Raw genomic sequence first — 72089 nt, 5'->3', positions numbered from 1 at the left:
TTTGTGATAGCTCTTAAACCTCTTGTAAATCAACCCTCTGATTGTGCACTATTGATTGCTTTTACCCGGCCAAAAACCATAGATTAAACTGCAAACCGTGACCCAGAACCCAGAGAGAATTCTTGTTTCTGCTTCAGCGCAGGCTCTGTGAAGAGACTCTGCATTTCAGCGTAGTTCCCGAGAGGGCTACCTACGTTGCAATTCAGTTTCTCTGTGTAGCAAGTGCGTTGATCAGCCTAGCCTTGCCTAGCTGAGGTTCTTTGCTCACTTTTTCCAGTTTTTCCTCTGATTTTTGCAGCCTGTGATCAGTGTGTTTGTCTGTTTAAAAGCCCCTTTTCTTTGCCTTAATTTTGCCTCAGTTGTATAAAATAAACTATATTTGTTTTTGTGTGTTTGTTACGTCATTTACAGTTTCCCATTGCCAAAGTAAACTAGTCATACTGTCGCCGTTAGATCTAGATATGTCGTAAGTGTCGATTTTGATCTTAGGAGAGAGTTTATTTGCTATTGACAGTTGATTACGCTTTTACTTTTTGCCTTTGGCTTGAATTTGTGAATTTCTAGTGTCGAAACAAGTGTTTACTTCAAAATCATAAAGTGTCGTAATCGTCTCTACCTTTTGATTTCGAAAAGAAGCTTGTTTGTGTTTTTCACTTGAAATTGAATTCAAATTTGTACAACAACTTTCTTTTTAGGCATCAATATTAAGAAAGTGAAAAACAAATACATGCACAAGTGCATTTGCATATTGACAGTTTGTATGGCTTGATTTAGGAAAAGTGCATTTACAGTGTGCTCTTTGCTCTTTGAGAAAAGATTGTGTCTTTCTTTTCCCCTTGTAGCTAGGATTTTCATTGCTGAAAAAAGATAAAAGCTTGCTTATCATCTTTAGATTTCATTTTAGGAATTACATCTACATCTCGTGGTGAACCAAAAAGGCAAACTTCATAAGAAAGATCAACCTAAAATAAATTCAATTAACTTAACAACGCTTTGTAACTTAACGCACAACATCTAGAGGTGTAGGCTAGAGACGTATTTCGGCGTCGTAAAGCCTGGTAATGTTGTTCTCATTGATGGTTGGGTGATTCCTCCACTTTGAGATGATAAGTGCCAGTACGGACTTGTGCTCCCATGTACCGTCGAGTATATATTGGGAGACCCCTATAGGCATAAAACCTTTATCCATAGGAAGCCGTTTCGGTCGCCCTACTGATCGCAATGCACTGAACACAGCATTCGGGAAGATTGACCGCCGTACCCTAAAAAGTATTCTGCGGTTTTGCGATTGGTTTGGCACTCCCTCTACCTAGAGCTCCAGAGCAGTCCCTTTCATTCCTTTTCAGACTCCTTAACGGAAAAGGTCCATCTGAGCACTTGTCACTTCAGGCTCATTAAATATCGAAGGAGACTAGAGTCATCTTTTGTTTTTTCTCAACTCTTTAAAACTGAAAAAACAAAGTTGTGTCAAAGCGTGTTAAAATTTATTTTAAACGGAATATTCATACCCTTTTCCTGCGTTGATCTTTAGGTTGAGAAAATGGAGCCTACCAACCAATGAGTTCCCCTTGGTGGAAATCCTAGTCCTTTCTCCTCTTGGGGAGATGTTGGTGCGCCCCATATGGCCACATTGTCGCTTCCAGGACTGACGATTGGCTTGCTAGTATGGCTCTTCTCAACCAATGTCGTTCAGAACACCACTATTCCTGAACAGTCGAATCAGCAATTAGACGAGTCCAGAGTTACCCACCAGCCTTCTACTTCCTCTAATTCTTCCTCTCCTCCTTCCTCTTCGCTTGACGGGACTGGTAAAGCTAAAAGCCAAGTTCAAAAGAAGAAGAAAGAGAAAAAGAAGAAGGAGCCAAAGGCGAATAAGGGAAAACGAGTGTCGTCTAATGAAAATCCACACACAGCACCGACCAGGCCTAAATCGCCATGTGTCATTTGTAGAGGAGACCACTTTCACAGAGATTGTCCTTGCATCCCCCGGATACTAAGGGACTGGTCTCCTCGTTTGCACAATCTGGTGTCATCAACCTCTGGAGATCATGTTGAAAGCACACCGTCAACTAGTGAAAGTGAAGCCCCAGGACAAAAAGGGAAAGCTAGATTTCCCTGTAGACTGTGCGAAGGCGGCCATGCCCTCCACCGTTGTCCCTTCTTAGACGAGGCTAAAAGAGTTTTGGATGATCGTCCGGTTTCACCGTTACGACTTCCTCCTGGATATAAAAAGCTCTTGTCGAGTCCGTCATTAGTTGAGAACCCAGCTGGCCCACTCAAGTGGTTGGCTGAAGCGTCTATCATTGAGGATAAACCAACTGAATCCATACTAGACGAAAGTCAAAAGGTCGAGGCGGCAGTTGACCCAGTATTGCCTTCAGAGGTTTTATCTTCGAATGATACAGTCACTGAAGAGAATAAGGATGACACCATCCAAATTCTCTTCATCAACACAGACTCCGACGAACACGAGGGCAATCTACCCATTCCTTTACCGCAGGAAGGAAGTTCGTCAGAGCCATACCCGGCCGTCTACTTGGTCCCACCTCCAAGCAACCTAGTTGTCTCCTTCGACTGGAATCAACTAGGCAGACCCCGTTTGCCAGCAAGCATACTATTCCGAATTATCGTTCAAATATATAGAATGGTCATGGCTGGTACCATCATAGATGAGGGGGCTTCTGTGAGTATCCTTTCCTCTATTTCTTGGAAAGTGCTTGGTTCGCCATCGCTGTCGCCTGAGATGAGAAATCTGACAGGATTTGATAAAGGAACCAGTCGACCTTTAGGGATCCTTCCCGATGTGCCCATAACATTGAGAGGGAAGACAGTTCGCCTGAATGTCATGGTCGTTCAAGGACCCTTGGATTATAACCTACTCCTTGGATGAGACTATATTTATTGCATGGGAGCCATCGTCTCCTCACTCTTTAGAGTAATGTGTTTTCCGCACGAAGGAAGAGTGGTCAAGCTCGTGGACCAGCTTTCATTTCTCGGATCACGCATAGCAAATAGTCATATACCGTCTCTAAATGGTCTCTTCACGCAAGAAATGTCTCAAGTCCCAGTCCGTCCTCCCGATGAGCGCGAGTAATTCGGAAGGATATGACTGAAACCCAGGGGGCATGCATCCCGGTCTGCTTTGGCAGGAAAACTTCGGGTATAGGGTAGGTTTCCGCAGGAGAATATGACTAGTCTGTACCCCGTCCGTCGTTGGAAGAGGGGTTATTCTAGAATAAGATTCTCTTGTCAAAGTTATGAGAGTTGACAGATGGAGTCACTCACCTTTGTTTATCTCGGTAGACATCGCCGAAGAAGTGTTTTGTTTGCACCGCGAATAGAACAATCTTTGGGTAACCTCTAAGAGGTAGGCCTCTCCTGATAGAACAAACGTTTTGTCTGCAAATTGAGGGGTAACTTTGAAACTTTATACCTGGGGGCATGCAAACCTTTTGGCATGCAAGCAAGGGGCGGATATTTATTTTTTAAATTTTTAGGACCTCTAACCCTTTAAACTCGTAGGATTAGTCGTCACCAAACTTGCATAAAGAAAGGATGTGGGGCAAAAATCTAAAAGTTGCCGTTTTTATATGAGATATTCTTATCATATGACTGGCTTAATCGAGCAGTTTTAGCACATAGTTCAAGCTCGTTAAAAAATAAACATAAGATCGAGCAAATGTTTCCACCCGCATTTAAGCTCGTTAAAAAATGAACTATCCTCCAGTAAATAACCATCGTGAATGAAACATTTTCAGCCATTAAAGACTTGGTCGTGTTTGCACCGTCACCTCCACTTTTCCATTAGCCGATCGTTCACCTCCATTTGATTGTTTACCCATTTTGAGGAACAGCTGCGAAGAGTGATTTCACTAGCCATCCTTGTGACACTGCCGTGATTGGAAAATTCCAAACCTTACCTGGAATCAGCTGCTACCCGTTTTATCACTCATTCCTCAAAAGACGAGTCTTCTTTAAGCTCTTTTCATCTGACTCGTAAAATATGAAAAGATTGCCAAGTTTTGGCCTTCCAGCTCGTTAAAGCGACCGGAAGTGCTATCCCTCCTCTAGATTTTAATCTTTTTGGACCTGAGGGATTATTGCACAAAAAAATCGAGCGCTTGTTTTGTTCGGCTCGTTAAAATTATCGAAAATTCATCCCTTCTGTATTATTTTATACTTTTTCGGACTTAAGGGATCAGATGACGAAAAAGGAATTCCGGAGTTATCTTTACATACCTTTTCAGACTCCCTAAAAAGGAAAAGGACCGAGTTATCTTTGTCGTTAGACTCGTTAAAAAGATTAATAGCGACAAACTTGTCTTTAGACGAGAACGAGTTTCACTATCGCTAGGCTCGTTAAAACATAGCGATGGGTTTGCCCGAAGGGCAAATTATAGAACAAGCATATGTTATCCTCCTCAAGCTTAACAAAAATAAAGAGGTACTGGTCAGAAATGACTGGGGAAAAATTGGGAAGAAAACTCAAAGAAACTTTATTGGTAGCAAGTCGCTCTTGAACATGACACTTCCACTCCGTGCCAGAGTCGGGTTGGGTTGTTTCATTCACCGGTCACATCACCATGGTCACGCCATACCATCCACATTTGGGGTAAATGCTACCGATCCATCACATAAGTGTCGCTGACATGTTCAAGAGAAGTCATCCAGAGAAGTCACCCGTGTCCCATCCACTACCATACATTATACTTCACTCTTTCATGACCGCCACCCTGAACCGTCTGTCACAACCAGATCGTTTTCACCTCCATTAAAATCATTTGCTCCGTTCCGTGTCATTGATGTGGGATTCATTAAGGCCCTCCTTTGATAGATCGCTTCTTGTCGACATCAGCTCATTATCCAAGAAGTTGATCTAGGAACGCCCCTTCAGTACTTTGAAGCTTGCATGCCTCAATGGCAAGTTTCTCACTTCCGGCGACAGGTATACATCAATGACCTTCGACCGAAAGATTTTGCATGGTGTTCGACGCCAAGTCCTTTATTCACACCACGTGAATTGTACTGCAGTACCTTGAGGGTCATTATCATTATCGGTGATTCCTCTCGCGCTTGTTAACAGTTTACATCATTGACTGGTAATCAAGCGATGTCTTTCCATGTTCGACTTCAAAACATTTCTCACATGGATCGACTTGTACTTAGAGTGAAGATCGGATGAGATTGAAGACCCCGGATCTAGTTTCATCCATCCGGGATGCGATATATATTCAGGAAAAATAAAGACATTGAAATGTACAGCATTGCAGCACAGATAATCATCCTACCAAAAGGGATGATGACTTCATCAGAATCATCAGTCTACCATCAGACGATTGTCTGTCCTATGTACATGAAAATGAATTTATAAAGTTGAGCATGGGAATGCCCGCCTCAGCTAGCTCATGAAAACAGTATGAAAATAATGTATTGTATTGTATCTCATTACAGGTCTCCTCTCCAGCATTAGAAGAACTTCAGATCCTCCTAATAAAGCATTTCACTCGATAAACGACCTCATACTTTAGGGGGCAACTGTTATAGACATTTTTGTGCCTTACAGCTATAAGCATGAAATGTCCATAAACCAAGGGATCCTAAGTCCCTAAAAGTGTTGTTCCAGCTCCTAAAGAAACAAGGTCAACAAATTACAGCTTCTCCCAGAAGTTCTCCACCAGAAACTACTCAAAACTAGTCAAATCAGGATCATTTCAGATTCTCCACTAGCTAGCTGCGTTGCAAAGCACCCAAATACACTGGCTAGGTGCGTTGCAACGCACTTGAATGCACTACCAGGGTGCGTTGAGTGGGAAATGACAAGTGGCAGAGTCATTCCGCGAGGTGGAGAGACAATGGAAGCTTCCAGAATCTTCTCCAATGACACTTGCCTCACTGAATTCGACCAGTGATGAGTAAGAGGCTCTCAGTCTCCAAGTGGAAGCAAGAAATGACAGAGAGAAGCCACTAATCAATTCATGAGCTGACTCATCCTCTTTGCATACATCTATATATGGATCCCTCACCAAGAGATCCAAAGGCTGGAATTTTGTACATTGCAGAGAATTGTTGTTGGTTTTGTGATAGATATCAGAGTATTGGGTGATTTATGCTTTGTTGGAGGTGAAGAAGGGATTCTATGTTGGGAGGTTGATGCTGGATCAGGAATCATCGGTTGTAACTCCTCCTGGATCTTCTTGTTTTATCAATAAAACTACTTGAGTTTCTCCTACATGCTTATATATCTGATGTGTGTTATATTTGTATGTTTAGCTTAAATCTGATCCTAAACTTTTTATGAACATAAATCCATGTCTTTGTGTAGTTTCTCTCTTCTGTGAACTTGCAGGAACTTGGTGACGCTGGGCAAGTGAGGGAGCAGATCGGTGGAAGCTGGCAAAGAGAAGATAGATTGGATCGAACAACTAGCGCAAGACACAGGTCGGTTCATCTTAATCATCTTCATTTATAGTTCTTAAAGGAGAATACAAGAGTAGTTTTCCTTGTTTGTTTCTGAGGTCTCTATCACAACCCTATGGGATAGGGTCGTTCTGAATAGACACTTTTCCTGAAAACAACAGTCATGCACCTTCTCTGTATTTTCATATTTAAAGGCTTGTCATGGACTTAGTTACTTATTTATGGATTTTATACCTTTAATTATCCTTGCAACTAATATTTTTATTTCCTAAAGTATTTGATAAACAAATGTATTAATCGTTGTGATAGAATGGTCAAGTGCAAGTAGGATTCTTACACTCCCGTGACAACTCATTGATAGGATTCCCGCACTAGTTGGCGGATTCCTGCACTCCCGTGACATCTTACTGATCAACGCGTATATTTTTTAAAGGATCAGGTGACCTCGAGTTGGTCTCGGAGTGGGACAGAAATCAACGTATTGAAGATCAGGACCTCGGCCAAATATCTTATATTAGTATTTTGTAAATAGTCAAAAGGCTTAGTTAAGCTACTATTATGATATCATTGCAGCCGTAGGCCTGAAGGTTTGTATATAATGTAAAACTCTGATAGGAATTAAGGAGCGATGGTATGGTAAAAATTTTCTAAGAGATTGTAATTATTTTGGAGTATTGCCTCTTTGGGCTAGATCGCAGATCCAAGATGTATTTTTTCTTTTGAAACTAATATAAAGGAATGTGCTAGTACGCAGTTTCATTTCCATTTGCGTTGTGATGAATCTTTGACCGACTGCATTTCTCGATTTCATAACAGGGAAATGAGCTGGTTGGTGAGGGCCCATCCAACCCATCTCGTTCTCCCTTTCTTTAAAGGTGTGTTAATTTAATTTAAAGTGCAGCCGTGAATTTATTATTTACTTTTATTTTCCTCACAAGTTATAGATTTGATTTCATTTACAGTTCTTGTGTTATGGATCCATGGTATGTAATCTTAGAATTATTTGATTTCAATTTACATAAGATTTCCTTTTAATGTTTGATTTCATTTTTGCAAGATTGATACAAGCACGTTGCCTATACTAGTGCATTTCTAGTTTTGCAAGTCAATTTCATTGGTTCAGTTTTGCATGTCTTTTACTCCTTTTATTCCACAAAAGTTCTTTATTTCTTCCTGCAATATTGATGTTTGTTTCTAAACTAAAGGCATTATTAATATCTAAGGTTTCGGTTAAGATTTAATTGTGTTGTGATGAATATGGAATAAACGCTATAGTAGCTTACAAGTTTGTGCTTGCACTGAACACTTTCGAAGAAAGGATTGAATTTCATGATTGTTAAAGGATAAATTCCCCTAGGGTCTTGGGTTGATACCCTAGCAGATCAGAGGTTATTTATAGAGAGAAACACACATTCCATACAACCATGATTCTAATGTAAACAAACTATACGAAAAAGGGGTGCACCTGAGGGTCCTTCGTTTGAGAAGATCCAGTCAGGGTTCAAACCCTCTTGGAGTTCCATTTAGTCCTTCAACCTGCAAAACAAACAATTCCAGAAAGTATAGCAATATATTGACCAAGCATCATAAATAAATCGTCTTCATAACATAAGGAAAGGTAGTTAGTTATACAATTAAAAACAACCATTCACATATGAATTATAACATTGACATCATGAACATGAAGAAGATTTATATCAGGAACAAGACAAGTGTTTCTTTTATTATAAATAACTAAAGTACAGAAAGGAATGATTTCACCTAATTCGTCCTTTCGCAGGCTCCAAGCGGAACCATCCTTCGGATTCGTCCAGTCTCAAGCCTTCAACAAACTCCTTCCATGACTTACTCCATGATCTCTCAAGTAGAAATACATCATCACACAAGGAAACAAGGGTTTCCTGTAAATGGGGGGAAGTGTAGGAAGCACAAGGATATTCAGACCTGGTCAGGGAAAATCTCAGCAGAGTGATCTTTCTCTCTATTCTCTCCTCGCTTAGGCCTTCCCATTGAAGCCTTTTTATACTTCTCCCAAAGTATTTTTTTAGTTGGTAATTTGTTGGGAACAGTTGGGCCACGGGCACTAATAGGTAATCAGCAGGTAAAACCCGCGATCTCCACCCGAAATTAAGGACTTTTAATTTTTTTAAGTGTTTTGAGACATATACACAGGTTGGGTATACACAGACCCGTGTACACACGCATTTAGCTCAGGGAAATGTCGCATATAGGGAGTAAAACATTGTTTTTTGAATATTTGGACCAGGTCTGGAAGGAGGGGTTGCCCTAGGCCATGAGTGCAGCATCACAAACACCAAGAGCGAGGTTTGGAGCTATAACAATGATTAATTATTGAATGAACCCTCTGAGTTAAAACATTAAAAAGGCAAATCTAAATGTACAACTATCTCAGGAAAAGCCTATTCAGACAACCAAATAATTTCCATAATTATATAGAAGAGTTTTATGTTTTAAAGAAAGATTTACTTTAACTTTTGAAAATAATTTCCTATCTAGACTCTAAGTTTGGTTGAAGCATCTTTCTGCTTTTGAGAATTTAATTTCAAGTTCTGCTTTCTTTGCACTCTATTTCACTTAACACACTTTTTACTTTTTTATGTAATCTATAAACCAAGTGCAGAAATATTGGTTATCTGGTGCAAGAACCTCAGTTCTCATACAAGATCAAAGTGTTATATCCCGAAGACTTAGAAATCTTGCATGAAGGTCAGAACTTTAGTACAAGTACAAAACATCCTTCTAATATCTAAACCTCATTCCAGTGCAGGCACAACATTCTGGTATAGGAACGTTGTTGTAGTACAAGAATAACAGTTTATTACAGGAAAGAATATCTCTAAAGAAGACAAATACACTCAATAATGTATTTATCACACTGTCTCACTGAAGTTAAATATAAAGGGTCATTTAATTAGTTTATATTGTTCACAATGAATTAAGAATCCATTTTAGTTTTTGCAAAAGCACTTTTCATTTATTCCAGCACCAGACTTTCTTTGAGTATCAATTGCTTCTTGATCGTCATTTTTCTTTCGATTCTATAAATTTGTGATTTGAGAAGTCGTCATACAATTAGATAAGGTTCATATCATTTCTTGGCATTTCTTGTGCTACACCTCAAAGTGTACGAAACCCCAGGTTGCAAAATTAAGTGTTGAAACGAGCTTGCTTAACTGCAACTCCTGCACGCAATAGTGACAATTGGAATTTCACTTACAACATATTTACAAATAATATGCATTTTCCACATGTACCCATGTGAGACAAAATAGGTTAGATATATCCTAACAATTCAAAACACTATGATTCTAAAGTTTTTGGAAAGACGAACTTCAAAACCTCCACTTGATGCTTCTCGGTCACGTATTGATGCCAAGCTTGGTAGTGTTAAATGATGTCTCTAAACTACTTGACGATGTCTTTCTAATAGAGGAATCTTGCCTCCATATATTTTGGGTATAAGGTCTTGGAAACTTTTTCCAACTCATCCTGAAGCATGTGTAGCATGGTATTGACCATGACAGGACCACCAGTGTACTTCTACATGTTTTGTGCACTCATCTCCAAGTTATCATTGGTGGCCTCTCGCTTTAGCTGCTCCATGCACCTGTCGATCTCTAGTCAGACTTGGTTCTTATGCTTAGCTTCAGTGAGGGAACCGATTGAAAGGATCTTGTGCATTCTTACCATGACATCCAAACTCTTATACAACCATTCATATGAATCTTGTATGTTGTTGATGAATGGGGTGAGCTGCTCATAGTCCTGGATCAAATTCTGGACCTTTGCTTTGTCTAGCACTTCCTACGGCTTTGTCATCTTTGGAAAGTAAAGAGAGGCCCATTTGTACTGCATTTTCCATTATTGCACATGGACAATTGTAGCATGTATGTCCTTGAGAGTTTGAACCAAATTTTTTCTCTGCTATTGTAAGCCCTACACATGGACCACTGCCTTATGCATGGTGATGAATCCGTCATAGAGATTTTGTATGGTAGCCTCAAGTGTTGATACTTCAGTAAGTATCACTTTCCTCATCTCTGCCATTGCAAAACTTGTGCTCCTCTCTCTAGATTTTTCTTCCTCTTGCCTGGCTGCCTGCAAGTTCTTTTCCATTTGTTCATTCTTGGCTAGTGAGAACTTAACATTTAAACATGTGTCTCATGCATAAGCCAATGTGGCATTGGCCATGGAAACTGGATGCTTTTTGACATCTAACACTATCACCCTTTCCCTCATGAATGCAAGCGATGTGTGATCATCTGGAAAATTCTCTCTTTGCACATGTACAATCTTCTTCTACAACTCGTCAAGCGATAGATTGTAAACATCCATCACTGGATCATCATCAAGGAGAAAAACCTCTCCTTTCTTACTAGGGACTAGTTCTGACATTGGAGGTGGTTTAGACTAAGGTGTGACCTTGGGTGCTCTCGGCATACGGTGAGTGTCTTGATCTTATGGCTCCTTCCTTAACTCCATGTATGTCACTTCAATCAGTTGCTCAATCTATTGAGAAAGCTCCTGATCCTACATCTGTTCATTTTCTTCTTTATTTGTTGGTTGTTCTGAGCCCTCAACATATATGGGAATTTTTTTATTTGTCATCACACCTTGCCTTTCTTCTTCCTCCTATTTCTACTTCTCTTCCCTCTCTTCCCTTCTCATCTCCTGCTCTTCCTTCAACTTCTTTTGTGCTTTATACAACTTTCACATACTTCCTCCATCCTTTGCTTTTATTTCTTCCTTCGTTATGCTCTCTTTAGCTACTGCTGCCTCTTTGCCTTCGCTACCAAAGCTACTTTCTTAATGATATGATCTAATTTCATCTTGTAGCTTTTCTCTGCCTCTAGGTTCTAGGAAATCTTCCTCTTGCCCTTGTCTTTTGTTGGATTGTTGCTTATTGTTGTTGTTGTTGTTGCTTTCGGTGCTACTACTACCTGCAAAGTAGCCTTCCAAGTTAAAGTACCTCCAAGGGTCCTCCTCCACCCAATGACATGTCCTGTGGATCCATGGATAGTACACCTTCACGAAATGGTTCTTGAAAATACCATGGGGATCATATAGATTAAAGTACTTGGAGTCAAACTCAAAATTCACTATCTCCTTAGCTTCGGCATTCACATCCTTCGGGCTCTTAATCTCATACAATCCAATCCGCAAAGGAAGAGTGTGCAATGGTGCCTTCTTCCTCCAATGCAGGCCTACTGATAACCCCATGGAGATGTGATATGATACCTCTTGCATGATCAACTTATACGTGAAATACTTTGGTAGAGCATTAAGAGGATTCTCTCTGCCAAACATCATGGTGAAGGTGCCACCAGGTGAGGCATACCAATCTGCAATGTCAAGTATTTCGTCCATTTCCTCTTGGGACATGCATGGTGGATCTTGCTCAAAGATCAACTTGTACAACGAGATGATGAAATGTTCAGTCATCCTTGCCATAACCCCTCGGTAAATACATTCAAAAAGAAACTTGCAATAAATGTTGATGAAAATCTCTTTTGATGTCCATGTCCATCTCATGCTAGGAAATTGATGTTGGGCAGAGATTGCATCAAGTAAATATGTGGACATGTAGAATCTTGCTTGCTCATCCTTGGACAGATTCTAGGCATTAGTCACATGGAATTTCAATTGAATATCCAGCAAATTTGACCAATTGAATGGCCTTCCATCTTTCACCAACTAGTCCAACACAACCACCCAATTTTTAGGAAAGGTTTTCATGCTCTTTTGACCGTGTAATCGGCATGCAAAGATTGTTAAGAACTGGTAGCCTTCTTGAGAGAATTTTTCTTGTAAATATGATTGGGTGTCCTTTTGAACTTCAACGTCTCTTTCACCCAGTGCTTGACAATATCTTTTGTGTTCACAAAGTTACGGGTGCAATAGAAAAGTGCGTTCATGTGTTGGGTAGGGGTCCCCTAGGTCTAATTTTTGTCTAAGTCATGTAAAGACTCCACATTTTTAGGAGCAGAGCATGATTAGTGAAGGGTTCTAAGAGTCAAAGCGACTTTAAGGTGGGTCAAAACCCCTTCTTTTGTAAAGGGACGGGATTATCTAGAGGATTTTGAGCTCCACCCATGGTTTGTGGACCATGGTATTGTAAGGGTAAATGCATATATAAATGGATGTTTAGCAAGTCTAAGAGATATAATCGAATTGATAATATACTTTTGAGTCCATTTTTTGTAAGATACTTTTGTAGTCAGGCGAACGAGAAGGCTCCTACAACTGTGTGCACGGAGACCTTGGTAAGTTTGTAGCTGAGTGCATAGGCCCCTATAGCTGTGTGCGCAATGTCAGAAAAATTGTAACTGGGAATACTTGACCAATAAATAAGATGTTTGAGCATAAATCTGTGTATTTCTGTATGTTCGCATATTTTCTTTGTTTTAGCCTTTTTATGGTTCATTTTGTATATTTCTTCTGCAATTCCATTGTGGAGGTTCAAATAATGTTTTAAATGATGAATAATGCATGTTAGTCTAGTTTCGTGCAATTCGCTAATATGTTAAAGTAGAAATGATTTACAACTGTAATGTTAAGTTTAGTGGTTCGCGAAGGTCTAAGTAAGCCTTAAACTATTAAAAACCTCACAGGTACACTGCATAGTCCCTCTAGATGTAGAAACCTGGTTCTATCAACCTCCTATATCGCCTCGAGTGAGACTGTGGTTTGCCCAAGCACGTCATTGCTGAAAGGGCCGATGGTATAGGGTTTTGTTAGTTAGTGTAGCTAGCTCTGAACCTAGCTCTAAGCCCCTGAAGCCAACAAATGGTTCCATTACTAGGACCAGGATCTATCTGATGGATGTGTGATGTGGCATCTAACTAGAAAAGAGATCCAAAATTGGGTAGATCGGAAGTTGCACGAATTTGCAGCACAGGAGAGAAGATATCCACGTCAATCGAAAGAAAGGTGGTTACAGAGGCATATCTATACAAAATAGCACGAGATATTTTTCGCATCATTCACTAACAAGTTTCATGAGTGGCTCTCAAAGCTAGCGGAAAATGAACCCTACTGGAAACATGACAATCCTATTGTGTGGACCCCAGAGCTGATTAAGAGACTTAAGGAGTCTAAATATAAGCTCGCAAGAGCTATTGATTACTGGATTGATAGTATCCATAGAGGCTTTATTACTGATATTTCAATTGACACAATAGTGTCCTACAGTGAAGCTGAGCGTAGATTTTTCGAAGGTCCACGAGGTAAGTGTCTGAATTCCTTGAAGCTATGGATTAAAATTTTGTTATGTGATAAGGGAATTATGCCTATAGATTGATGTTTAAAAGAAGCCAGACTAGATCTGTGGGAAGAGGAAAAAGATTTAGATCCAATCCTAACAAGTATATTGAGGGTGAGTATAGTCCACTATTGGGTGAATCAGACAGTGAATAAGAAAGGAGTAACCCTAGTACACCTAGAGGTGTAGCACAGTCAAAAAATCAAGGCACTTATGAGCTTCCTCACCAATCCACTCGACCTCCACCTTCGCCTCCACCTCATACACCTACACCTACACCTACACCTCCAATTCCACCTCCACCACCACTATTCATCATGGATAATGCAACAAAGATGTCTATCTTTAAGGGTCAAGGATTAGAGGATTCTAACCAATTTTGGTTTGTCATTGAAGTTGTGTGGAAAGTACAACCTATTAATGATTATGATATGAAGAAACTGCATCTTGTCACAATGTTGTAGGACAGATCATTTTCTTGTTATATCAAGTATAGTACGTTGAGTCCAGCTGCTTCACTAGCTCCGACGAAGAACACACTAAACGCGGAGTTTAAGAAGCCCAAGTCACAGTCATAGTGTATTACAGAAATAAAAGAGATTAAGCAAGTTGTCAATGAAAATGCCTAAGATGTACATCAAAGGTTAAAATGTTTGATGGGACAAGACAACTTCTATATCTCTGATGAATTTCACAAAGAGTGGTATATAGCTACATTATTTCCACTCCTCATATTACCATTATCACAGAAAAAGATTGGGACGCATGCGGAAGAATTAGAAATCACGATGAAATTGGAAGCCTCATTGGTACAAAACACTCACATAGGGGTTCAGCAAATACAATCCCAATTGACAAGTTTGCATATGGAGCTACAAGACCTAAAGAAAGGAAAGGGCGTTCAGTCTAAGATGTGCTAAGAAGTATGGCACCTAAAGTGTAATAAGGAAGGTCACTATAAGGAGCAATGCCTTGTCTACCCTGATTATTTGGTGGGCAGAGGTCCCAACCCTTTGAAGCCAAAACCTAGTGTTGAACAAAGTATCGGACCAAGTGTATGGTGTAGTATTTTCCAAGTCGCAGGCCAGCACCTGACTAATCACTACTATTTTCTACATAAATATGTGCAGTCACCGCAATAATTATTTTGCAAATTTTTTCGATCAGTAGGACATGATGAGAGCCATCGTCGCAACCATGACTTGATGATAAATTGAACCCCAACATATAGGATGCAGGCTAAAGGCCATGTGCATGAAGATAATGCTTCACTTGTGGTTCAGGGAGAGTTTCAATGTCGTGCACGTGGTCGCGGAGGAGGCACTGGACGAGGAAGGGTTTAGATCATATGCAATAATTGTGGTGAAGCTGGACATTATGCACAAGATTGTCAAAATCCCACTCACCCCTCATGTCAGTATTGTAGACAGTTTGACCATGTGATAGAATTTTTCCCTGTTTTAATGGCTAAGATGTATGAAAAGAAGAATCAATAGCCTACGCACAATATCCAAATGATGTGATCAGAACCGCATGAGGATGATCCAAGAATTAATATAGTGACACGAAGTGGTGCGACTACCAGAGAAGATAAGGCAGAAGCTAAAAAGCCTGGGTCCGATACATGGGTTAGGAAAGTAGGAGAAAAGAATATTGGGTTCAATCTACAAAAGGAGAAGGTGACTTTCTTGGAGAAAAAGAAGAATTTCATGGACATAGGAGCTTCGACATCAAATAAGTAGATGCAACTAGTACCACATAAGAATGCTCTTCAAGTAGGTACTCTGACGAAGAACCCTGAATCGACTATTCTGAAGTCCTTTTTGCAGACGTGTATGAAGTTGTTAAGGGACCAGAAAGTAGTGGAAGGGTTACAAGAGTTTATTAACAACTGGGCCACTAAAGAGAAGTTGCAACCTAAACAATGTGTAGTAAATAAGGTCAACAAGAATAAGAAGAGGATTGGCTAGGAAATGTGATTAAATGCACAGATTGGCGAATTTGAAATGGATCAAGTAATTCTGGACTTGGGATAAGATGTGAATGTCTTACCAAAGAAAACTTGGGAGAAGATGGGTTAACCAAAGCTACAATGGTCACCAATTCAGTTATGCATGGCCAATCAATAGAAGATTATCCTAATGGGATAGTTGCAAGGAATTATGGTGGATATTGAAGGAGCAAGAGTAAGGGTGGACTTTGAAGGCAATGAGATTGTGGATGATAGTAATCCATATCCATCTTTTCTTAGAATCGATTAGGCTTTTGATATGGATGCCATAATCAATATAAAAAGGAGGAGTATGGTATTTGAAAAGAATGGTACTAGGGTCGTTGTTCCTTTAGATCCCTCTAAAGGAGCACAATATACAAAACCCATCTGCAAAGAATATGGTGATGACGATATTGGCCACATCTATAAGTTCACTGCACACAACGAGGATTGGATCAACCCCACCACAAATTGATGGATAAGCTCGGAGAAGGATAGTTCATGTCATTCATACTCGGATGAAGAACTGGAGAACTGGCAGAACTAGTGGCACGAAGTTTCTACTATGCACTGTAATAGAATGAAAAAATATCTTTGCTGCATATCTACTGAGGTATGTAACTTACCATATTATGATGAAATAGGTGATGTCATCATATTTATTGATAAATTTGAAAGGGGTGTACCAGAAGAACATTGATTCCAAGCCTTGGATTTGGATTTAAGGGATACACCTATGCATTGGTGGGGTACACATAAGGATAATATAGGAGATTGGCGACAATGTTAGCAATTGATGACGCTCAGGTTTGGTCTCGCAAACATAAGAATCACAGAGAAGTACAAAGGCCAAGATGATCCTCGAAAAAAATTGTCTCGTTGGACTAAGGCATGGGGTGAAGAACATCTACACGAATAGGTACATGTATTTGTCCACATTTTGGATGTGATACCAATGAATTGGTATCTTGAAACGGAGTTGTGCCATGGTACCACCAATTCGAATGATATGAAGGAAAAATTTATTTTTACCTTTATCTTTGGGAGTTGCTTTCAGTGTATTGATGATGCTCTTCAAGAAATTAAAGTTGTAATTTTTCAAACACTTAAGGAGTCAATGACTTGGGTATAGCCTTATTGGAATGCACAGTTGTAGCTCACACTAGAGTGTTATAATATGTCTGCTGAGGAAGGCAAGGAAGATTCACGAAGCATTATTCCTGAGTCAGAAGGATAGTGGGAAGTAGCAAGACCAGATGTTAAAATCCCTGATGTAACACAGCATGTTAAGACAAGGCATGTTAACATAGTCTCAGAGGAGGAACCCAAGTTCGCGTGCATAGGAGATTACTAGGATGAAGATATAGTAGGAAAGGTCACCAAGTTACTGAATGAGTACCAGGAGCTATTCCTAGTGAATTCTATGGAGTTAAAAGGCATCGTGGGTGACCTAAGTTTCATGAAAATCACTTTGAAGCCAAATTCAAAGCCTGTAAAATAAACACCATTTAGGCTCAACCCAAAGTACAAGGAGAAGGTAAAGGAGGAACTTGAGAAGATGGTCACAGCTGGCATAATTGAACCTGTGGAAGAATCTGACTGGGTGAGTCCAATGGTAGTACAAGAGAAAAAGACTAAGGGAGAAATAAGGATTTATGTTGACTTAAGGAAGCTAAATGACGCATGTGTACATGACTTGTTCCCAACACCATTCACAGATGAAGTTTTGGAAAATGTAGGAGGATAAGAGGCCTAGTCCTTTACAGATTGGTTTTCTATGTACCATTAGATTAAGATAGCACTGAAAGATAGGAGTAAGGCTGCCTTTGCTATTGAATGGGGATCCTTTCAATATACAGTCATGCCATTTGGGTTGAAAAATGCACCGACGATATTTTCCAGAGTTTTCATTGCAACATTTAAAGAATTCATTCACAAATTTCTAGAGGTGTACTTTGATGATTAGACAGTCTTTGGGTTGTTAAAGAAGCATGTATCGAGCCTAAAATTGATGTTGGATATCTACAAGAAGTATCAAATCTCATTAAACCTGAAGAAGTTAATTTTTTGTGTAACTTATGAGATTTTACTGGGACATGTTGTCTATAAGTAAGGGTTGATGGTAGATCTTACAAAAATCATTGTTATTATTAATTTGGATCCACCGAAGAATGTGAAGCAGCTCTGCACAACTCTTGGACACACTAGATATTAACAGAAATTCATTAAGATGTATGCATGGATCACTGCACCGATGGAGAAATTCCTAAAGAAATATGCCACCTTTTGTTGGGATGATGAGTGCCAGAAGAGTCTGGACATCTTAAAAGAGAAAATGGTCACTGCACCGATCCTGGTGTTTCCAAACTGGAAGAAGGAGTTCCACGTTCATGTGGATGCATCATGTATAGCCTTGGGATTTGTCTTAGTGCGGGATATTGATCACCCCATTGCATTTGCAAGTCACAAAATGTCTAAGGCGGAGAGGAATTATTCCACAACGGAACGAGAAGGCTTGGCTATAGTGTACGTGCTGTAGAAGTTTAGGAATTACTTGTTGGGTGCGCACTCCAAGATGTTCATGGACCATTCCATGCTAAAATACTTGGTGAACAAACATGGTTTTTTTGGGGGGGGGGGTATTTGCAGATGGCTATTGTTTATTCAAGAATATGATTTTGAAGTAATCGTCAAATCAGGACGATGTAATGTTGGGCCAGATCATCTATCTCGAATTCAGAATGATGAAGAACTGACCAAGGTTGAAGAAGGATTTCTTGATGTGCATCTATACATATTAAGAATTGCTAATGAAAATTTTGCAGATATTATCTATTTTTTGACTACTGGACTAGCCCTTATGGAGTATACTATGTAACATGTTGGAAATTTTTATATTACAAAGAAATGGTACACATAACATATATTGCAGAAATATAAACAAAGAAAACACATAAAACAAGAGAGACACAGATATACGTGGTTCACCCAATTTGGGCTACGTCCATAGAGAAACAACCAGTCCTTCCTTTTATATTATCCAATGAAATGAAGAGATACAACCTACAGTAGATCCGTTGTAATTCCCTCTTCGCTCTCACACAATCTCCTCTCTCTTTCTCATTCAGAATACAGATCTACATAGACGCAATACAATTCCCTCATATATAGCGAGGGGTTTCCTTCTAGGGAGAAAAAACCCTAAATTAAACATAACTTCTACCTTCAGATCTCCGCCTAATGAACGACCCAGATTGACTATGAAATTATAACATTTTACAAGGCAATTTTACATCTATTTTTAGCTTTGAGGGTACTGAGGGGGGGCTCCAAATAATCTTCGTCGCCGCCCCCCTGGACCCCCTTGGCGGCAAACATTTTATTGGTGGTGTTTCTGCCACATTACGAACAAGGTTCCAATGCAGTGATACCTCTGAATAAAGAAGATAATCATTCTCCACACCCAACAATCTCCCACTTGGAAACTGATTATAGCAACTCCATCGCTGCTTCATTTGCTGGACAATGACTCTACTTTGGACCTAGTTGTTTCTCATATTCTTCTTCATACTTGAAGACCAATTGAAACTTAGTAGAATCTTAGTTTCTCCCTGGTTACAACTTTTGTTAACATATCTGCAAGATTCTGGCTAGTGTGTATATTTTCTGGCTTCACCTGTCCATCTTCCAACACTGACCGTATGAAATGGTACTTTAGCTGTATATATTTAGTCTTGGAATGAAATTCAGAGTTCTTTGTAAGATGTATGGCACTCTAGCTATCATTGTATAACCTTCCAATCTCTTGCTTCTTACCCAATTCATCCAAAAACCTTTGTAACCAAATCATTTCTTTACTAGCCTCTGTAGTAGCAACATACTCTACTTCCATTGTTGAGATTGCAACAACACTTTGCAGTTTTGAAACCCAACTGATAGTTGTTCCACCTACAATAAACACATACCCTGTTGTGCTCCTCTTGTTATCTCTATCACCTGCCATATCTACATCAACATATCCTTGTAGAGAAATTTTTGAACCACCAAAGGACGTAATATGGGAGGACATTTGGAGAATAAATGCTCCCAAAAACTTTGACATAAGTGAACATCTCTTCACCGAACCATCTGGCCACTAGTAAGATGTTTACTTTGGCCTCTTCAGAAAACCTAGGGGTTGTTCTATCAAAAATGGTTTTATGAATAGGCAACATAATACCCTGGAAGATTTTGTAAAAATGGGGATGGAATTGAGATTCCCACAAAATTTTATGGTATATATGGATGGGGAGTGGGTTCTATACAATCCACTTCCAACCCATGTTTGGAAACTGAGAACAAAAACAAATTGCGTCCATAACAAAAGCACTCATAAAGAAAGGGGGAAAATTTATTGAAGAAACACTTCTCTTTTGTCTATATTCCATGATGACCTTTGCTAAATTGTTTGATAAAATCTGACTCCAGTTCATAATAGTTGCATTAAATGTTGCATCAATTAATGGGAGCCGCTCCATAGAAAATTGTGTGTTATCAGGTTTACCGAATAACCTACACATCATTGCTGCTGTGAAATTATGAGGGGTAGAGAGGCATGCTATCAGGTACATACCAGATTTATCCCATTTGAATTTTCCTCTGCCTAACCTCCAAGTCTATGTAACGTCCAACTGGTCCTCGTTCTCTTTAACGAAATGCTCAAGGAACTCTTTTTTATAGAGCTTTTGAGGCTCTGGTAGTTGGTACATTAGTCGCAGATTGTCTGGTGTGAAAGACCCCATGACCTCTTTCCTTTTATTCCTGAAAGTCTCGTCCGAGACATCTACATCATCAATTACCTATTTTACCATAGTTGTGTATGGTAATATCTTTGGTCTCATAGCTATTCGGTGCAAAAATGAACATGCTGCTTCAAAATAGGAGGCGTTGGATGATTCTTGGGCATCAGCAGTTGCCTTTGTTACCAGTGGCCTAGGCTTCTCTTCTTCTAATAGGTTATACATGGCTTCCCACGATGTGGTTCCTCCATCTTTGTTGCATGTGGCATCGGATAAAAGTGGTATCATGTCTGATTTCTCAGATGCAGTCGCTTTTCCCTTCTTCACCATCCTTTCCAATGTTGTTTTCTTCAGAGGTTTCCTGAAATGGAGCAATGGAAATTATCGGATAAACACAAGGCGAAAATGACAATGAGAATTCAATGACACAGTTAACTCCGAAAGGTGACAAGAAAGGAGATTTTATTCGAAAATGTAGATGAAAGATATCAAATCACATCAAGTTGTTTTTAACATAAATGCCATTAAAACTTATTAAATATGCACTAATATCTTTTATCATGGCTTTTATTACTCATTTAAGCTATCACATTGCAAAAGGGAAAGGGAAAACTTTAAGGTGACGGGTTTAAAGTGCGAAATGTCGATTATGAAATTGTGATAAGATTATTGCAATATCACATTTTTGGTTGTGCGTTTTTCGGAGATGTTTTATAATTCTGCGAGATGCGGGGTTAGCGGCATACCTTTTAGCATTAAAAGCGCATTTTGATTAAATGAATATTTAAAGCGTAAAGTGATCTTTTAGGAAGCGCTGGACTTAACTGCGGTTTATAATATTTATCACATACTTTCATTGGGTCTGGGTCACATCATGTTTCACAAACTTTTCATAGTTCAAAAGATTGGATTTTAATTAAAGCATTGTGATGCGATGAGTGTTGGCTTGTTATGCCACAATATTGCAATTTGCATATTCCAAAAGGCTTTATTAGTTGTGCTTTTCGTAAATGCCGATATGCGATTGCGATAGGTACTACGTTTTACAATAAATGCCTTAAGTCTTAGTTTTAAATGGAAATTTCAATGATATTCTAAGTTTATTATGGTGATCCTTGCTAGTTTATCAAAATTCACAAATCCTGGTTTGCTAATTAATCTTTGACACACATGATCCAATGATATATGAAAAAGCGAGAATTGCTAGTTGTAAAGGGATTTGACTTGATACCTTATATTATTTAGCAATTTATAATTAAAAAAGAAAGGCCCTTAAGTGCTAAGTTTTTTGGAGTATTTTTATAAAGGGTCCCCATTTATTAATAAAATATTAACTATTAAATCAATAAATTGGGAGGGTTGATGAATAGTATAATAATTGGCGATTCACTGGAAGAACTAGTTATCTCTGATAGTCTTTTGAAACTTCTAAAACTTCCAAAGTAAAGGTAGTTCAGAAAATAAGAAATACTTGAAATGTAAGGTAAGTAACATTTCTCTGAATAAGAAAACAAAACTCACCTAATTACCATCCACTTGATATCCTCTTCAAAATGAAAATTCATTTGTCTATATCAGTGTTTACTTGGTTTAAAGATAAAGCAAGGGGCTCTTGCAGATTAGCTTTTTTAGATGTACTCATTTGTCATAGGTAGAACCTCTGCTACTAGCAGGCGTCCATAGCCTTGAAGGGGTTACCTTTTAACCATCAATGATTTAGTATCCCATCCAAATAAGAGTGCAATTTTTACAGATAAATTTTGACTTATATACTTATTCTGTTCTCTTTCTTTTTAAACAGTTTATTTTTCTTCTAAAAAATTTCCTTTTTTCTACTTAGAGGTCATTGTCTTGGTTTGGTGGCAAAAAAGTGACAATGCCATTCATTGGTTGTAACTCAATTGAACAAGTTGTCTCGTGATAAGACCCCTTGTCTTTTGATTAAAATAATCTCGAGTCATTACCCTGTTTTGATATGTAGTATTGGTAATGTCAGTTTATTATTTCCCTATGAACATGGTAAGTCAACTCTTAATGAGACCTCTTATCCTTTAAGTTTTAGTATATTTTAGAATTACACTCTAAAAAGAGAAAATTTTACTAGATGGGGAGAATCATTGACTCCTTAAGAGTTTCTGGATGACAATTATAGAGTTAAAGGTTCTCATCTGCAAAGAGTCTTTGCTTTGTTAAAGATACTTTCCTTGACTAATAATAGAACAAAGGTCTCTTTATAAAGTTGAAGTTTCACAAAGGATAACTGATTTTGGTGGAAAACAAGAAAATTTCAGAGAAATAGAACTTAGATTATGTCTTGAATGTCAAAATTATCTTCTTAACAATCTCTACTTATACAAGAGAGAAACCAAAACATAAAAGAGATTTTTATTGAAAGGAAAAAAGTAAATACTATTTAACTTTTATTTTCCTAGGAAAAGTAAAGGCAATGTGTACAAGGGATAGAAAAGATTATCTTCTATGAAAGATATTTCTTTAAAGTCTGCCCATTAACAGGCAGAGAATCTCTCTTGCCTAATAAATCTTGCAATAGAAAAGTTGATGGGCCGATTTGTTCCGCAATCTGAAATGGGCCAAGCCACATTCTATAGAATTTGTTATTCTTACCTTTTTCCTCGTGTGCTTTATCCCAATTCAATACAATGTCTCCAAGTTGAAAGGATTTAGAACTCACATAATTTGCATCAAATGAAGACTTGACCAACTATTGATGACGTGCATGTATGATCTTGGCTTTATCTATTTCTTCTTCAACTTTGAGGATTTGTGATTGCCTTAATTGCATGGAAGAGGGAGTTTCTTCAATAAATTGAACTAGGGCTATAGAGGGAATAACTACATTTATAAGGAGAAAAACCTCTTTCACATACACAAAATTAAAAGGAGAAGTTCCTATTGAGGCCTTTTGTGTTATTCAATCTACCCATAGAGAAAATGTTAAAGATTTATGCTAGTTTTTCTAACTTTGATCAACAGTTCGTTTGATGATCCTTATGAGATTTGTATTCGTAGATTCGGCCAAACCATTTCCCTGAGGATAATAGTTAGCAAAATATTTGAGTTTGAAACCTCTTTTAAGAGAAAATTTTGTCATAGCATTTCCTGTGAAATAAGATGCATTGTCAAACATAAGGGCAGTTGGTAGGCCAAATTTGGTAATAATAAACTGATCAATAAATTCAATGATATTTTCAAAATTGGCTACCTTAAGTGGAATTTCTTCTACCCACTTAGTGAAGTAATCAGTTTCTATAAGGATATATCTATGTTTCTTTGAAGAGTGAGGAACAATCTCACCTATTATGTCTAGTCCCCATTGCTCAAATGGTTGTTCAATGTTGACTGGTTGTAATGGTAATGCAGGTTTCATATGTCTTCCAGTGGTTGTTTGACAAATTTTACATTTCCTTACATGTTCGTGTGCATATTTTAATAAGGTTGGAAAATAATAGCCAGAATGCAGGATCTTATGTGTTGTTTTGTCTCCTCCAAAATGTCCACCATGGAGCTCCTGCAACACCTTTTCTACCTCAGATTTTTTTAAGGCACCTAAGTAAAACAGAATCATAGTTCTTCTTAAACAAAACATCATTGATGATTTCATATTGCTTAGTTTCTAACCTCAAAGCCCTTTTTCTTTTGTAGATGAGTTTCATAGGGGCATATCCATTTTTCAAATAAAAGATGATATCAGCATATTTAGATTTAGCATCTTTGAGGCTTACCTCACATATTTGTATATCATCACCTGAATCTTGTAGTACTGGTAAGTTGGATGCTCTTGCTAACATTCTGCAAAAGCCTTGACGTATAACAATTTTAGCTGGTCTGATCTCAATTTCATACTCTTGTAGTGTTGTTACCCAATTTTCTCTTTTCTCACCTACTTCTCTTTGCATTAGTAAATTTCTCACCGCTGAGAATGGAACTATTACCTTAGTATGAGTTTTGAGAAGAAAGGGCCTGAAATGTTTTATTGATTTGAAAACAACAATAGCTTGTTTTTCAACATCTAAACAATTTAATTCAGCCCCCTACAAATTGGAACTAAAGAAAGAAATTGGTGCTTCGACTTTCTCATCATTTACCTGTGTCAATATAGTTGCATATGATGTATTGAAAGCAAAGCTATATAAAATAAATTGGTTAGAAAAATTTGGAGTTGCTAAAGAGGGAGCATTTAAAATTGCTTGTTTGATAATATTAAAAGCTTCATGCTCAGTGTGTCCCCATTTAAAAATATATTTTTTTCTTAATCATATATTGGAGGGGGAATTCGTGAAAACTCGAGGACAAATCTCTTGACAAAATTTATCTGACCTAGGAAAGATTACATGGATTTTTTATTATGGGGCAGAGAGATTTCAAAAATTTCTTTTATCCTATCAGGATCAATGTGAATACCATATTTAGATATAATAAATCCAAGAAGGTTGCCTTCACTCAAAGCAAATAAATATTTCTTGGGATTTAGAGAAATTCCATATCTCTGACAACATTCAAAGATTTGTTTCAAATCCTTTAAATGATTACTACGCTTTTTGAATGCACAGTTATTTCATCTAAATAAATTACCATTGTTTTATTTACCAAACCTTTGAAAGCTATATCCATTGCTCTCTGAAATGTTGCACCAGCATTGATTAATCTAGATGGAATCTTTTGGTAATCATATGTTCCCGATTTGGTTCTAAATGTGGTCTTCAGTCGATCATTTAGATGTATGAGAATTTGATTTAACCTGAAAATCCATCTAGAAAAGACACTAGCTCTAAGCCTGCAACTGATTGCAGTGTTTGTTCCATAGGAGGCAATGGAAAGTTTTCCTTCTAACAAGCTTTGTTGAGATTGTGAAAGTCTATACAAATTCGAATATCACCATTCTTTTTCCTGACTGGGACTAAGTTAGAAACCCACCTTGAATGCCTGACAGGAAAAATTATTTTGGCTTTGAGAAGTTTATTCAATTCAGATTTGATCTGATTTTCTAAATTTTGGTGAATCTTTCTCAACTTCTTTTGTACAGGCTTGTTAGCGGATATCATAGGAATAGTATGTTGAATGATGGAAGTATCATATGTCTTAAGATCTTCATAATTCCAAGCAAAAACATTTTTGTATTTCTTTAACAAATGAATAAAGGCTAGTCTTTCATCAGATGTAAGACCAAGTCCTAGATTAATATTTTGAGGTTTAAGGTCAGTTCCAAGATTAACTAATTCAAACCTAAAAGTTGAAATTTGAAGCTTTAGTTAGTAGGTTTCTTGAACCTGTCTTTGAGATCATATAAATCTTCCAGCTTAACCAAAGATTTAGGTATGGAATTTGCAATTGTTTCTTGCTTAAGCTGGCTATCATGTTGATCTTCATCTATTATTTGGTCATCATAAGAGCCATCAGATGTTAAAAAAATTATGATATCTGGATCATTATTAAAAACTCACCAATTGGTGATGTTATCAAGAATAGAAGGCCTAAAAATTAATTCTATAGAAAATCGATCAGGACTATAATATCCTGGTGGAATGAGCTTGGATGCAACATTAGCCAAAAGATTAATGCTTGCATTTTGAAGTCTTGGAATTGGGGAAATGTTGAATGTTGTGAAATGTGAGGTGAGGTCCTGGACTAGTGATTGATAATGTTTCAAATGTCCAAAAAGACAATGAATAGTATTCCTCACCTGTTTGATTACAATTTCCGAATCTCCAAATACTTGAAGGTATTTGATAACAAGGCCAACAACTTTATACAACCCTTCAACTAATGCTTCATATTCAGCATTTTTATTTGTGCATTCAAATTCAAGTCTGCATGCCAAAATAGTTTTTTCCCCTTCGGGGCTAACTAATATGCAACCTGCTCCAGCTCCATCGTTAGATTTAGATCCATCAAAGAATAATTTCCAAAACAAAGACTTGACTACAGGTTTATCTACAAAATTGATACATTTAGAAGAATCTATTTGAGAATAGTTTTCAACTTGTGATGTAACAAAATTTTCCAAAAAGGGTGATGTATGGGCATTAAAATTGCCTAGAAATGATTCAAATGAATAATTTCCAATGATATTGCTACTGTATGCGACGGACTCATTTTCTCCTTCCAGTTCTGTGACGATATACTTTAAATGTTTTTCATGGTTGACCCTGATTTGATTTGTTTTACCATTATAAGAAAGCCACATATGGGACCAGTCTGTTGCAAAATAGCCATGGAGCTTTTCAGACCAGTCTCTACTGAGGATCAAACCGTAAAATTTCGGGATATCAGCCACAAGAACGTCAATCACTTGACATAATTTTGGATTTGATGAGAGTCTAATGGTGACCTGATTGATTTCTCCTATGACTTCGACTTGAGATCGATCTAGCTGCACAATGCGAACAACATATTTTTGGGGTTCCACATTCAATTTTGCACAAACAGTTTTTGGTAGAATGTTGGATGAGGCTCCAGAATCTACTAAACAATTGTGAAAATTCTTATTGAAGACTTCAAAAGTCAAAAGAAATGGAGGTGTATGGGATTTAGATCTACCACCTATTAAAGCAATATTAGTTGAACTCATTTTGTCTGATGAAGTACTAGGAGGCCTACCCATTTCTTGAGCAGCTTGAGAAATTAAAGCAGCGGGAAGAGGAGAAGTGGGGTCTGCTTTTAATTCTTTGAGAAATAGTTTATGTTGATGTTTTAGCTTACTAAGCTCGTGGAATGTGATATTATCTCTAGTCTTCTTCATATCTTCTACGATGTTGTACTCCATTTCATTAGATACTAGCAAGCTTTTGGCTGAAGGCGCAGAGTTGGATTAGAGAGGAGTTGTTTGAGTGGATTTAGGAGAAGATTTATTACCTATTGCTTTATCTTTGAGAGTGGGAGTTGCTGACTTTTGTTTTTGATTTGTTTTTGGCAAATCAACAGTGCTTCTACTTCTAGTTGCGACAGGTAGTGCTTCTTGTGATTCTTCATTATCTGACACAAGAAGAATGAAATCCCACATTCCTTGTAATTCAACTATCTCTTCGTCATCGATTTGTTCTTCAGTTATAGACACTTCTTCTTCCTCCACATCTAATTCAACATTTGATATTGTATTTGGAGGTTTAGGATTAGAGGAAGGATTTCTTTTGTAAGGTCTAAAATTTTTCCTTGAAGAAGTCTCAGCTACCTGCTTTTTAATGTCGACCATTTCATTGGACATAGTTTTAAGGACCTTTTGCAGACCTTCAAGATCAAAAGGATATTTAGGCACTTTCTTCTTTGATTCGTCCCTGAAAGTGACCTTCTTGGATTTTCTTTCTTCTAATGCATTCTTCTTATCTAAAGCTAAAATGTGTTTTTCTATAGCTATGGCTTCTTTCATGTTTTCTGCCAAAGTTGGTTTGGCAGCCCTATCGACAAAAATAGTTGCATTCGAGGGAAGAGCAGAAATGTACCATTCATTTTGAACTTCATCACTAGGTTTGGATGCGATTGGGATTTTTTTTCAATACCTTATTAAAATGTGAATTGAATTCCTTAATTGGTTCTCTAGGTTCAGCTTTCAAGTTGGAGAGATCATTGAGAAGAGTAGTTGTTGATCGGTCATCTCCAAACTTGGTTAGGAACTGCTCTTGAAAGGCATCCCAACTATTAATGTAACCAGATGGCAATGAAAAATACTATGATCCTGCTGATCCTTGTAAAGTATAAGGGAATAATCTTACAACTACATCTTCTTCTACAACTGCATTCTGATTGATGGACAACATGAATTTATTTATGTGTTCTTTGGCAGGAAGACAATCATCAAGGTTGAATTTTGGCAACCATTTTTCTAGATGTGTAGGTAGTGGATGTAATGGTCCTACCATTCGAACGGCCCATAGATTTATCCATGGTCTTTGAGCCATTATGTGTATATCTATGTAGAGGAAGATGTGTTGAAAATGGCAACAAGAAATGCTAAAAATAGAAGTGCTAAAAATAGCACTACTATAAATAACAGTTCGAGTACCAGTGTTCGACATAGCAACAAGGAATGAAAAATGGAAGCGCTAAAAATAGCATTGCTATAAATAGCATTTCGGGATGGATTCCAATTTTAGTTAGTCCCTGAACTAAAATTGAGAAGTAAAATTTGACTTTGATCTTAGCAGCTGTTTGTAAAATAATTAATTAATTCATCTTGAGTTAATTAGTTGTAGAAAATCAAACATGAAGCCTATGTGGGGACATGCAACAGTTTCTCCATTGATTGAGGAATTTATCCATCATTTAAAGAGATAAGGATGAGTTGTAATTTGAGTTGTAATTAGTTAGCTCAGTTAACTGAGTTAAGTCCAGTTAGATTAGTTCCAATAGTTTTTGGAATTAATTGTGAGTTAAGTTAGTTAATGCTTGCATGAATGTAACTGCTGCCCTTCAGATAATTGAATATTCTCTCATAAATAAATCATGCATGCCAGTTTAATCAGAGACCCATTTGAGATCAGAGGAAGGGACAGGGTACTATTAGTTGGAGGACTTTTTTCCTATATAGGAAACTCATCCATGCAGAAGGAATTATCTCCTTCAGGTTTGTGCAGTTATTTCTGAGCCAAGTGAGCAGTGTGAGGTGGGAATTCACACAAGTGGAAGCACTAGACCCCAGGAAAAACCATGCAAGGAAATAGGAGGCTTGGAGGGCAGAGGAGAAGGTTGTGAGAGCCTTTGACTGTCTATAAGCAGTATTGTTTGATTGCAGAGAGAGCAGGATAGATTGTGAGCTTATTCTGTTTGTAATCTGAACATATTTTCCACTTGTATGATAATACAGAGATTGGGGTTTTAGGTTGAGGCTTTTCCCAGGTTATTCTTCTGTGTTTCATGTGTATGATTTATTCTTCACTATTATATGCGTTCTAATTGATCTAGCTCACATTTATTAAGCTTCCGCAAAGTTTGATAGTAGAAGTAGATCTTGTATTTTTCTTTAGTATATTGCATTATCAGGTGATCTACAGTGGGAATTTCTACATGGTATCAGAGCAAGGTTTTGTAGAAAAAGTTCTACATGGTATTAGAGCAAAGGTTATCAAAGGAGAGAACAGTATAGAAGAAGGGAGAAGTTTGAAGTTTGTGGTTCCTAAATATAGAAATCGAGTTCTTATCACATCTCAATTTCACCAATGGCGTTCAATGATTTAAGACTCGAATATGTTCTTGATGGCAGTTTGAATTATATAGCCTGGAAGGATCACATGGAAGCAGTATTAGAGGATAATGATCTAAAGGACTTCATTGATCAAGAAGTCCCCAAGCTTACTGATGCTATTGAATTAGTGGAATGGAAGAAATGTGTGGCTAGAGCAAGGAGAATTCTTCTAGAGGGAGTTCAAGACCACATAGTCTCGAGTCTCCATGGGAAGGAGACATTGTTTTCGATGTGGAAAACATTGAAAGATCTATGTCAGAATAATAGTGATTAGAGTAAGCTGGCGCTGAAAGACAAGCTTCAGAAAATCAAGTGTGAAAAGGGTGACATGATCTCTACATATCTGAACAAGCTCACCACCTACAGGGATGAGCTTGGAAGTGTAGGGATCATGACAGCCAATGATGACATGGTGAGTCTTTCTCTCCTCGATCTTCCTAAGAGCTAGCATACCTACCAAGACTCAGTAAATGGAAGAGAGAAACTGCCAGATTAGGAACGACTTTGGTCAGATCTGATGTAGGAGGAGATAAGAAGAAGCACCAGAGATGGTTCTTCATCCAAGGAGGATGAAGAAAATTTTTCCTTAGCGAGTAAGGAAAAGAAAGGGAAGGAGAAGGATTCTCATCCCAAATCGAGTTCTTCCTATGGTGGGAGGAAGTTTCACAAATCGAAAGTGTGATGCTTTCATTGTCATGAGGTGGGCGATTTTGCTACAAATTGTCCATTGAAGGAATCCAAGATGGGATCCAAGGAAGGATATGAAGGTGAGGTATTGGCCTCACAGTTCGAGTTGGATTTCACCCTCTTTGCATGCATGGTTTCATCCATGGTGGGATGTGTTTGGTTTCTTGACAGTGGAGCTTCATTCCACATGACCGACGACAAGAGTTTGTTTAGTTCCTTGGAGGAGAAAGATCTCCAGATACTCATAGTGATGGGTAATGATGAAAATGATAGTGTCTCAGGTGTAGGCATGATTGTTTTTCAGAGGGAGCATGGAGCTTGCATTACCTTGACCGATGTCAAGTATGTACTAGGACTGAGGAAAAATTTGGTGCCGATCACAATGCTGGAAGACAAAGGCTATGATGTAGTCTTCAGTAAGGGAAAGGTTTTCTTTCGACACATCACCACTAGACAGGTGAAGTAGATGGGTTCATGAGTTAAGAACCTGTATGCTCTTGACGTTCCAGATGCATGAAAAGCCTTGAGGAGCAAGGAAATTGATGGAGACTTGGTGGTTGAGAGGGAGAGTACATTACCTCTCAACATGCAACACCAAAAGAAGTCTCAGAAAATTGTGGACGAGCCACAATTGCTGAAGCAGCTTCAGGAGGTTATGGAGCAGCCATAACTAGAGAAGTGTTGTGGGGAAAAATGCCTATGTAGGACGATCCTATCCACCTAAGGTGTGATAGTACCTTAGCAACAAACGAACACAGCTACTTCGGTTTCTTCCTTTATGAAATATGAAAGAGAGGAGATTGGTAGACTTACCGTTATCTTTCGGTTGTCCCTCGATCTAGATCCTCTCCTCTTTGTGTGTCCACAGCTACTTGCCTCTTCACTTTGGCTCCCACGAGATCACAAAAGAACAGCTGCCTGTGACAAGAGAACAGCTACATGCAACAAGAGAAGGACACAATACAAAGGCAAATATACATATTCATAAATGATTCAGGATTAGAAGTAAATCAAATACACTAATGAAAATCATACAAAATACACCAGCATATAGGAAAGAACCAAGAAGCTTTATTGATTGATAAACAAGGTTCAGGAAGAGATACAACCCATAAGGTTCCAACCCAGCATCTCCTTCCCAGCAGAATGGAATTCCTTCTTTAGCCCCTTTCAAAGCATAAGCACCCAATGATCTAACCACAATCCAATAGCAATTCTTTGCAATTACAATATTCCAGCCTCCCATGACCTCCTGAGAGAGATCTATATATAGGAGTTTTGGAGAAAGGATGAGTCAGCTTGAAGCTGGCATGGAGCTGACTAATGTCCTCTCCCACTTCAGTTCTTGAGTCCACTTGGAGGTTCTTGCTTCCACTTGGAGATTTGGAACCTCTTACTCATCACCAGTCGAATTCCCTTATCCAAGTGTCATTTTGGAAGCTTCCTGGGCATTGACACCTTGAGAAATGAGTCTGCCACTTGTCCAGTTATGCTCAGCGCAGGTAGCCTTCTTTGCAGTTGACATTCAGTGCAGGTAGACAGTGGATCAGTTGACATTTAGCGCAGATGCTCAGTGGATCATTTGACATGATCCAGAAATGGCCTGTTTTTTAGTGTTTTCAGGTGGAGAACTTTTGTGAATTGCTGTGGTTTGCTGGCCTTGTTCCTCTAGGGGTAGGAACAACATGTTTAGGGACTTTGGGATCCCTTAATTATTGACATTTCATGCTCGGTGATGTAAGGCACAAAAATGTCTATAACAGTTGCCCCCTAAAGTATGAGGCCGTTTATCGGGTGAAATGCTTTATCCAGGGGAGTCCGAAGTTCATCCATTTGCTGGGAGGAGACCTGTAATAAGATACAATACAATACATTATGACTCATACAGCTTTCATGATCTAGCTGAGGCGGGCATTCCCATGCTTAGCTTTATAAATACATTTTGGTACATAGAACAGACGATCATCTGATGGTAGACTGATAATTCTGGCGAAACTATCATCCTTTGAGTAGGATGATCATCTGCTGCAATGATGTACATGTCAAATGTCTTTATATTTCCTGAATATATATCGCAGCCCGGATGGATGAAACTAGATCCGGGGTCTTCAATCTCGTTCGATCTTCACTCTAAGTACAAGTCGATCCATGTGAGAATTGCGCTGAAGTCGAACATGGAAAGACATCGCTTGATTACCGGTCAATAATGTAAACCGTTAACAAGCGCGAGAGGAATCACCGATAATGATAATGACCCTCAAGGTACTGTAGTACAATTCACGTGGTGTGAATAAAGGACTTGGCGTCGAACACCACGCAAAATCTTCTGGTCGAAGGTCATTGATGTATACCTGTCGCCGGAAGTGAGAAACTTGCCATTGAGGCATGCAAGCTTCAAAGTACTGAAGGGGTTGTTCATAGATCAACTTCTTGGATAATGAGCTGATGTCGACAAGAAGCGATCCATCAAAGGAGGGCCTTAATGAATCCCACATCAGTGACACGGAACGGAGCTAATGATTTTAATGGAAGTGAAAACAATCTGTGATATATGATTCAGGGTGGCGGTCATGAAAGGATGAAGGATAATGTATGGCAGTGGATGGGACCTGGTTGACTCTTTTCTGAACGACTTCTCTTGAACATATGGCGACACTGATGTGATGGATTGGTAGCATTACCCCAAATATGGATGGTGTGGCAAAGACCATGGTGATGTGACCGGTGAATGAAACAACCCAACCCGATGTGGTACGGAGGAAAAGTGTCATGTTCAAGAGCGACCTGCTACCATCAAAGACTTCTTGATTTTTTCCCAATTTTTCCCCAGTCATTGCTGACCAGTACCTCTTTATTTTTGTCAAGCTTGAGGAGGATAACATATGCTTGTTCTATAACCTGCCCTTCGGGCAAGCCCATCGCTATGTTTTAACGAGCCTAGTGATAGGGAAACTCGTTCTCGTCTAAAGACAAGTTTGTCGCTATTTAGTGATTTTAACGAGTCTAACGACAAGGAAAACTCGGCCCTTTTCATTTTTAGAGAGTCTGAAAAGGTACATAAAGTTAACTCCAAAATTCCTTTTTCGTCATCTAATCCCTTAAGTCTGAAAAAGTATAAAACAATACAGAAGGGATGAGTTTTCGATAGTTTTAACGAGCCGAACAAAACAAGCGCTCGATCCTTTTGTGCAATAATCCCTCAGGTCCAAAAAGATTAAAATCTAGAGGAGGGATAGCTCTTCCGGTCGTTTAACGAGCTGGAAGGCCAAAACTCGGCAATCTTTTCATATTTTACGAGTCAGTTGAAAAGAGCTTAAAGAAGACTCGTCTTTCGAGCAACGAGTGATGAACAGGGATAGCAGCGGATTCCAGGTACAGGTTGGAATTTTCCAATCACGGCAGTGTCACAAGGATGGCTAGGTGAAATCACTCTTCGCAGCTGTTCCTCAAAATGGGTAAACAATCATATGGAGGTAAACGATCGGCCAAATGAAAAGTGGAGGTGACGGTACACAAACACGATCAAGGCTTTTATGGTTGATCAGGTTACATACTTCATGGTTATTTACCGGGATGGGTTCATTTTTTAACGAGCTTGAATGCGCCAAAACACTGCTCAATCTTATGTTTATTTTTTAACGAGCATGAACTATGTGCTAAAACTGCTCGGATCTTCACTTTTCTATTTTTTAACGAGCATAAATTCCGCGGTAAAACTGCTCGATATACCAGTCATATGATACGAGTGTCTCAATGGAGATTGCTATTTTTTAAGGAGCTTCATCTCTCTTGCGCTTTACTCCTCATCCTTTCTTTATGAAAGTTCGGAAACGGCTAACCCAAAAAGCAGATAAATAACCGCTCTTAGCTTGCACTCCAAAAGGTTTGCATGCCCCCAGGTATAAAATACAATTTCAAGGTTGCCCCTCCTCCTTCTCACCTCTGCTTTTCTTTGGGTGTTCACAGCTACTTGTCGTCTTGCTAGTTTAGTTTTAACGATACTTGTCTTCTCGTTAGTTTTAACGGGTCTATAGATTTTTCGCAAGATCGCAAGAGAACAGCTACTTGCGACAAGAGAGCAGCTACTTGCGACAAGAGAAGAACACTACTCAAAGACAAAACATTTGTGTTACTGAGGGAGGCTTACCTCTTTCTGGTTACCCAAGGATTGTTTCGTTCGCGGCTACGAATAAAACACTTCCCTGGCAATGTCTACCGGAATAGACAAAGGTGGGCGAAAAGTAGATTATTTCACTCACATAACTTTGACAAAAGAATCTTTTTCCAGAACAACCCTCTTTCCTCCACGGACGGGGTACGGACTAGTCATATTCTTCCGCGGAAATCCTATCTTATACCCGAAGTTCTCTGCCGAAGCAGACTAGGACGCATGCCCCCTGGGTTCCAGTCATGTCCTCTCAGATTACTCGCGCTCATCAGGAGGACGGACCGTGGGTTCAGACACTTCTTGCGTGAATAGACCATTTAGGGATGGTATATGACTATTTGCGATGTGTGATCCGGGAAACGAAAGTTGGTCCACGAGCTTGACCATTCTTCCTCCATGCGGAAAACACATTACTCTAAAGAGTGAGGAGACTACCGCTCCCATGCAATATATATAGTCTCGTCCAAGGAGTAGGTTATAATCCAAGGGTCCTTGAACGACCATCACGTTCATTTGAACGGTCTTCCCTTTCAATGTTATTGGCACATTGGGGAGGATCCCTAAAGGGCGACTGGTTCCCTTATCAAAGCCTGATAGATTTCTCATTTCAGGCAAAAGCGCAGGTGAACCAAGCGCTTTCCAAGCAATAGAGGAAAGGATACTCACATATGCCCCTTCATCAATAACTGTACCAGCCATTACCATTCTGTATATTTGTACAATGATTCTGAATGGTATGCTAGCTGGCAAGCGGGGTCTGCCTAGTTGGTTCCAGTCAAAGGACACAACCAGGTTGCTTGGTGGTGGGACCGAGTAAACGGCCGGATAGCGCTCTGATGAACTTCCTTCTTGCGATAAAGGAATGGCAGCATTGCCCCCTTGATCATCAGAGTCAGTGCTGATGAAGAGAATTTGGACGGTGTCGTCTTTACTCTCCTCTGTGATGGTGTCATTCGAAGATAGAGCCTCTGAAGGCAAAACCGGGTCAACTGCCGTTTCAACCTTTAGACTTTCATCAGGTATGGATTCAGACGGTTCATCTTCAATGACAGGTGCTTTGGCTGACCACCTGGACGGGTCAACCGGATTCTCAACTAGCGAGGGACTTGGCAAGAGTTTTTGATATCCAGGAGGAAGATTCGCTCGTAATATCGGGCGATCTTCCAGAAATCTTTTTGCCTCGTCTAAGAAGGGACAACGGTGGATGGCGTGATCGCCTTCACACAGTCTGCAGGGAAATTTAGCTTTCCCGTTCTGTCCTGGAGCTTCACTCCCACTAGTTGACGGTGAACAATCGACATGGCTATCAGAGGTCGATGCTACCGAATTGTGCAAACGGGGGGACCAGTCTCTTAGTATCCAGGGGATACATGGACAATCTCTGTGGAAGTGGTCTCCCCTGCATATGACGCATGGCGATTTAGGCCTTACGAGTGCTGTGTGTGGATTTTTGTTAGATGACGCTTGTTTGCCCCCAGTCGCCTTAGGCTCCTTCTGCTTCTTTTCTTTCTTCCTCTTCTCCTTCTTCTCCTTAGGAACCCGGTTCTTTGAACGACCAGTTCCATCAAGCGAAGAGGAAGGAGGAGAGGAAGATGAAGTGGAAGGCTGGTGGGCAACTCTTGTCTGATCTAACTGTTGACTCGACTGTTTAGGAATGGAGGTATTCTGAACGACATTGGTTGAAAAGAGCCATACTGGTAGGCCAATTGTCAGTCCTGGAAGCGACAATCTGGCCATGTGGGGCGCACCAACATCTCCCCAAGAGGAGAAAGGACTAGGAGTTCCATCAAGGGGAACTCCTTGTTTGGTGTGCTCCATCTTTTCAACCTAAAGATCAATGCGGGAATAAGGGTGATTGCTCCGTTTAAAATAAATTGTTAACGACGCTTTTAGACACAACTTGCTTTTTCACTTTTAAAGAGTCGAGAAAAATCTAAAGATGACTCTAGTCTCCTTCGATGTTTTAACGAGCCTGAAGTGACAAATGCTCGGATGGAATTTTTCTGTTATAGAGTCTGAAAAAGGCCAAAAGAAACTGCTCTGGAGATCTAGGCAGAGGGTGTGCCAAACTTTTCGCAAAACCACAGAATACTTTTTACGGTACGGGTGGTCGATCTTCGTGAATGATGTGTTCACTGCATTGCGATCAGTGGGCGGCTGACACGGCTTCCTAAGGATAAAGGATATATGCCTATAGGGGTTTCCCAATATATACGCGACGGTACGTGGGAGCACAAGTCCGTATTAGTGCTATCGTCCCTCACGAGGAATCACCCACCTTCTTAGAGATCGACAGTCACTACGTTTAACGACGCCGGAACACGTCTCTACCTAGACCTCTATGTTGTGCGTTATGTTGCAAAGCGTTGTTAGGTTCATTCAATATATTTTAAGTTGATCTTTTTAAAGTTTGTCTTTCAGGATCACCACGAGATGTATTGGTACAAATTCCTAAATGCAGTCTAAGATGATAAGCAAGCTTTATAATCTTTCAACTTTGAAAATCCTAGCTACTAAGGGAAAAGAGAGCGACTATCTTTTCTCAAAGAGAAATCAGCACACTCTAATGCACTCTTCCTAAATCACACATGCAAACTTATCAAAATGCAAATGCACAATGCAGGTGTTTGTTTTCACTTTCTTAGTATAAATGCCTACAAAGAAAGCTTTTTGTACAACTTTGAATTTGCTTTTAAATGACTGAAAATAAACAAGTTTACTTTTTCCAAAATCAGCAAGGGTAGAAGAGATTACAAGCACTTTGCGATTTTTCGAAAGAAATACTCGTTTCGACACTTAAAAGTGACAAATTCAAACCAATAAGCAAAAGCAAATGATAATCAAATTGCTAACAGCCAATGAACTCTCTCCTAAGATCACAATCAATCAATCAATCAGATCTGAATCAAGGCTACAGGATGACTATTTCGCTCATGCAAAGGAAAACTGTAAATGACGCCACAAACACATAAAAACACTTACAGTCTTTTTGTACAAAAATGAGGCGGAATTCAAGCAAAGAAAAGGGGTTTCAGATGTGGTACCTATGTTGGTTAAAGGCAGCAAAACAGAGATCAAAACAGGGAAAAAGACAGCAAGGAACCCCAGCTGCACAAGGCCACACTGGTTCAGCGCAAGTGTAACACTGTCAGTTTGACATTCAGCGCAGGTAGCCTTCACGGGACCTGCATTGAAATGCAGACTGCCTTCACAGTGTCTGCGCTGAAAGGAGAAACTCTCGTTTCTCTTGGTTTCCGGGTCATAAAATGCTCAAAAATCAACTGTTTCAGGCCAAATCAGAAACACAAGCAAGGTATAAACAGAGGGATGCTTTGAGACGGTACTAAAGACTATCACAAAGGATCATCAAGTCATTTTTGAGTCCATTGTTGAGATCATAGACAAAAACCCAGTGAAGGATCAAAGCAGCAACATTCTACTTTGCGAAGTAGTTCGATTGTTGCTGTTGAGTCTATGAAGTAAACAATGATGCAAACTCAAACAAAATGACTAAAACAAAGTTCTTCCCCAGCGGACTCGCCAATTTGTTGTGGGGAAAAATGCCTATGCAGGACGATCCTATCCACCTAAGGTGTGACAGTACCTTAGCAACAAACGAACACAGCTACTTCGGTTTCTTCCTTTATGAAATATGAAAGAGAGGAGATTGGTAGACTTACCGTTATCTTTCGGTTGTCCCTCGATCTAGATCCTCTCCTCTTTGTGTGTCCACAGCTACTTGCCTCTTCGCTTTGGCTCCCACGAGATCACAAGAGAACAGCTACCTGTGACAAGAGAACAGCTACATGCAACAAGAGAAGGACACAATACAAAGGCAAATATACATATTCATAAATGATTCAGGATTAGAAGTAAATCAAATACACTAATGCAAATCATACAAAATACACCAGCATATAGGAAAGAACCAAGAAGCTTTATTGATTGATAAACAAGGTTTAGGAAGAGATACAACCCATAAGGTTCCAACCCAGCATCTCCTTCCCAGCAGAATGGAATTCCTTCTTCAGCCCCTTTCAAAGCATAAGCACCCAATGATCTAACCACAATCCAACAGCAATTCTTTGCAATTACAATATTCCAGCCTCCCATGACCTCCTGAGAGAGATCTATATATAGGAGTTTTGGAGAAAGGATGACTCAGCTTGAGGCTGGCATGGAGCTGACTAATGTCCTCTCCCACTTCAGTTCTTGAGTCCACTTGGAGGTTCTTGCTTCCACTTGGAGATTTGGAACCTCTTACTCATCACCAGTCGAATTCCCTGATCCAAGTGTCATTTTGGAAGCTTCCTGGGCATTGACACCTTGAGAAATGAGTCTGCCACTTGTCCAATTACGCTCAGCGCAGGTAGCCTTCTTTGCAGTTGACATTCAGCGCAGGTAGACAGTGGAGCAGTTGACATTCAACGCAGATGCTCAGTGGAGTAGTTGACATGATCCAGAAATGGCCTGTTTTTGAGTGTTTTCAGGTGGAGAACTTTTGTGAATTGCTGTGGTTTGCTGGCCTTGTTCCTCTAGGGGTAGGAACAACATGTTTAGGGACTTTGGGATCCCTTAATTATTGACATTTCATGCTCGGTGATGTAAGGCACAAAAATGTCTATAACAAGAAGCCGAGAGGAGACCGAGTGGAGGCATCCACTCATGCAGAGGCCTCTAGTAGGGGGAAATTTTGAGCCATGTGGGCAAAGGGATCACATGCATCCATACCTCCAGGTCTGAGGTGGGGCGATGTGAAGTGATAGTCCCAAGAAGGCTGAAATAGGGGTAGGATACTTGAGGCACCCAGCCTCTTTGATTAGACCTTGCTATGGGGGCCCTGATAAGGAGTAGCAAGACTGGCTGAGTGGGTAGAGAGGGATGCGGATGGAGCGGTAAAGAGAGCTACAGTGCAGGAATCCCAAGATCGTGTAGAGCTAGCAGGCTGCAACAATGCGAGAGGCACAAGAGTGTTTCACCAGTGCAGGATGGCACAGAGAGGTGTGCAATGGTGCGAGATGCATGGAATGTTGCAGCAGCTTAGAGGTCAGAGAGGGAGCACTTGTCAACGGTAGAGGGAGCTTCGGCATCAGAGGATGTTTCTAGCCCAACAGAGAGGTCAGTTCGGAGATTTTTTTTTCTAGAGTTGTTGGAGCAACAACACTTGGGAGAAGTGTTGTATGCAGAACATTCCAAAGGTTCAGGATCGTGTTCGAGTTGAATTCCTTTCTTGTTGAGAGGGAGTGTTTAAAATGGCAACAAGAAATGCTAAAAATAGAAGTGCTAAAAATAGCACTGCTATAAATAGTAGTTCGAGTACCAGTGTTCGACATAGCAACAAGGAATGAAAAATGGAAGTGTTATAAATAGCATTTCAGGATGGATTCCAATTTTAGTTAGTCCCTGAACTAAAATTGAGAAGTAAAATTCGAATTTGATCTTAGCAGCTATTTGTAAAATAATTAATTAATTCATCTTAAGTTAATTAGTTGTAGAAAATCAAACATGAAGCCTATGTGGGGACATGCAACAGTTTCTCCATTGATTGAGGAATTTATCCATCATTTAAAGAGATAAGGATGAGTTGTAATTTGAGTTGTAATTAGTTAGCTCAGTTAACTGAGTTAAGTCCAGTTAGATTAGTTCCAATAGTTTGTGGAAATAATTGTGAGTTAAGTTAGTTAATGCTTGCATGAATGTAACTGCTGCACTTTAGATAATTGAATATTCTCTCATAAATAACTCATGCATGCCAGTTTAATCAGATACCCAATTGATATCAGAGGAAGGGACAGGGTACTATCAGTTGGAGGATATTTTTTCCTATATAGGAAACTCATCCATGCAGAAAAAATTATCTCCTTCAAGTTTGTGCAGTTATTTCTGAGCCAAGTGAGCAGTGTGAGGTGGGAATTCACACAAGTGGAAGCACTGGACCCCAGGAAAAACTATGCAAGGAAATAGGAGGCTTGGAGGGTAGAGGAGAAGGTTGTGAGAGCCTTTGACTATCTATAAGCAGTATTGTTTGATTGCAGAGAGAGCATGATAGCTTGTGAGCTGATTCTTTTTGTAATCTGAACATATTTTCCACTTGTATGATAATACGGAGATTGGGGTTTTAGTTTGAGGCTTTCCCCGGGTTATTCTTCTGTGTTTCATGTGTATGATTTATTCTTCACTGTTATATGTGTTCTAATTGATCTAGCTCACGTTTATTAAGCTTCCGCAAAGTTTGATAGTAGAAGTAGATCTTTTATTTTGCTTTAGTATAGAGCATTATCAGGTGATCTACAGTGGGAATTTCTACATGGTATCAGAGCAAGGTTTTGTAGAAAAAGTTCTACATGGTATCAGAGCAAAGGTTATCAAAGGAGAGAACAGTATAGAAGAAGGGAGAAGTTTAAAGTTTGTGGTTCCTAAATATAGAAATCGAGTTCTTATAACATCTCAATTTCACCAATGGCATTCAATGATTTAAGACTCGAATATGCTCTTGATGGCAGTTTGAATTATATAGCCTAGAAGGATCGCATGGAAGCAATATTAGAGGATAATGGTCTAAAGGACTTCATTGATCAAGAAGTCCCCAAGTTGAATGATGCTATTGAATTAGCGGAATGGAAGAAATGTGGCTAGAGCAAGGAGAATCCTTCTAAAGGGAGTTCAAGACCACATAGTCTCGAGTCTCCATGGGAAGGAGACATTGTTTTCGATGTGGAAAACATTGAAAGATCTATGTCAGAATAATAGTGATTAGAGTAAGCTGGCGCTGAAAGACAAGCTTCGGAAAATCAAGTGTGAAAAGGGTGACACGATCTCTACATATCTGAACAAGCTCACCACCTACAGGGATGAGCTTGGAAGTGTAGGGATCATGACAGCCAATGATGACATGGTGAGTCTTTCTCTCCTCGATCTTCCTAAGAGCTGGCATACCTACCAAGACTCAGTAAATGGAAGAGAGAAACTGCCAGATTAGGAATGACTTTGGTCAGATCTGATGTAGGAGGAGATAAGAAGAAGCACCAGAGATGGTTCTTCATCCAAGGAGGATGAAGAAAATTGTGCCTTAACGAGTAAGGCAAAGAAAGGGAAGGAGAAGGATTCTCATCCCAAATCGAGTTCTTCCTATGGTGGGAAGAAGTTTAACAAATCAAAAGTGTGATTCTTTCATTGTCATGAGGTGGGCCATTTTGCTACAAATTGTCCACTGAAGGAATCCAAGATGGGATTCAAGGAAGGATCTGAAGGTGAGGTGTTGGCCTCATAGTTCGAGTTGGATTTCACCCTCTTCGCATGCATGGTTTCATCCATGGTGGGGTGTGGTTGGTTTCTTGACAGTGGAGCTTCATTCCACATGACAAACGACAAGAGTTTGTTTAGTTCCTTGGAGGAGAAAGATCTCTAGATACTCATAGTGATGGGTAATGATGAAAAATATAGTGTCTCAGGTGTAGGCACGATTGTTTTTTAGAGGGAGAATGGAACTCGCATTACCTTGACTGTCAGACGGATGAATCGTTCTTGCGAACAAGACTGATCTCCCTAGTATCTAATGATATCTAGCGACAAGCAAACCAAACAAATTTTATCTTTCTCTAAATATGTGATTTATAAATAAAGGTTACTAGGTGTTTTAGACCTACCTCGGGCCCAGTGCTAGTTTGTGGAACCCACGCTCCGTTGATCCAAATAAGCTCCTTTGTAAAGAATCTGCAAACACAAACAAGCACACATATTAAATAACACCTGCATAGCCAATATAAAAAAGCATATTTATCATGATGATCAAGAAATTCATGAAATAAATCATAGAAGACAATTTATTGAGAAAAATGAATCTGATCATATTAACTTTAATCAAAGAAAAACTTTACAACCTTGGTGCCTTGATGATGTACAAGCTCCTCCCAGGGTCCAGCAAGAATCTCCTCTACTTTGACAAGTTTCACTCTCTTCCCAATGAAGCCAAAAGGTATGTAATCTCTCCTCTCAAGCTTAACTAGGAAGTCTCAATTCCAACAGCATTTACCCTCAAAAATGTTTAGCTTTCAACCTCTCTAGCAACCAGCCCAATGCCTCAATTTATAGTGCAGAGGAGGGAAGTTACTAGGTCCACCTTCAAAGGGACAAAGCCCTCCTTCAAAGGGATAAGCTCCTCTCATCAAGGGGTTAGCTCCTTTAGTTATGGGATGCATGAACCACCTAGGAGCGAACCAACCTCGTCAAGATTCCTTCTAGAAGTGTCCAGAATTAACCCAAAGTGAGTTTTTAAGAATAAACTTGCGCCTTTTTTACTTTTACAGGGGTCCGCACCCACTCCTTTAGAGACAGAGCGGGCAGGTCTGCAGGTAACATGACCAAGGGGTGCGAGACCGCAGGTAATGATAAGAGAAAGTGCGAAACCAGAGGTTTATAGATTCTCAAAGACTTTCTCTCATTTTTAAAGCTTGACATGAAGAGCTGAGGTTTGAGACTTGCAAAGGAGGACAGTATGAGTGGTGATAGACTCACACTGACTGCAGAAAGTCATGGTGACAATATTTTGTGTAACATTGACCGATGTAAAATATGTACCAGGACTGAGGAAAAATTTGGTGCTGATCACAATGCTGGAAGACAAAGGCTATGATGTAGTCTTCAGTAAGGGAAAGGTTTTCCTTCGACACATCACCACTAGACAGGTGAAGCAGATCGGTTCATGAGTTAAGAACCTATATGCTCTTGAGGTTCAAGATGCATGAAAAGCCTTGAGGAGCAAGGAAATTGATGGAGACTTGGTGGTTGAGAAGGAGAGTACATTACCTCTCAACATGCAGCACCAGAAGAAGTCTCAAAAAATTGTGGACGAGCCACAATTGGTGAAGCAGCTTCAGGAGGTTGTGGAGCAGCCATAACTGGAGAAGCCGAGAGGAGACCGAGTGGAGGCATCCACTCATGCAGAGGCCTCCAGTAGGGGGAAATTTTGAGCCATGTGGGCAAAGGGATCACATGCATCCATACCTCCAGGTCTAAGGTGGGGCGATGTGAAGTGATAGTCCCAAGAAGGCTGAAATAGGGGTAGGATCCTTGAGGTACCCAGCCTCTTTGATTAGACCTTGCTATGGGAGCCCCGACAAGGAGTAGCAGGACTAGCTAAGTTGGTAGAGAGTGATGCAGATGGAGCGGCAAAGAGAGCTACAGTGCAGGAATCCCAAGATAGTGCAGAGCTAGCAGGCTGCAACAATGCGAGAGGCACAGGAGTGTTGCACCAATGCATGATGGCACAGAGAGGTGTGCAATGGTGTGAGATGCATGGAATGTTGCAGCAGCTCAAAGGTCAAAGAGGGAGCACTTGTCAATGGCAGAGGGAGCTTCAGCATCAGAGGATGTTTCTAGACCAACAGAGAGGTCAGTTGGGAGATTTTTTTCCTAGAGTTGTTGGAGCAACAACACTTGGGAGAATTGTTGTATGCAGAACATTCCAAAGGTTTAAGATTGGGTTTGAGTTGAATTCCTTTCTTGTTGAGAGGGAGTGTTGAAAATGGCAACAAGAAATGCTAAAAATAGAAGTGCTAAAAATAACACTGCTATAAATAGCAATTTGAGTACCAGTGTTCGACATAGCAACAAGGAATGAAAAATGGAAGTGCTAAAAATAGCATTGCTATAAATATAATTTCGGGATGGATTCCAATTTTAGTTAGTCCCTGAACTAAAATTGAGAAGTAAAATTCGAGTTTGATCTTAGTAGCTATTTGTAAAATAATTAATTAATTCATCTTGAGTTAATTAGTTATAGAAAATCAAACATGAAGTCTATGTGGGGACATGCAACAGTTTCTCCATTGATTGAGGAATTTGTCCATCAATTAAAGAGATAAGGATGAGTTGTAATTAGTTAGCTCACTTAACTGAGTTAAGTCCAGTTAGATTAGCTCCAACAGTTTGTGGAATTAATTGTGAGTTAAGTCAGTTAAAGCTTGCATGCATGTAACTGTTGCACTTCAGATAACTAAATATTCTCTCATAAATAACTCATGCATGTCAGTTCAGTCAGAGACCCAGTTGAGATCAGAGGAAGGGACAATGTACTATCAATTGGAGGATTTTTTTCTATATAGGAAACTCATCTATGCAGAAGGAATTATTTCCTTCAGGTTTGTGCAGTTATTTCTGAGCTAAGTGAGCAGTGTGAGGTGGGAATTCACACAAGTGGAAGCACTATACCCCAAGAAAATCTGCGTAAGGAAATAGGAGGCTTGGAGGGCAGAGGAGAAGGTTGTGAGAGCCTTTGACTATCTATGAGTAGTATTGTTTGATTGTAGAGAGAGTAGGATAGCTTGTGAGTTTATTCTTTTTGTAATCTGAACATATTTTCCACTTGTATGATAATACAGAGATTGGGGTTTTAGGTTGAGGCTTTCGACGGGTTATTCTTCTGTGTTTCATGTGTATGATTTCTTCTTCATTGTTATATGTGTTCTGATTGATCTAGCTCAAATTGATTAAGCTTCCGCAAAGTTTGATAGTAGAAGTAGATCTTGTATTTTGCTTTAGTATATTGCATTATCAGGTGATCTACAGTGGGAATTTCTACATGGTATCAAAGCAAAGTTTTGTAGAAAAAGTTGTACAAAGTGTTCCAGTGGTTGAAGGTGATTGGGTAGAGGAGGATTGTGCTCCTGTACCAGTGTAAATCATGATCTGGAGTGGTGAGGTGAATGATTGATCTTGTGATGAAGATGATGGAATGAATGAGGGTGTTTCTGGTGATGATGAAAGAATATCACTATGAGTTTCAGATTGTGTTTTCTTAGTTTTCCTTTGAGGGTGAGGTAGAGGAAATTGAAATGGGGGAATCCTAAAATTTTCACTCTGTGATCTAGTTAATCTTTGAGAGGAAGGAAAATGTGAAGAAACACTGGCTTAAGATAATTTAGATTCTTCTTGAGACAGAGAAATCCATTGCAATTTATGAATTAAAGACTGAACTTCGGGAGTTTCTGTAGAAGAAGGTTGATCTGATTTCCTTGGAAAAACACTAGTGGATTGTAAAGATTTCTTCGCAACTTCACGTCTAGGATTTGGGGATTTGGAATGTGACTGAGAAGTCTAAGGTGATGGTGAGGGAATTTTACTCTTAGAATGGCTTTCCAATTTAGATTTGATTTCCATTCATAGTCAAACCCTCCTTCTAGTGCCAAAATGTTGAAGCCTCGAAATTCATTACGAAAACATGGGGGATAACCACCCGGTCCGAACCTTTGAAAGAAGTTCCTTTTGCATTTTGTATAGTGGCTCCGACTGGGGATAATGGGACCAATTTCCCAAAGAGGATTGATTTGATAATGTTGATGGGATGTTATAAGACGTAACAGGGAATGATTCAACTAAGTGTAATCTAAAATAAACACATGCTTATATCTTAATATAGCATTATCTAACTATAAATATACCTGAGACTAAAATAAGATATGCAATCTACAATGATGTCTCACAGCAATTGGTAATAAAGATCATTCAACTGCCAAAAGAAATGAAATCTTTTATTGATAATTGTTTTGGATAAATAGTTAGAAAAACAGTTGAGAGAAATATATTGCATAAAATAATTGTTCATGTATTCAAAATGGAATTAGAGCTAAAACATCATACAAAAGTACAATAATGCAGAATTATAATTCAAACTTTCATACATAAAACAATCAAGAGAAAAAATATTACTAATACATAAATAAAACACTATCATACGATAAAAGTACCATATATGATAGGTCCTGCTCATGTGCTCAACAATATTGACCCAATTTCATTCAATCCAATACACTCTAAGAGTACAGAAGTGTAATTTCAATAGAGCATGCTAGATATTCAAAGAAAAATAGATCCGGTTCCATTAATTTCTTCAAAACCTTCCAAAAAATACAGAAGTGTAATGTCTTGAAAAGTTTTTTGATAAAATTCTGGACCCTTCTCTAAATGCATGAGAGGGGTTTAAATACTAAAATACAGGCCTCGAAAATAGATTATTATAGAAATAGTTGAGGAGGCTTCAAACAACCTTCCTCAAAGTGGGCAAAAATAAAACTAAAAATAGAATTAAACTAATGACTAGCTCCATTGAAATTTGAACTAACTTAATTAGCTAACTTGATCTCTGAGATTACAAATGTCGATCATTGGTTTGAGCTGAGGTGGTTGGATGATTGTGGATTTTAACTGCCTAACAAATATGGCATCTGTCAAAGCTAGCACCATATTTTGTGTAGAGGTTGTTAAACACTGCAAAGTCATCCACTGGCTATGTGGTTTAGAAACTGCCTATATGTCTCCCAATTCAGTCTGGTTAGCTGTTTAATTCCTTCTTCCTTTTCCTACGTTGTCTATTTCCATTGTTGCTCTAGTTGCTTGACATTTGGTAGAAACCTTGGTATGCATTCTTTGATAAGGTTAGCACTATGGAGGTTTTCATTAATGGCTTCTATTATACTGCATGTTTCTCCTACTTATATCACTGTCGACCTTTTTGCTTATTTCAATCGTGAATCCCAATTTGTTAACATAATATCTTTGTGGGATTCCTCTATTTTTGGTAGGCCAGCTTTTCTTCCCAACTTAGATTCTTGCCAGGTGATAAATTTAGAAACCTGTTTGTGGATTTCTTCGTATTCAAACCTCATATCAATTACTTGGTTTTTTAATTTATCATCGAACTCACAGTAAGGACTAATCTGTGAGATTTTCTGGAAGAACATTTCTTCCCGTTGAATTAATATGGAATTGAGCTTGATCGCCTCTTTGATGAATTCATCAGTTTGCGGGATATCTTTGAATTTATCCACCATGTATTGCATTTGACGAATTTTTGAATCCTTTTTTGATTAGCTGGCCTGGTGTTGTAACCTCATCTGCTCGAATTCCCTCTGAATCTGAGCTACCTGTTGTTTTGCTTGCTTATTAGTTTTTTCTCTTTCTAATTGTTGTTCAAGCAGCAAAATTTTCTGTTCTTTTTCCTTTAGCAGCATTCAGACTTTCATTGCCTTATCGATGGTTGTTGTGGCATAAGCTCTTGCGAACTTTGACAACTTTGTGAGATTCTCGAATGGTTCAACAAGAGTGTCCTTCCACACAACATCCACTAGTTCATTCTCTAGAGTTGAAGTAGTCGTCATGTCTAGTTTCCTCTTCTTCCTTTGTCTTTCAACTACAAGCTTATGAGTAGGATTGTAGAATATATCTAATAGAGGTGTCTCTTCAATTCTCAAGACAATTTCAAAAGTAGGAACAACAGGAATAACCTCAATATCCTGAGTACCTGTAGCCCCTTGCTATGTTGTTTTTGGATTTTCTTTGTGCTGGGTCTATTTTGGGGTCTGAAAATCATATGCTTCCTCAGTATTTGTTTGGAGATTCTTCTTGAATTGCTCCCATTCCTTGTCAAGGTCGATGACTAGAACCTTACCTTATTGAACTGAAGTGGAAGCAACATCTCCCTGCTTCTTTGACTAGGCCTATTCGGTCATTTCCTCAGTACTTCCCACTATATCTTTCTCGGGAACTTTATTTGTGTTTCCTCCCCCATTCTGAGATTTTTGTTCTAAGTGCTCTGACTCGTGAGTCGACTTCTCTTGGGTTTCTTCTTCAAAATTTTCTTTTGAACTTCCCTACAAGCTTATGCTAGGAGTTGGTCCTCTTATTGGTTCAATTTGTAATAGGTCCAATGGGACCTTTAATAGTCTCTTATTCCTATATACATGAAAATAATTAATATCTTACGGGCTTAACTATAATGATGTCGAATGTAGGAATTGTGCAAATGTCTTTGCTCCTTGAAAGAGGTCATCAAAGGCATCCTCTTCATGGTTGAACTGTTTGACTTTAACCATAGTGGTAAATTATTTAGCAAGATGATTTGGGACATATTGTCTCCCTGGAACTGTGGCCAATTTCAAAGACATAATAATCTCTGCTTCTTTTACTGCATGTCCATAGTCATGTAGTGTGAAAGCACCACATTGTAATGGAAAGGTTGGCCAAATGGCTTTCTTCTATTCTCTCAGGCCTTTGGTTAAACCACCCTCCCTTATTGTCTGATAAGCTATTTCCCTGGCCAATAGCTTGTTTGGGATGTAATATGGGAGGACATGTGGAAAATAAATGCTCCCAAAAACTTTGACGTAAGTGAACATCTCCTCACCGAACCATCTGGCCACTGGTAATATGTCTACTTTGGCCTCTTCAGAAAACCTAGGGGTTGTTCTATCAAAAACAATTTTATGAATAGGCAGCATAATACCCTAGCAGATTTTTTAAAAATGGGGATGGAATTGAGATTCCCAATAAAATTTTATGGTATATATGTATGGGGAGCGGGTTCTGTACAATCCACTTCCAACCCATGTTTGGAAATTGAGAAAAAAAAAAATTGCATCCATAACAAAAGCACTCATAAAGAAACGGGGGGAATTCTTGAAGAAATGCTTATCTTCTATCTACATTCCATGATGGCCTTTGCTAAATTGTCTGATAAAATCTGACTCTAGTTCATAATAGTTGCATTAACTGCTGCATCAATTAATGGGAGCCACTCCATATAAAATTTGGTGCTATCGGGTTTACCGAATAACCTACACATCATTGTTGCTGTGAAATTATGAGGGGCAGAGAGGGATGCTATCGAGTACATACCAGATTTATCCCGTTTGAATTTGCCTCCGCTTGACCTCCAGGTCTGTGTAACGTCCAATGGGTCCTCGTTCTCTTTAGCGAAATGCTCAAGGAACTCTTTGTTATAGAGCTTTTGAGGCTTTGGTAGTTGGTACATTAGTCACAGATTGTCTGGTGTGAAAGACCCTATGACCTCTTGTCTTTTATTCCTAAAAGTCCTAGTTGAGACATCTACATCATCAATTACACATTTTACCATATCTGTGTATGGTAATATCTTTGGTCTCGCAGCTATTCGGTGCAAAAATTAACATCCTGCTTCAAAATAGGAGGCATCATATGATTCTTGGGCATCAGCAGTTGCCTTTGTTACCAGTGGTCTGGGCTTCTCTTCTTCTAAAAAATTATACATGGCTTCCCATGATGTGGTTCCTTCGTCTTTGTTGCACGTGGTATCGGAGAAAAGTAGTATCATGTATGATTTCTCAGATGCAGTCACTTTTCCCTTCTTCATAATCCTTTCCAATGTTGTTTTCTTCAGAGGTTTCCTAAAATGGAGCAATGGAAATTATTGGATAAATACAAGGCGAAAATGACAGTGAGAATTCAATGACACAATTAACTCTGAAAGGTGACAAGAAAGGAGATTTTATTTGAAAATGTACATGAAAGATATCAAATCACATTGAGCCATTTTTAACATAAATGCCATTAAAACTTATTAAACACGCACTAAGATCTTTTATCATGGCTTTTATTACTCATTTAAGCTATAACATCGCAAACGGGAAAGGGAAAAATTTAAGGTGACGGGTTTAAAGTGCGAAATTTTGATTATGCGATTGCGATAAGATTATTGCAATATCACATTTTCGATTGTGCATTTTTCAAAGATGTTTTATAATTCTACAAGATTCGGGGTGAGCAACATACCTTTTAGTGTTAAAAGTGAATTTTTCTTAAACGAATATTTAAAGCGTAAAGTGATCTTTAGGAAGCACCAGACTTAACTGCGGTTTATAACACTTATCGCATACTTTCATCGGGTCTGGGTTGCATCACGTTTCAAAAAATTTTCATAGTTCACAAGATAGGCTTCTAAGTAGAGCGTTGCGATGCGATGAGTGTTGGCTTGTTATGCCGCAATATCAAAATTCGCATATTCCAAAAGGCTTTACTAGTTGTGCTTTTCGTAAACGCTGATATGTGATTGTGATTGGCACTGCATTTTACAAGAAATGCCTTAAGTCTTAGTTTTAAATGGAAATTTCAATGATATCCTAAGTTTATTATGGTGATCCCTTCTTATCGCAATTCGCAAATCCTGGTTTTCTAATTAACCTTTGACACACATGATCCAACAATATGCGATAAAGCAAGAATTGCTAGTTGTAAAGGGATTTGACTTGATACCTTATATTATTTAGCAATTTATAATTAAAAAAGAAAGGCCCTTAAGTGCTAAGTTTTTTGGAGGATTTTTATGAAGGGTCCCCATTTATTAATAGAATATTAACTATTAAATCAATAAATGGGGGGGTTGTTAAATGGTGTACATGGAATAATAGGGAGCACCATGCCATAGGGCTATTAGTCCCTGCCAGTGCATTTTATACATTTAACACACACACACACACAATTTCAAGATGTCTGATAAAGTGAAATACTAGATCCAATTACAATGAACTATATCATCCACACACACACCAACATTGGATGAGAACATATTCTTGTGTTTAGTAGTGCACTTTCTGTAATATATACCATCCAATAATGATGCTACTATTCCATGTCAATGCACCACATATCCTCAACACAAATGAATTTCGCTAGTTGGTGCACCAATATGGTATGATTATTGTGATAATGTTGTCTTTAAATTTTGCATTGTGCTTTACATAATCCACAACATTGAATAATTATGTTATTGTTCCATGTAAATGCAACACATATTATTGATACAATTTGATCTTGATCCACCAACTTAATATGATTACATTGATGATGATGTGTTGAGTCATCTATCCATGCACCATTGCAAGGCACAATCACCTATGCTTCATGTGCATGGATATTCCACCCCCACAAATCCATAAACTACATAATGTAATAAATTTGTTTATGCACTAACCATTTTCAAAATATTGAAGTGTTTTGAATGTTAAGGAGCACCACAAGTGGAGAAACTTGTAAATTCATCATTATTTTATTTGCAAATGTACTGAGGGCTACACCAACAACTTTCTTTTCACAAAAATGGAAAAAATGGGAATTTACAAGTTAAATCATAAAATTAAAATTGTGAAATTGTAAATTAAGATGTATCAAAGAGATTACCTATCTTATCTCCACAATGAAGGCATGATTGCCACCAAAAGCACAAATGGAACTAAAGTAGTTTTAAAATTTTCAAAATCAAATAAAATCCATTGTGGATGAAGATTGATAGTGAGATCCAACAATTCATAAGCATAAGACAATGTGGTGCTCATAATCAGGCAGATAGAATTAATGCATTAAAGGTGTTGTGGGGAAAAAGTGAATAGTGAAAATGAAAATATGATTTTTGTAATTTTTTTTAAAATTTAACTCTATTTCATAATGTGTCTTATACTTTAACGCATCAATAAACGTGTTGAGAGGTGCTCTCTAACTCAATCGGGTAGAGATGTTGTAATGTAATGTTTGACATTTTGACTAAGTCAAATTACATTAAAAAATAAAAATAAAAAAATGTAATGTAATGTAAGCCTTTTAACTCAGTCAAAATAAAATAAAATAAATAAAAATAAAAATAAAATAATAACAAAAATAAAAATAAAAATGACCCATGGTATTCAAACCCATGGCATTCATGTGGAATACAACCTATTTAAAGGGGGAAATTAAAACAACCTAGATCCATCTTAACTTCGGATCTACCAAGTTTCGAGAGGGATGAAATCTCTTTTCACTCTAAAAGAGGTTTCCATCTCAAGATATTTGATCCCTCTCGGGGCTTGGTAGATTTGGTGTTAAGATGGATCTAGGATAGTATAGTTATACCTCTAGAAAGAACTAATAAGTACTTTTATATTTAAATGTTTAATCTTACCATATCATTCATAGTAAAGTACATATTCATAAGTTTATAGGTTTATAGGTTTAGAGAGTATATAATATTTTATTTTTAAATAATTTCTTTTTAAAGCAAGATTTACATCTTCATTATTCCAAAATTTCACAAAAAGAGTCATGTTTCTACCTGGCCGGCTACTAACTAAACTCCTTACAACATTTATTTTATAGAGTCTGTAGAAGACTCCTTGATGCACTATATACGTTCATATCATGAGAAAAACACTAAAAGACTAACCACTACCAGCTTGCCTAGTTTTATAGCTTCTCGCTTGTCTTAGTTGAACATTCTCGACTTGTTGAGGAGGGTCCTCATCCATGGTTTGCTCCAGCAGTTCCTCGTGTTCCTAACCTGCTCATGCTTCTTGTGTTGGGTTATCCATAATCCTAAAAACCTCCTTGAGAATTCCCAGTGTTGTAGTTTTCACTGTCAATTCTATATTATCAATTTTGAAATCGAATCTATCGATTGTCACCTGCAGATGATCGAAGTCAGTGTGCAACATCTCTAGCTGTTAGTTGACCAAGGAAAAGTGGGAGTGTGCTTCCATAACAACTTTTTCACCTTGCTCAGATATAAGAATTGCCAAGTATGACAAGCTTGTCACTAGTTGTGTCTTCGAGTCTTCACCTCATTCCATCCTAACTGGGTGCTCCATCGTGCATATTGTTGTCTCAATGAAATGTCCATGACCATCAACCACCTTTTATAATCAGGCGCTCCTACTCCACTTCTACATCAAGTATCCTACTCGCATCAATTTCATCGTCCTATTTTTGTGATTTCCTGAGAATATTTTCCGTCACTAAGTTTCCCCTGCTACTCTTGGGCTCAGTCAAGTTGAAAACTTTAAATACAGGTTGTGTTTGAGCTTGCTCAACCGTAGCACTGTCTATTAACAAGATCAAGGAAATCCTCCACTTGGCAGGAAACATGGAGGCTCTCTCCTTGAAGACACATCTGGAGAGACCTCTTATGCTAGACATAAAGGATGCAGGCCACCAAATTCGAGCTTTCAAGAAATTATACCTCATGCAGACAGTTAATGTCCTAATAAGCCTTAATTTAATTTTAATCAAACTCCAAAGCTAAAAAGATCGAGATATTAAATCCCAATACGATTTGAGTTTTTTATTCATGGTATATTTACGGTTGGGACACCATGATCGGGGATAAACACTCCTTGTTCTAAGGTCGCGCCTTGATTAGCCAGTGAATATACTACTTGATTATGTTGCCTTGTGATCTGACAGAACTCAATGCTTTCAAATTTCTAAATTTGCATCTAGGTTCTAAGAATCATGGGAGGAAGATCGTTTTTTGGTATATCTCGAGCTTTGTAGATTTTTGTATTGCAATCATGGAATCCCCCTAGACTGTGAAATCAAAAAATTGTTTTGTAATTGCTACTTCCAAGCCTTGCCACGGAGCAAAGAGCTCTACTAGATTATTAGTTGTTCTTCCTAATCCCAATCAAATTATGTCCTTATTTCTTTCTTAGAGCAAATTATTACTCTGACTGCTCCAACCTCCCCTAAAAAATATTTTTTTGTATTTAACATTAAATTATACATTTTTTAATATATAATTTAGTTAGTATATATATATATAATATACAATTATATAATTATTATTTTTTAATATATATATTAAAAAATTATTAATACAATGATTTCAATATATATAAACATCGATACACTTTCATGTTTCGAGGTGCACGAAAAAAACGTAGAGTGAACCTTTTACCTGCCTAAACCTCCATAAAGAAAACCCAAAAGTCATTCTTTTTGCAAAAATAACCACAACTAAAAATAATAAAAATCGAAAAAAGGATAACAAAAGATTGACAACGATAGTGCATAACAGTACTATGGTTTTAATGTTTTGAAATTAGATCGTGCTAAAGTTGTGGAGGGAAATTATAATAATCATTTCCACTTTAAATGACTTGATTTATCTCTCATGTTCCTCCTTTTTCACCCCCTTAATATAAAGGAAACATCTCACTTTACATGTCTTTTTCTTGGTTAATTATGGATGATAATTTACCTTTCAATTTCAACTCGTTTTATCTTGTACAAAGTTTTGAAATGTAATGATCACTTAAGATTGTAAGATTTTAAGTATGGCGAGGTTCTCTATGCAAGTGGAATTGTACTAAGTTTTAAAATGTAATGTTAAATTAAAATTATGAGGAAGATTGCGTTTAGTATGCAAATGAAGAATTTTTTATCTAAAAGCTTTCAGGGCAAAGAAATTAAAACTAAATATAGAATATAAAAATATGATATATATTATAAATATTTTTAAATTATAAATTATAACATCCCTCCGCACCATATACTAAAAAAAATTACTACATATTTTGATTTATATATTTGGGCTATTTTATATATATATATATAGATATATATATATATATATATCAAATAATTTACATCCCGGTTATATTGGCTAGTTAATATAAAAATATTTATTTTGTAAATTAATATCTTGGAGTGTAAATATACATATATCATTATCTTGTAAACGCCTTAGGTTTCGTAAACCATACTCTTATGGCACAAACAATGCTTTAAGGTCAATATTCATGTGGTTATGTATTGTCATTAGTTATAATTCTAATCTTCATTAGAATTCTCTCAAACCCCAATTGACGTCTACCTACTTGAGTATGGTATACACATGTCTCTAGCATCTACCGTTGAACCCTTTAGGATTGATCCGACGATCACGGTTCTCCAGGACAGTTGTGGTAACTTCCTCCTCCCTCTGCTCCACTGTCGGGCATCCTCATTCCGCATTTTGATTGTTGGGTTCAACGGTCTGCAACAACCTTCAGGGGTTGGGGCTTTCCCTTCTCTACCCCATTCTTTGGCTTTGGTGACCTAGGTATGCTCGCATTCTTCACTTACAATTGTTTAAACTGTAGGTTTATTGTTTCATAGGCTTCTGTTTCACTTGTCCCTAATCTCATTCTCAATCCCCCTTCTGTTTTCGTTTACAGGTAACAGCCTCATCAAGGGTTCCTCACCATCGGCTAATGTAAACTCCATGAGATATTTTCTCAAGTAAAAAGAATAGTGTTTCCAGTGTTTCTTTATTGTTTATACCCTGTTGTGTGAAGGTTGGTGATTACGTTGATTTTCATGCCCTTGATTCCAGTATGGCGACGACAAGACTATTCTAATTTTTTTTTGTTAGATACACACAGATTTTTTGTTTACGCAACCTCTTTTACTTATAATTGTTTCAATGTAAGTTTTATCTTTTAAGCACTACTTGTTGTTTTTGGCTCGTTGCAAGTTAGGGTCTTACTTACTTCACAAGGCTTCATGGCCTCCCTACGGCTTTCCCACCAGCTGTCAAGTATGAGATCCTATTTTCCACACATAATTTTTTTTTTCAAAATTTCTTGTCTTACCCTTTCCCTAACTGGTATGTGGTAATTTCTTGATTACATGCGGGTGTGTATTTTTGTGGAAGTTGTATAATCATTATTTTCAGAACCTCAAGTTTCGCTCCCATTGGCCAGGTCCTTGAGAAAATGCTTTCTCCATGACCACCATGTCTTTTTGGGAAAACTCTTTCTGGGATTTTTAATTTGGAATCTTAGGGTTTCCAAGAAATTGTATACCAGAAATGTATGTTTGATATTACTTGCTTATGTTCTCTCAGCCCTGACGTTTGAATTTCTCATCGACACCAATTCATAATTTGTAGATCTCTATTGCAATCTTCTATATACTGTATGGGCATTGCTTGCAATTGATTATTACACTAAATTTTCCATTTACTCAAATGATTAGTATCTTGCCTTCGACTTTATTTCTTTATATATATATATATATATATATATATATATATATTCTTTGGTTAACTAAGGATTATGCCCTTATTCGACTCCTCTCTATATGCATACTTTAATTATATTAATTAAATTCGCACTCTTTTCATCCATTACGATGATTGATCTAACCTAGAAATATTATATAACACCATTGCTATGGTGCATACAATTTTCTTTCTTTATTGTAAATACTTCTCTTGTCTAGATTGTGATGTGAATCTTGTAAATAAAAAATTAGTATAAGTAGAGGGTTCTTTGTTTAAATATTCTTGGAATTGTAACACCCTTTGATGTGCATTACATTTGACACATTTACTTGGTCATCTTAATGTCCCTTAGAATCAGTTGCAATTCCCATTATTCCATTCTTTCACTTTAGAAATTAAGGGTGGTCTTTGCCTGACTCATTTATCACTTTTACAATGGGAATACATAATTGTTTTATGGGTTGTAGGAAAACACCGGCTATACCTGGAAACTAATTTGGCTGTTAATAGGGTTAAAATACTATAAAATTTATCTTTTATATTTTAGGTTATAATTTAAACCCCTTTTTAGTTTCCTTAGAGCCTTATCACAGTATTCATCCAAACAACCCTCCGTAAATAACATTGTGTTACTCACAAACATTACTCACTCTTCTGTAAAACTCATAGCATATCACTGACATAAGTTATTCATTCTCTATAAAAGGACATATTATAGCACATTAGTCACAGAACATATCAGGACATACTATGCACAAATTCTATTAGCCTAAAGAGAAATTATGACAAGAATTTTCACAGTGGTACTTACCTATTCTAGTTAGTTAGGTTGTCACAAGAGCTACCAGGGAGGGAAGAATTCTCCTCCCAACCAATGAGCATGGTATCCCATCAGAACCCAACCCCCCCGAGCCAATTTCCCTCCAGAGCATTCGTTCTTGGACAGAGACCATATAGGTTTGCACAAAAATTCCACTGACCTTAACCAACTCAAGAATTAATTGGTTAGAAACTCCACAGACTCTTAAGTCTATACATAAATTCCACTGCCCTCCACCAGCTCAAGAATTTCTCCATGGTAGTGTCCTTCCTTACCTCAACAACATCTTGTCTAATGTAATGAGTTCTCTTATCCTCTTTCTCAATTGCCTCGTGTTCCTCCCTAGCCTCCTTGTCTCTCTTTTCCCAACTAGGATATTTATCTCTAGGGAGAGGAGTAAATGTCCATTAACTGCCTAATAGGTGAAATTCCCATTTAGCCCTTCCCTCCCCCTAACTCCTTGGCTGACCATAACTAATATTGCTAATTTAATTATAAAAATATTCATGTCTAATTTTAGGCCTTCTATTAACCCATAGTCTGCCAAGTTACTTTTAGAAGAAGTAAATTATTTTTTTTACTATTCACTGAGGGGTGTCACATCCCCCCCCCTCCCCCCGCCCAAACGAAACACCATCCTCGGTGTTTCCTAGACTCCAAAACAGGTTAAAATATGCCTTGTTCATAAAATCATCATACTCTTAGGTAGTCACTTCTAGTCATGGTGTAACAACCCTGGGTTAAAAGTTCATGTAATAAAAGTAAATAAAGGGAAAAAAAAAAGACCAAGGTCAAGGGACACTTATTCCAAGCTAAATGTTGGGCAAACTATCCTAGTGGGAATCACTTGTTATGTATTATGGCTAAGGGGAAAATGGCAAAGGAAATGGCAAAGGCTTTGGAAAGGAAAAAGGGTATTATTGGCATTTTATTTATGAAAATAAAGGAAAATAGGAGAACAAGGAGGTGAAAGGTCACAGGTTGCACGTGAGGAGGAAATTGAAAAGAAATTAAGGAAAAATGAAGAAATTAGAGACATCAATAATAAAAATACATCAAATCATCAATTTGTAGCCTTTTTTCAATTCATTTTCAGACTTGGTTTCAGAGAGGAGAAGAGAACAAAGAGGAGAAGGAAAGCAAGCAAGAAAAGGAATGACAAGGAAACAAAAGGAAATGAAGGATCAAGGCGAGAAAGGTTGGATCAATCAACTTCAGTAGGAATACTTGAAGGTAATAGGTTGCGTGTATGATTTCCTAGCTCGTTTTGGCATGCATGTTATGTGCATGTGCATATTTGGTTTGAGTGTTGTTGATGGCATGGATTTTTCTGGGTTTTGGCCATGGTTTTCAGCCTTGCCTTACCATTTCTGGATAGCCATGGTGTGATTAGATTATTTCTCAATTGAGTTTTGGATTGCTGGAAGGTTTTGGATCCGAGAAATGTGGGCTCAAGAAAATCCCAAGGGCTGGGGGCGGAGATGGTTTTCTCTGGGAAGCACTCAACAGGTGGATGGAGATAGGAAAACTCCTCAAGGGATGGCGAAGGAATTCTACAGAATCCAAGCTCGGTTTGGTTTTGTGATCTTGAGGCCAATTTAGGTGAGATCATGGTATGGTGAGGGTGGAGGTGGTTTAACCTCCATCTTCCCTTGGTTGTTTATGGATTGGTTTATCCCATGAGATCCTACATTCATGCTTGGAATATGGCACGGGGGTGATTGGATGAAAGAAAGATTTGGTTCAACCCAATCTATGGTCGGGTGGTACGTGGAAGTGCCTGACTTGGTTGGTTTTTTCATATGGTTAATAAGAGCTAAGTTTCTTTTGTCTTTGTTGAGTAAATGTACTTTTTATTATGTTTCTTTAATGGTTGTTCTAACATTGTTATCTATCTTCTTATATGTTGGTTATAAGCATGGTTATATGACAGCTCTAAGTATGACCCTTATCGCATTTAATTCAATGAATGTTTGGTTAATGAATGCATTACCTAATTGGTGTTATGATAGCTATTGTGAGAAGGCATAAATCCTTCTTGTTAAATCTCAAATAAGTTTTCAGATCCTTATGTTCAAATATGCATTCATGACATGTAGGTTGTATGTTCATCATGTGTTTGGCGGAATGTCAGTCCTGGTTAGGAAAGATCATGTTGAGTCCTAGTTTAAATTTTGGTTTGGAAGCCTTGTTTCTATGTGATTCATCATTTATGGAAGTTTCACTGAATTTTGGGTAGGGGCCTGTGTCTTAGCCCTAAAAAAGTGGCTCAGAATTTTGGGTTGCTGGCATATAAATGATTGAAAAATTTCACAGTCATTGTGAAGCAATCCTATGGGAGTGACTGAAGGGCTACAATTGTTGAAGGTCTTAGCAAGGGAGCAACTGAGCCTCTAGGTCAGTGAAAAAGAGAGTTAGCTCAGGGGTTGGACACCTGGAGGGGTTGGGTTCCTTCCAGAGGTCGTATGGTACCTGAGGGAGTTTAGTAAAGTCTTAAGTATTTGAATCCATTTCCTTAAGGTCATATAGGAGGTTGAGTCTTATCATAATGACCCTCATCTCATGTTTACCCCGAGAAAACCAATGAAAGTGGGTAAATGTCGGAGGAGATGGTTACAGGGTGGTATTAGAGAAGGTTTCACTCTCCTTGGGTAATATAATACCATAAGGTGGTATCATAGTGGTTTCGTTGTCTTTCAGTAAAATTTGATGTTATCATGGTTATGGTTGTCATGCATGGGGTTATGGTATACAATTGGTATGGTCATGCTAGATGTTTTTATATTGATGTGTTTATGATTATACATGTATCATGCTAATGTGGACAAATTTTTCAGATGAGATAAGTCTCCCCTAAACATCAATGAGGTATGGTTTTGATTTTTGTATCTATTGGGTTTATTTGACATGGCCTACTTGTAGGAAGAACACAATCAGAGATGATGAGCAAAATAATAGACTACAATTCCCATGACTCTCCCTACAAATCAATTGGGCAGCAAGGAGATGAGTATTCTCCTAGTATAGAAGACACATTGAGGAGTTTGATGTTAGATATTAGAAGTTTGAAAGAATATAATGACATGTTGGTTGAGGCTCGGGAAAGACTTGTAAGGGCTAAGAAAAAGCAGGTAGAAGTCAATGCAGCAATTCTTTAGAGCTTATCAAAATTGTAGAGAAGGAAGAGAAAACTAATGGAGCCTATGCTAGCAAGTCCTGGTCCAGATACAGGTTGGATAAAGGGGATACATTCAGAGGCAACAAATCACTAGATACATCTAACAAGAGGACTAGTATGTATGGCCATCATTCTAGTTCCTCATCCAGGAGACATTATCACCAGCATCTCCATCATCATCCTTATAGGAGGAGTGAGTAATTTCCTAAGGAGTTCAGTAAAGTCAAGCCTCCTACATTCGATGGAGAGATGAAGAAGTCAGAATATGTAGAAGCATGGTTGATTGGGATGAATAAATTCTTCATATTGTATAACTATTTAGAGAACATGAAAGAAAGATAACCACCTTCAATCTTAAATGGAAAGCATATATTTGGTGGGAACATGTGATGAATGTTAAGGGAATTCGGGAAGAAGAGTTGAGTTGGGATGATATCGAGAGACTCCTTAAGAAGAAGTACCTATCGGAAAGGTACTATGATGATAGAGCTAAGGAGTTTTATGAGCTACATATGGGTTCTCTGATAGATGATGAGTAAACTAGTAGGTTCCGGGAGTTTTTGAGGTATGTTCCTTACCTCAAGGATGATAAAGTTAAGATTTAGAGATTCATTAGTGGGTTTCCAGTAGCATATAGAGACCAAATTGAGTTTGATGAACCTATATTGTTGGAGGAGGCCATCTATAAGTTGAAGCATTGTTATGAGAATTCAAATCGTAAAGTTGAGCCTAAGCATGATTCGAAAGGAAATAAAATGTTGCGCCTTACAAGAAGTTCTATGCAGTTGAGAAGAGACATGGGTCACATCTTGGAGAGAATCAAACTAGAGGTGATGGTAGGGGATTGTTGCATTGTTGGTTATGTGGCAAAGATCATCGCAAGAAGGACTTTCCATTGTACAAAGGTGGTAGGCCTTAGATCTATAGTGCTTAGGAGGCGCAAACAGTGGGGGATGTTGGTCATAACATTCCTCGGATTTATGTAGTTGTCGAAAATAAGCAGGTAGATCACCATGCATCCATTATTGAGATGGAAGGTAAGCTCTATGGTCAAGTTGTTTCTATTTTGATTGACCCTGGATCTAATTATAGTTATGTTAATCCTAACCTAGTGGATAAGTGTGGTTTAAGAAAAGAAGTGCATGAAAAATCTTACTTGGTACAGTTGGATATAAGTACTACGAAGAGAGTTCATCATTGGATAAGAGCTTGTGAATTTGATCTGCATGGTATGCCTATAGTAGAACATCTGAATGTACTACCACTAGGATCATATAGTACGCTTTTGGGTATGGATTGGTTGTATGGTCATAAAACCAAAGTAGGTTGTTATGATAAGGCCATTGAGTTCCTAGATAATAATGGGGAAAATAGAATCTTGGAAGGATAGAAGAAGCCTAAATCAGTTAGGATGGTAACCTCTATGCAGGATAAGTGCAGTTGCATTAAGGGGTGTGTACTATTTGAATCCATATTTCCAGTGACAAGGGTAAGGATGTTGAGCATGCATAAATCTTCAAGATATACCCTATATTATAGTGGTTTCAAGATGTGTTTCTAGCAGAGATTCTAGAGTTTCCTCCCCAAAGGGAAGTGGACTTTTCGATTGAGCTGGTACCATGAGTAGCACCAATATCAAAGGCAGCTTACATAATGAGCACACCAAAGTTAGTAGAGTTGAAGTTGCAGTTGAACGAAATGATTGATAAGGGATATATTAGGCCAAATTTATTGCCTTTGGGTGCACCAGTATTGTTCGTGAAGAATAAGGATGGCAATCTTGTGCATTGATTACAGACAACTAAACAAGGTGATGATCAGGAACAAGTACCCATTATCGAGGATTGATGACTTTTTTGATTAGTTGAAGGGAGCAACAATGTTCTCGAATATTTCTTTGAGATCATGATACCATCAGGTACACATCAAAGAAGAGGAAATCTACAAGACTTATTTTAGGACCGAGTATGGCATTATGAGTTTGTTGTGGTTCCTTTTGGTTTGACTAATTCTCCAGCTACTTTTATGTGCTTGATGAATAATGTGTTGTGTCCTTATCTGAACAATTTTGTTATTGTATTCATTGATGATATATTGATATATTCTAAGAATGAGGAAGAGCATGTCAAACACTTAGCAACAATATTGAGATTGCTAAGAGAGCATCAGTTGTATGCTAATCTTATCAAGTGAAGCTTCTTTCAGACAAAGGTACATTACTTGGGACATGTTTTCTCCAAGGAAGGCATAATAGTGGATCTAGAAAAGATAAGGGCTATCATGGAGTGGGAAGATCATAAGAATGTGGACAAATTCAGATCATTCATGGGCTAAGTAGGTTACAATGGGAGGTTCATCAAGAACCTCTCATGCATTACATATCATATCACATCATTGCAGTGAAAAGGTAATAAATTTTAATGGACAGAGTGTGCAACCAGTTTTGAGCAGTTGAAGTAGTTTTTGACAAATGCTCCAGTCCTTAAGATTGTTTATCTAGACAAAGAGTTTGTGGTGTGTACATATGCCTGCAAGAGAGGACTTGGTGGGGTATTGATTCAGGAGGGACATATGGTGTGCTATGAGTCTAGGAAATTGAATGAGCACGAGTAGACTATGTGACTCATGATCTTGAGTTGGAAGCTATTATTCATGCCTTGAAGATGTGGAGGCATTATCTTCTTGGCAGGAGGTTTGTATTGATGAGCGATCATAGTGGGTTGAGATATCTGTTTGACCAGATGAATATGCATGTCATATAGGCTAGGTGGTTGGCCATGATTAATGAGTTTGAATTTGAGATTAGATACATTAAGGCTAAGGAGAACAAGGTGGAAAATGATCTCAATAGGAGAGTGCAGATGAACCATGTTGTAGTAGTGATATCTTATCAGACAAATTTATAGGATCAGATCTTACAGGTAGGACAACAAGATGATAAGTACAGGGAGCTTAGGCACAGGTTACAATAGGGTACAAGTGATCAAAATGCAGACTATCATCTCATGGTGGATGGTTTGGTGAGATTCAGGGACAAGATCTATGTGTCAGATGACAATGGACTCAAGAAGCTTATCTTGAGGGAGTTTCATGTCAAACCATATTTAGGACACCAATGATATCAGAAGACATTGAAAACAACAAAGAAGTTCTTCTATTGGCCAAATCTGAAGAAGGAAGTGGCAGAGTTTGGGCTAAATGTTTAGATTGTTAGTAGGTGAAATCAAAGTGTAAGCATCTAGGTGGGTTTCTTTAGCCTATTTTGATTCCATAATGGAAATGGGAGCTCATTTCTATGGATTACATTTTGGTTCTTCTGACAGCATCGATGCAGCATGATTCTATCATGATTGTGGTCGATATATTGAGCAAGGTAGCTCACTTCATTCCAGTAAAGACTAATTATTCAGCTAGTGAGGTGGCACGGGTCTTCATCAAGGAGATAGTGATGTTGGATGGTGTTTGTCTAGTCAATTTAATGTCTTAAATTGCTCTACATAAATTATCAATCCGGGTATCGTAAACTGATGAAGTTTGGTGCACCATATGTGCTTAGTTAACCTTTCTCTTACTTCGTTGTTTTATAGTTTATGTTGTTTTTTTTGGGGTTTTGTTCTTGTTGGTTTTATAAAGTGTTTAATGCAAATGGAAATCCTATTCTAAGGTCTTAAGAATACTTTTAAAGGACAAGTATGGATAAAGATTTCAAGACAAGGCCTATGTCCCTAATGGTAACTTCCAAAACTTAGCACTTCAAAAGAACTTAAAACATGTTATTGATGGAATTAGTATTTAAACAAAAGTGTAAATATACAGCTAGTTCAATCAAAATAAAATGCAATAACCAAACAATGGGCTAGTGACTATGAGACCCAGTATCCTTGCTGCTTCAGCAGAAGGACAAGATGATTCTATCATGTCATTAGTCATTAAAAGGCTATGTGCATCACTAATATACAATCAAAATAGAATGCAACAACCAAACAATGAGCTAGTGGCTATGAGACCTAGTATCCTTGCTGCTTCAGCAGAAGGACAAGATGATTCTATCATGTCATTAGTCATTAAAAGGCTATGTGCATCACTAATCTACAATCAACCGGTTGAACACACTTGCATGAATTAAAATTGCATGAATGAAAAATCTAATCTATCAAACTTGAAAGCAATCAAATAACATAATGAAATCAAAGCAATATTTACAAAATGAAATCTACTCTACCTTACATTCTACAAAGCAATATTTACAAAATGAAATCTACTCTACCTTACATTCTAATATGCTCCATGACATCTACTTCACATCTCCCTCCATGTTGAGAACATCAAAGCTTTATCCAAATTCTTCAAAAGTACAAAGTACAACAAAGTTCTCCAAAGCTTTCAAAAGCCATCAAGGAAGAACTACAAACTTAAGAACTAGGGACTAAAAAGCTTAAGCTAAATAGACTAACTAATGAAGGATAGAGATCTCCTATTTATACAAAAGATGAGAAGCCATCTGATTAATGAGAGTCCATGAATCTCTCCCTCTACCTCTAGAGTCCTAATCAAAATAGGAACTGATAAGACACATGTCTTCTTAGAGTTACAATACAATTAGGAGATGTGACACATATGCTCATGATCCCATGATTCTTTCCAACCAAATTCGAATTTGGCCTTAGAGTGCCACATAAGGGTCTTCTAGAAGTCTCCTTTCAACCTACACATGTCAACAACCTCAACCGATTTGTTAGGTATAAGCATATTTACATTATTTTCTAATTTTTAACCACAAATTCACTTAAAAGGCTTAGAATTAATAAAGATTGGAAAAACATAAAGGTGGCCCAATGATAATGAAAGTGGGATGAATGTGGTGACATAGTAGTGAAATGGAGGTGAAATGGAGGTGATATAATGGACATAATAGTGAAAGTGTAATGGAAATAAATAACATTTTCAAGACTTAATATACCCCCCAACTGAAGCTATTGCATGTCCTCATGCAATATATATTACATTAACTCTTTTGATCCTTGAGCTTTGGCTTAACTTTGCATGATATCATTTGATAACTTCATATTTCTGCAAACTGTTTTACTTGAATTGCAACATGGTTGGTTCTTGTGTTACAACCATTTTTTTTTTTTTTTTGCCTTCTACATTGATCTTTGAACTTTGCATAATGATATTTTGATTATTGTTGCAAAGTATATCTTTATTGGATTGCATGATGGTTGGTTCTTGTGTAACAACCATGATTTTGTTTATATCCAATTTATCCTTTAAGCACTTTTTCAAAAGCCATTGTATGCTCATAATAGCAATGTAATAGTTAATATATGTTGGAAGCATGTGGGCTCCTGAATATGATATGGACATGGCAATATATGAATATGAATGTATTCCCCCCTCAACTGATGGTATTGGCAATTTTATGAAATGAGGAAGAGAAATGTTTTTCCAACAATTATCATTCTAGCTTTTTATGGAATTCTATAGTCAAAAGTTAGAAAATGACGTACCTTCACTTACCCTTTGGAATGGATGAGTTGTATGTGTGGTGGCTGAAAATTTCTGATCATATTCTTCTTCAGGTGGCTGAACAAGAGGATTCATGGATAGAGAGATAGGATGACTTTTTATTGCTTCGACTAAAACTTGCTGAATCTGCTCCAAATGCTGAAAATAATAGTCTTCATGTCTTTAAAACTCATTGGCACAATTCCTACTATGTGAAAAGATGTTCTGATGTCGAACATAGTAGGAAATTGTTGGCTTAGTGGCCATTAATGGATGCCACTAGTCAACACGAGAACTCTCACCATTGATGACAATGAGAGTCAAGATGCTCAAACACATCTTGCTAGGTACGAATGAATTTGCTGAAGTCGAGTCACCTAGAAGATCTAACGAACAAGGGACATTAATGTATTCCCATTGTTTGTCAGCATGAAAACTTGCCATTAAGGCATGCAAGCCTCAAGGTGTTTTTACAAAGAAATTAGACTCAAAGGACTATGGACTCAATGATTTGCATTGAAGCAGGGCTTATTTGCGGAATGAAAATGACAAGGAATGGAAAATGAAAATGGAAAATGGAAATGGAGAGTAGAAATGGCAATGGGCAATAAGCATGTGAATGAGCCTCTTGCTTTTATTTGTGGGTTATGAATGGACAAAAAGAGATGGAAAGTGTATGTGAATGTAAATGGAAAATATGGAGTGAAATGATATGAATGGTTTGTTATGAAGTATGGATGTGATGGATGGATGTGATGGAGACAATAGTATCTGAAAGTTTTTTTCAAGTGTTTGGATCTGATTTTGCATCAGCATATTTCCTCTTTGTTGCTGATCATCCTCTTATGAAACAAATTGGTCTCTTAGAGAGACACCATTCTCTTGTAGTCATTTGTCCTTCCTCCTGGAACCTACAAAATAACTAATACTTCTTCTACAATGGAATGTAAGATTATCAAAGGAGAGAGGTGATCAATCTCTCTAGTTATGATATTTACACACAAAACTAAGAATTTGTATTAATGAAACAAGTTCTCAAAGGAAAAATCAAAAGAATTTATACCTGCTTTGAAATTGGTGCCCAAGTTGAATGTTGCTTCTTTTCAGCAATTTATTTCATTATTTTCCATTTCAAACTCTAATGATAGATTTCTCATTGTATAGATCTTGTTGAGATCTTTCCAATGATAGTTAAATCATCAAAATCTGATTTTGTATGAGAAAGATAGGCTGATTTGAACAATGAGGTTTTTCTGGCTGCGGAATGTGCACGGTTCTGTAGCTACAATCTTGGATACAAAGTTAGCCATTCATTTTTCATCATCAGTCCAAAATTAATCAATACCTTTAGAAAAGTGAGAAAATAGCTTATTCATTTCATTGATTCAAAATTATTATTTTTTTTCTTGGCATGCAGTGACTCAGTGTGTGGCGACTCAGTGTGGCGACTTAGCGATAACACATAATTTGACTTCCCTTTGACCGGGGTCTTTTTCATCAAATTTGATCGAATGAATAGGACACCATCCATGTACCAACATTCCCCCAGCTACCCATGTGACTTGTTTTGCTTGATGACACCTGCAACCTAGAGTTTAACAAAACAGCTGCGGAAAGTTGAGCCAGCTGCAGAAAGTTGAGCTAGTTGCGAAAAGTTGAATCAGCTGCGGAAAGTGGCTTGTTTCTGCAGCTAATGAAAACAGAGTGATGAAAATACTATGAAATGAAGTGGCTGTGTGCGTGGAAGAGAAAACAAATGTGGAGGAGTGAAGGCTTATGTGAGCACGGTGGAAATGAAGCCGTAGTCAAATTAACCACCATCCATAATCACAAATGGAGTGTGAGAATATTTTCAAACTTGAGTTAAACGTAGAGGAAAGAGGATTCATGTTTTCCACCCAAAGTGATGCATGCCTTCCACCCAAGTACAGCACATGGAAAGTTGAATGCAGTAATTACTCCGACTATGCCAAGAGGATTTTTAGAGGCCAAGATGCTGTGAAGAGCGGATAGAAAAGCAATGCAGAGTTTTTGGCTGAAAATATGATCAAACTGCCAAGCACGTCAAATTAAACACGTACACAAAACATGTTAATGAAGACAAGATCCATGAGTAGCAGCACTGTGCCGATATTTTAGCAAGTAAAACGCCGAGTCATAGGAATAACTGTTGGAGAAGTGCCGTATTTGTTTACACGTCTTTATTGCTGGCCGTGAAACTGAAACACAGTCACACGTTGCATGGGACTGTTAGGTATTAAAGACATGTAATTAAGCTTGAATAACAGCACATGGTTGATTCCTATTTGGATTTCTCTTCCTCAGGCATGTGGAATTGAAGCACACATCAAACTATCAGTTAATTAACTCAAATTCTGTTTTTCTTCACGCGGCGGCAAAAAAGAGGCTCCAAAGAACCGAGGATTTCTCCCAGACCGCCACAAATTTCTTCAAACGGTTTCTGGGTTATCTAATTAACCCACCTGGAAAAAAAACCCATGTTTTATTTTCTTGAAATTCATCTCTGTTTGGGCAAATCGAACGTTTGAAGTTAGACGTTTTTCTGTTGTTCACATTTTTCCTAAGTTAATTTTTCTTTTTATGTTGTTCTGCATTCGGCCCGTAGAATTTCGAATTAACGGTTGGATGCATTCTCATACATGTTGGGCAACACATAAGGCCACATTGCATTCTTTGGAAGACACGGCAGAGGCACTTAATACCCCTTTGAAGCATGACGCTTATTCAGTGATCGAGTTTTTGTTGTATCTACAGACGATGGAGTTTGTCGTTCTTCCTCTGATTTTGTTTAATGTTAAGTAATAGCTCAAACAAAAAAACAACAGCCCCTTTTACAGCAATTTGTGAGCCCCGCAAACCCAAAATAATGGTGATTTTAATAGGGTGTTCTAGTGGCTAATTTTTCATCATCATGGCCCAATTCGTTCCCTCTAACAAAAAGCTTAATGTGCTTCTGTTTTTCTTTTGTCATGGGAGTGGACATGAGCAGGGTTCAGTGTATTTTTTTAGTGTGAATTATTCAATTCTACAACCTAGCCCCTGTGTGCTGCTCGTAGCTTTAGATTTTTTTCTAAAAAGTCCTTGCTTCAATCTAATTTTTTTTCATATATACAGTGCAATTTTTTATTTTTATTTTTATTTTATTTTTTTATGTTGCAGGTTTGTTTCAAGCCAAAGCTTGATCAGGGAGGCAGATTTTTTATTGAAGCCACAGTGAAAACTAGGAATGGAGATAGCCATAGATTGCTTTTCTCTTTTTTTTCTTCTCTGAAATTGTAAAATTTTATAAAAAGGATTAATGATTTTCAATTTCAAGCAGCAAATACTTCAAGAAAAACATGCTAAAAACAGGACTTTGACTGAGGTCCTAGGCTGGTTTTTCATCGATCTGCGCTGAGTGACTAGGATAGGATCCATGTCAGGACGATTTTGGAGATGCCCATGTGGTCGATTTCTTCATTGGACACTTGTAACCTGCCAAAACCTTGAAACAGCTGCGGAATCAGGGCAGTTTCCGCAGCTAAGTTGCAAAACCTTATTAAAACAAGATACAGTGTTTTGAAGACCACTACAAAGCATAACCAGACAATTTTGGACAATTTGAACCTATCAAAGCAGTTGAGTTTCATTTTTTCATTTTTTTTTTATTGAATCAATTGAAATGATGAAGTTTATTTTGTCTCCTCTTTTTTTTTTTCTTTTCTTTTTTTACATAACAATTCTTTTTCTGATCCTCTAGATCACACAAAGTGCAAGAGGAGAGCATACTCAAGAATTATTCTTTTTTTTTTTTTTTTTTTTTTACATAACAATCATTTTTCTGATCCTCCACATCACACAAAGTGCAGGAGGAGAGCATACTCAAGAATTGTTAATTTTTTTTTCAGATGTAAGAAATAAGGTCACCTAATTACACTTCCCCGGCAATGGCGCCAAAATGTCTAGTCAATTTAATGTCTTAAATTGCTCTACATAAATTATCAATTCGGGTATCGTAAACTGATGAAGTGTGGTGCACCATATGTGCTTAGTTAACCTTTCTCTTACTTCGTTGTTTTATAGTTTATGTTGTTTTTTTGGGGTTTTGTTCTTGTTGGTTTTCTAAAGTGTTTAATGCAAATGGAAATCCTATTCTAAGGTCTTAAGAATACTTTTAAAGGACAAGTATGGATAAATATTTCAAGACAAGGCCTATTTCCCTAATGGTAACTTCCAAAACTTAGCACTTCAAAAGAACTTAAAACATGTTATTGATGGAATTAGTATTTAAACAAAAGTGTAAATATACAGCTAGTTCAATCAAAATAAAATGCAATAACCAAACAATGAGCTAGTGACTATGAGACCCAGTATCCTTGCTGCTTCAGCAGAAGGACAAGATGATTCTATCATGTCATTAGTCATTAAAAGGCTATGTGCATCCCTAATATACAATCAAAATAGAATGCAACAACCAAACAATGAGCTAGTGGCTATGAGACCCAGTATCCTTGCTGCTTCAGCAGAAGGACAAGATGATTCTATCATGTCATTAGTCATTAAAAGGCTATGTGCATCACTAATCTACAATCAACCGGTTGAACACACTTGCATGAATTAAAATTACATGAATGAAAAATCTAATCTATCAAACTTGAAAGCAATCAAATAACATAATGAAATCAAAGAAAAATTGAACACACTTGCATGAATTAAAATTGCATGAATGAAAAATCTAATCTATCAAACTTGAAAGCAATCAAATAACATAATGAAATCAAAGCAATATTTACAAAATGAAATCTACTCTACCTTACATTCTACAAAGCAATATTTACAAAATGAAATCTACTCTACCTTACATTTTAATATGCTCCATGACATCTACTTCACATCTCCCTCCATGTTGAGAACATCAAAGCTTTATTCAAATTCTTCAAAAGTACAAAGTACAACAAAGTTCTCCAAAGCTTTCAAAAGCCATCAAGGAAGAACTACAAACTTAAGAACTAGGTACTAAAAAGCTTAAGCTAAATAGACTAACTAATGAAGGAGAGAGATCTCCTATTTATACAAAAGATGAGAAGCCATCTCATTAATGAGAGTCCATGAATCTCTCCCTCTACCTCTAGAGTCCTAATCAAAATAGGAACTGATAAGACACATGTCTTCTTAGAGTTACAATACAATTAGGAGATGTGACACATATCCTCATGATCCCATGATTCTTTCCAACCAAATTCGAATTTGGCCTTAGGGTGCCACATAAGGGTCTTCTAGAAGTCTCCTTTCAACCTACACATGTCAACAACCTCAACCCATTTGTTAGGTATAAGCACATGCACATTATTTTTTAATTTTTAACCACAAATTCACTTAAAAGACTTAGAATTAATAAAGATTGGAAAAACATAAAGGTGGCCCAATGATAATGAAAGTGGGATGAATGTGGTGACATAGTAGTGAAATGGAGGTGAAATGGAGGTGATATAATGGACATAATAGTGAAAGTGTAATGGAAATAAATGACATTTTCAAGACTCAACAGTGTTTCAAATAAGATTGTGTCAGACATGGATGTTAATTTCACTTCCAAGTTTTGGAAGGAGTTGTTTGTAGGTTTGGGGACAAAGTTTGCCTTTAGTACAACTTATCATACGTAGAAAAATGGACAGACAGAGAGGGTCAACAATATTCTGGAGGATATGATGAGGATGTATGTCGTGCACTGACAGAGGAGATGGGAGGAGTACCTTCCATTGGTTGATTTTTCTTGCAACAATGGTTATCAGGAGTCACTAAGGATGAGTTTGTTTGACGCACTCTATGGGCGGAGTTGTAATACTCCCATCAACTAGAGTGATCCAGTGAACAGGGTACTTATTTAACTAGACATGTTGGCAAAGATGGAACAGGAGATGCGGGTAATAAAGAAGAATATAAAGGAAGAAAAGGACAGGAAGAAAAGTTATGCAAACTAGCACAGGGCATTTAAGGAGTTTTAGGTTGGGGGGATGTGTATTTGCACATCAAGCCAAAGAAGAGCTCCTTGAGGATTGGATCATGTGATAAGTTGGCACCACGATATTGCGGGCCTTTTGAGATTCTTGAGAGGATTGAACCAGTGACCTACATACTAGCATTGCCTCCGACAGTGAAAGTCCATGATGTTTACAATGTTTCATTGCTTAAAAGATATGTGAAGGATTTTGATCATGTTATTGCTTGGTCTGTATTGCAGGTGGAATCAGAAGGAGAGTTCCAGCCGAAACCTCAGTGCATATTGTAGCAGAAACATATCATGCTCTGTAATAGAGAAATCAAGCAAGTTAAGGTGCAATGGAATCACTTTGGGCCTGATGAAGCTACATGGGAGATGGTTGCTCAGATGCAGGCTATGTATCCTTCATTATTTTCCAGTTGAGGAAAAGTAGTTTTGGTATATGTATATATGTACA

The sequence above is a fragment of the Pinus tabuliformis genome, chromosome 9 (assembly GCF_031772625.1).
Source record: "Pinus tabuliformis cultivar Carrire ecotype Pingquan chromosome 9, CPIR1, whole genome shotgun sequence".
Taxonomy (NCBI): Eukaryota; Viridiplantae; Streptophyta; class Pinopsida; order Pinales; family Pinaceae; genus Pinus; species Pinus tabuliformis.
Note: the sequence above shows the minus strand (reverse complement) of the source record.